The sequence below is a fragment of the Chaetodon trifascialis genome, chromosome 7 (genome assembly GCF_039877785.1).
Source record: "Chaetodon trifascialis isolate fChaTrf1 chromosome 7, fChaTrf1.hap1, whole genome shotgun sequence".
NCBI classification, from domain to species: Eukaryota; Metazoa; Chordata; class Actinopteri; order Chaetodontiformes; family Chaetodontidae; genus Chaetodon; species Chaetodon trifascialis.
In genome coordinates, this window is record NC_092062.1 from 1,391,823 (window position 1) to 1,463,911 (window position 72,089).

General features: G+C 41.6%; 1 protein-coding gene across 1 annotated transcript; it reads left to right on the forward strand.

The window, feature by feature from the left end:
• The first annotated feature begins 2,853 nt into the window (after window positions 1-2,853).
• preb (prolactin regulatory element binding) lies at window positions 2,854-49,258 on the forward strand. Its single transcript, XM_070966166.1, has 10 exons — window positions 2,854-3,018; window positions 10,718-10,904; window positions 15,176-15,374; window positions 18,632-18,885; window positions 40,223-40,303; window positions 40,401-40,528; window positions 40,635-40,808; window positions 47,234-47,306; window positions 47,405-47,564; window positions 48,237-49,258. The coding sequence occupies exons 2-10, from the start codon at window positions 10,770-10,772 to the stop codon at window positions 48,329-48,331; spliced, it is 1,299 nt and encodes a 432-aa protein (XP_070822267.1). The 5' UTR covers window positions 2,854-3,018; window positions 10,718-10,769; the 3' UTR covers window positions 48,332-49,258.
• Window positions 49,259-72,089: the final 22,831 nt, after the last annotated feature.

The window sequence follows — 72,089 nt, forward strand, 5'->3', positions numbered from 1 at the left end:
GGATGAGATAACGGTACTCTGCCCAAATGAGCGCCTGGATATACCTGTGTTAAAACATCTGTCTTCCAGATGAAAGAAAAAAAATCATATACCGTGAAACCGTTGTAATTTTGAAAAATACCGTGATTTACATTTTTGGTCATACCGCCCAGCACCAAGAGAAATGCTGCAATAGTTTAACAATTCCTTCAGATTTTGCTCCCCTTTATTATTGATAAGTCATATTTCATCATGCTTGTGCTAACATAGTAGTCCAATCAAATTAGATTGCAACATCAGGTAATAAATTAAAACTTGCATTCTGTTCTGTAGCTGACTCCGTGGGAAACATGAACAGTTTTCCAAGAACACCTTAAATTTTTGGCACTGCCAACGCAATGTAAGATTCTTCTTCACTTTTCATCAAAGAAAAATTGGGGTATTATCTCACCAACATTTTGTGCACCTGGAGTGAATGTGGAATCAAGTAGGATTTTAGTCATGAATCTGATAACTTCAGACTTGATTTGAAGTCAGAAAAGACATGCAACTTGACTTTGACTTTAATACCAACAACTCTTTTCTTCACTTGGAATTTAGCCTTTTGACTTGGAATGACTTGATGTTCTCCCAAAGCATATAGACTCGAAGTTAATTCATTAAAAGAATTATAGTGATTCAACTCAGTAGGAGTGTTTGTCACTGCAGAGTGGCAGACAGACAGCAGATGATCACATTATCATCTTCAGATGTAAAGACTCTGCTGTAACAGCAGAGTCATGTAAAGACTTTATTTTCAGTCCTATTTTTGTCAAGACTATTATGTCAGTGACAAAGAGATTATGTCAGCACATCACTTGTAATTATAACTACTGTTAACTTCAGACTGTAAGAAATGTGATATTCGCACTCTAATGTGGAGTCATTTCAGACTAAGTGAATGCATACAGAAGGATTTACATAAGTATTTCAGAAATGATTCTCTTCACATAAACGTTTTTCTGTTCACAGAAAAATAGTCATCATTGTATAAATTCACATATAAAAAACATAAGGTTCACAAATGTACTTCTGATACACACAAAAGCCGCCATATCAGGGAGTCTCAAAAAAGCCACAAATGCAATGATGTTCACACAACAAGCAGTTTGAAAATGCAGGTGTAACAGTTTGTATATAAATATAACAACTTCCAAATGTTTTGTTTTTTTGTTTTTTTGGATTAAAATTGCAAATACTGTTATACAGACATGTGTGGAGTTCTTCATTTATTTAAAAGAAAAATTTTGGTGTGTGTGCATTAGAAATATATTTGTGAACCTATCTTTTTTATATGTGGATTTGATTTACATTTATAACAAGAACTGTTTTGTGTGCATAGAAAAATATATAGAGTAATCCCAAAATGCATTTGTCAATTTGTTTTTATGTATTAATGAATACTGAGACTGATCTGACTCCATATTCTAAATCTGGAGAAAGCATTCTTATATGTATTTACTGTAGTGTAGTGTAGTGTATTTATACTAAGGCCTATATGACTGTATGCTAATGCTTATGTTCTTTTACCATGAATGCACTGTTCATTTAAAACATTGACAGCCAATATCTATATTTGCACAAAGGCAGGATAATTTTGTCCAGAAAACAACAGTGAAGGAAGGAAAGAGTTCTTGAACAACTATGTTGTTTGGATTCGTATTTTTTTATTATTATGTCAGAGGTGTTTTTAGACATATTTACTCATAAGGCTACAAGACAATTCATCTTTTGACAATTTGGCAGCTAATAGAAGCTATTAATCAATCCTGTGAGAAATAAGAGCGCGGGTAAATATCAATGCATGATGATTATTAGATTTTTCATATTTATAGTACTCATCTTGGCAGTTCTTGTGTCACATTATCGGTAAACCTAACTAGCCTAACCTAAGCTGTCTTAATCGCTGTAAAAGTTGTATCTTTTTATGACTATTTCAATTTGTCACAGATGTGAAATTGAATAGCAAGGTGAGATAAAACTTTTCATTTACATAAATGGTATGCTTTGGGGGGCTGCACGGTGGCGCAGCAGATAGTGCGTGTGCCTCACAGCAAGAAGGTTGCCGGTTCGATCCCCGGGTCAGGTGGGGTCTGTGTGAAGCTTGCATGCTCTTCCCGTGCATGCGTGGGTTCTCTCCTGGTTCTCCGGTTTCCTCCCACAGACCAAAAACATGCTCATTAGGTTAATTGATGACTCTAAATTGTCTGTAGGTGTGAGTGTGAATGTTTGTTTGTCCTTACATGTGGCCCTGTAACTGGCTGTCGACCAGCTCAGGGTGTACCCCACCTCTCGCCCACCGTAGCTGGGATAGGCTCCAGCCCCCCGCAACCCCGAAAGGGATAGGCGGTATAGGCTTTGGGCTCTGGAAAAATCCTGACATTCTAACTTTTTCCCATATGCACAAAAAGCCTTTTTTTTTTTTTTTTTTTAACATAAATAGCTATACTTTTCACAAAGGAGTAGCTGTGAAGCTTCCTCCTACTTACTGCAATTTGTTCGATTGTGATGGCGATGTAAAATGGTGTTGTATTACTAATTATTTCAGTGACAAAGAGCTTCTTAGTGAGAATACTAATTCACTGTCACTCCTGCCAGTGAGAGGAGAGAGAGAAACTGCTGCCAGAAGAACCCTTCATAGCATACAGCATGCATGTGAGCAAATTACAGTAGAAGACAGTTGTGTATATTTCTCACTTTCCCCCGATGGTCTTAATAACTCCCTTTTGCTGCTCTCCCGTCTGTCCGGGGTTTAAAAAAAAAAAAAAAGGGGGGGGGGGGGGGTCTTGTGATTACGTCATAACGCACAGGAACGTAACTGACGCTCTCCACGCTGCTGACGTGTAGGTAGGAAGTGGCCGTCGAGCTGTCTTTAGCCGCTACCTCTTTGCTTCTCCATCATAAGCCTTTGCCATTATTAACCTACTATGAATTCATCTAATGTACTACTTACATATCTGATAAAATAACAACGGGAGAGGAACAGGGCCGAGTGCACAGGTAGGCGACGTAATGACTTAAATAACCGGCAAGAGCGGGTGCAGCTTAACGATATTGACGTTGCTGTTGATACATTCACGTCAGCTTCATTTAGCGATCGCAGTATAACATTGGCATTTACTTACGTTACTGCTGAAAACAGAAAGGGTTTTTAGTTATACCTGTCACCATTTCTACTAAGTCCATGACGGTGGTGATATGACTAATTCTGTCAGCTGCTAAATGCCAGTGTTCGTGAATAAACGGAAATGCAGGCGGCTTCAATGACTAGCGTTAAGTTAATGCTAATGTTACATTCATAAAGAACTGGATAAGAAAGGACAAAACTTGGCAATCTCCTGTATCCACTACGTTGACACCAGCCAAGACTAACCCATTCATCAGTTTAAGACAGTTTGTTGTGGTTAAATTGAAGCGATTGTTAAACCAATTCGGTTCTTAACTATATCCTCCGACTAATTCTGTCTGAAAAAGTGGTAGCTAGCAGTGGTACATCTGGTGACAGTCTCAGTTTCCAGTCACTGCAGTCACTGTAGCTGTTTGTGGCCATCTGCATCGTGACCTGACTAAGTTTTACTGACTGCTGTCAGTGTTTGACTTGCTAGAGGTAGTAGGTCCATGATGGGATTTTTTTTTTTATATTAGTTTATATTTTCTTCAGTAATCTCTCAGTTTTTCTAAAGGTGAACTGTTTCGTGTTCAATGCCAATGTTTTTAAGCAAGGCGTCGATACTGTGAACGACTGAAAGGACAACAGGTGTATCTGATTGCACGGCGGGAAAGACGCTGTGTTCAGGGCAGCAGAGACGCATCAGTCTTACCCTACGTATACACGTAGCAGGGTATTTGGGAAAACGGATATTTTAGCCCCTCTGTTTTCAAAAATAACATTGTGCACACAACATCGTTTTCAAAAATGTTGTCCTTTACATGAACCCGGATAAATACGCCGTCGAGCACATCATAACCATGCCAAACCTATGGGTGCGAGTGTAAACATAGGTCGCTCACATAACGTTAAGTATTTTCAGTAACATGGTGTGACGTTTCGGAACCTAAAACGCAGTTTAACCCTGTTTACACGCCAACACATAACCGGCATTTTCAGAAATATCCACTTTTGCTGGAGTTCTTAAAAATCATCGTTTTCTGTGAAAAAAAATAATAAAAAAAATAAAAAATCTCCGTTTGCGTGTAAACGAGAGGCCAAACTGCATGAACACATCTGCGTTTCCCTAAGTGTAAACGTAGCCTCAGACTTCAGTTTATTTATCCCAATTTGGGAAATTCTTTTGTTGTAGCAGCAGGTTAAACATACACATAAACTTAAAACAAAAACAATAAAAAAGAATAAAGATGAGAATAAAGCTAAGAGAAAAGAGTGTTCTTAAAAAAATATTATATTTAAATTCTGTTTGGGAGAACTTTGCTGCAGTTTAGCTGCAGCACCATCTACAGGTACATTAGCTGCAGAGTGCAGAATGCCAGAGCATGAGAAGCTTTATGCCTTGCAGCTGTTATGAGGAGTAATTGCAGTTGGGATGAAGCTCAAACTTTATGTGTTACAAGACAGTAAAGACAAGCGCAGGTAAAGAAATTGGTTGTCATCAGTGACTGCAGTCTTACTTTCCAGTTGCATATAAAATTGCACTTCTAGCTGCCATTGCCACTATTTGAGTTTACTGTCTCTCCATGAGACAGCCTCACGCTTAGATATTTCTCACGCTGTTGTCTCTCTCAAAGTTAGGTACAGTGATTCATTGCACAAGCACTTGATTTACTTTACTTTGAAGGTAGTCAATTATCATTGGGGTTGTGCTGAAAACAGTCCTACCTTCGTGAAGTCTCTCTCTCTTTTACCAAAGTCTCTGATCTTAATTAGCTTGATAGTTCTACAGCTTGGTCACAGTCATTGTTAGGAAAGGCTAGGTGATGCAAATTTAAGACTTTGGGATATGAAACCCTCCCATTCAGTGTAGACTTCAATTCAATTTCAATTTTTTATTTGTATAGCGCCAAATCACAACAGAAGTTGTCTCAGGACACTTTCCATATAGAGCTGGTACAGACCAAGCTCTTTTATCTACAGAGAAACCAACAATTCCCCCATGAGCAAGCACTTGGCGACAGTGGCGAGGAAAAACTTCCTTTTAACAGGCAGAAACCTCGAGCAGAACCAGACTCTGGGTGGGCGGCCATCTGCCTCGACCGGTTGGGTGAGAGAGGAAGAGCAAGAGAGGGAGAGTGAGACAGACAGACAGACAGACAGACAGACAGACAGACAGACAGAAATGCAGTCAGAGAGAAAGAGACAGAGAGACAGACATGCAATCACAGTAACAGTGACAGTGGATGTAATAATAGCAGTAGCAGTTGCAGTGGATGTCAGGCAGGGCCAAGGCAGGAGACACAGCTGCAATCCACAATCCAGATTCAGCCACTGTCCTGCAAGACGACAAAGCACAGAGACTCTGGGGAAGGAGCTAAGTTAGTAACACACTGTGGTAGAACATGAAAGCGTGCGGATGGAGAGGGACAGAAGGACAGAGGAGCTTGGTGTATCTTTGGATGTCCCCCGACAGTCTAATCCTATAGCAGCATAACTAGGGGCTGGTCCAGGACAAGCCTGAGCCAGCCCTAACTATAAGCTTTATCAAAAAGGAAAGTTTTAAGCCTACTCTTAAATGTAGAGACAGTGTCTGCCTCCCGGACAAAGACTGGAAGATGGTTCCACAGGAGAGGAGCTTGATAGCTAAATGCTCTGACTCCTGTTCTGCTTTTTGAGACTTTAGGAACCATAAGTAGACCTGCATTCTGGGAACGCAGTGTTCGAGTAGGGCAATAAGGTACTATGAGCTCTTTAAGATAAGAAGGTGCCTGGCCATTTATGGCTTTGTAAGTCAGGAGGAGAATTTTAAATTCTATTCTAAACTTTACAGGGAGCCAGTGCAAAGTGGCGAGTATTGGAGAAATATGATCTTGCTTCCTGGTTTTTGTCAGAACACGTGCTGCAGTGTTCTGGAGCAACTGGAGAATATTCAGCAATGAATTTGGGCAGCCTGATAGTAAGGAATTGCAATAATCCAGCCTGGAAGTTACGAATGCATGGACTAGTTTTTCTGCATCATTTTGAGACAAAATATGCCTGATTTTTGCGATATTACGTAGGTGAAAAAAGGCAGTCCTTGAAATTTGTTTTACATGGGAGTGAAAGGACATGTCTTGGTCAAAGATGACTCCCAGATTCTTTACAGTGGTGCTGGAGGCCAGCGCAATGCCATCCATAGCTGCTATGTCATCAGAAAGTGACTTTCTAAGATGTTTAGGGCCTACTATTATAACTTCAGTTTTGTCTGAGTTTAGCATCAGAAAATTGCAGGTCATCCAGGTCTTTATGTCATGAAGACATGCTTGTAGTCTAGTTAACTGACTGGTTTCTTCCGGCTTCATTGATAAATATAGCTGGGTATCATCTGCATAACAATGAAAATTTATTGAGTGCTTCCTGATAATCTTACCTAAAGGAAGCATATATAAGGTGAATAGAATTGGTCCAAGCACAGAACCCTGTGGAACTCCATAGCTGACTTTAGTGAGCACAGAGGAGTCATCATTAACGCGTACAAACTGAGAGCGATCTGACAAGTAGGATTTAAACCAGCTTAGCGCAGTTCCCTTAATGCCAATGAAATGTTCCAGTGTCTGCAATAGGATACCATGGTCAATGGTGTCAAATGCAGCACTAAGATCCAATCAGATGCAATTAGAAGGTCATTTGTAACTTTAACCAGTGCTGTCTCTGTGCTATGATGCACTCTAAATTCTGACTGGAAATCCTCGAATAAACTATTATTGTTTAGAAAGTCGCACAGCTGATTGGCAACTGCTTTCTCAAGAGTTTTTGAGAGAAAGGGAAGGTTGGATATCGGTCTATAGTTGGCTAAAACCCCTGGATCAAGAGTAGGCTTTTTCAGTAGCGGTTTTATCACAGCTACTTTAAAGGACTGTGGTACGTAGCCTGTTGATAAAGAGAGATTGATCATGTCTAATACTGAAGAGTCAATTAGAGGTAATACTTCTTTAAACAGCTTAAACAGGATCTAAAATACAGGTAGATGATTTTGATGATGAAATTATTGAAATTAGTTGGTGAAGGTCAACAGGAGTAAAACAGTCTAAAACTGCGACAGACTGAGTAACAGTTTCTACGGTTTCTGTGTTTGAAGACAAAACAGTACCTGTTGACAGCAGAATTCTGTCTCTAATAGTTAGAATTTTATCATTAAAGAAGCTCATGAAGTCATTACTGTTCAGAGTTCAGAGCTAGACGTTCAGAAACATTTAGCAGACTCTGAAGTGGTGGTGCCAGGCCCGGCACCAGGATGAAGTTACTGAGGGGGCAATTAAAAATTGCGAGGGGGTAAATCTTTTTCATATAGTGCAACACAGATAGCATCATCAGACCATTGATTCGAATAATGTATTTATGAAGATTTCATGAACTACTAGGCTAAAAAACAAAAATCAAAAGACCCAAACAGAATGTGGTCTGCTCTCTTTCCATCTCTTGTCGACCAGCTTTACCCTGTGCTTTAGACTGGCGTAAGATAGAGCCCTCTATATCTCGGAGGCGACGTCATTTACAGAGCTCATAGAACATAGAAAAATAAACCAGCTAAATTGTGTCTCCTACTTTTCCTCAGTACAGTTGCAGCCTCCTTATTTTTGTGTTGAACTTTCTGAGCAAGCGACCCTTCCAGTCTTCCTCCCGAAATTGTCTCGTCAGATCTCTTTCAAACGCCAGCTGGATCAAGTGTGCTTTTCGTGAATGTAGCATGCTTTGTCTGTGCTGACTGAAGACTTTGGTCAACGTTGAAAATGTGTTCTTGCACGTTGCTGAGGATGCGCCGAAAGTCACTCCATGCCTCAGTGCAGCAAGCACACTGGGCATGGCAGTGAGAGGCCCAGAGTAGCGCTGCAGGATGGTAGCAGGGGTCCATTTAACTTCAGTGGATCGGGCCATTTCAGTCTGCAAAAAATGTTGGGCGACAGTGAACTCTGACTCCACCAAAGTGGTGTTGGTGAGCTCCAGCAGCGGTCTCACCCTCTGTTCATCCAAAAAGTGAGGATTTCCAGGGTCAAGGGCACACAATGCCTGAACCAGCTGGCTGTTCCTTTCACTGAATCTAGCGTTCATCTCTCTGGTGACACTGTCCAGAGTGCTGAAAAACAGTCGCTTGCACTCTGACGCATGTTCTCTCTCCTGCTGCTTCTGGCCTACAGTGCTCTCCACGACGTACTGCTGTAGGTGTGCAGGGACTTGGCGCATTCTCTTGCTTGGTGGAGGAGATGCTGTTTCTGGTGCGTCTTGTGGGCTAGTAGCACACTGTGCCCAAATGGCTTGAAACTCCAAGTCGCTCCGTAGCTTCTCCACACATTCCAGCGCACTTCTCACAACCTTCACTCCAGTGTAGAGGTCTGTCTTTTTATCTTGCAGCACTTTGTTTGGAGGATCAAGGAGGGAGAGGATTCTGTGGACCATAACCGCAGTGAACCTGATGTGCGTGTCTTTTATGGCTTTCAGCAGCCCTGCTGCCTCTATTTTCAGTTCCATCAAATGATGGCCACTGCTGTCAATCTCTGCGAGGAACTGCACAATAGTGTCATAGCTCTTAACAATGACTGACACGGTAGCCAGGTGTCCGGTCCATCTCTGGTCCAGTAGCCTCTTCAGACGCTCTCCCGTGTACACTGCGGCCACAGTTGTTTTTTTTCAGAAACCAGTAAAGCATGTCACACATGTCAAAAAATACTTGGGGAGCTTTCTCAGCTGACATGGCGTGGACAATCACCAGATGCTGCTGATGGTTGAAGCAGTGCACATACGGGACTTCTCGGTTGACTTTTTCCTGTAATATTTTCTGTACACCACCTCTTTTGCCTGACATCACACTTACACCATCGTAACAGTGGCTGAAAATCTTGAGCCTGTGCTCAGGCCTACTGTTCTCAACTCTGAAAGGATCAGGTTTGTCAGACTCGATGCATCATAGTGCTCTGCAGTGGCCATGACCAGCAACCTTTCACACAGCTCATTATCTATGTCCAGATAACGGAGGACGATTGACACATTTTCACAGCCAGTTGGATCTTTTGTCCCGTCCACGATCAGCGTGTAGTAGTTATCTCCTTTTTCTTTGACTATTTCATTGTCACTGTTTCACTCGTGAGCACTATAATTTCATTCTGAATTTCATGTGACGTGTATGTGGCATTTTTGGGGATTGTGCTAAATATCTGGGCTAGGGCAGTGTCTTTCCGAAGGGTGTACTCCATCATAGACAAAAATAGTCCACTTCCCCCCTCCTCTCTTGATTCCAGCGTGTCCAAGCTTCCTCTCAGCGGTTGCTGGTGCGTAACGAGGAACTCAATGATGTCCACGATGGCACTCTGATACAAGCGTTTCCTTGCCAGCTGCCCCTCGTTCACAAGTGTGGCGACCTCAGTATGTGTAGCACTACAAGCATAGTATTCTTTCCATGGAACACTGCATTTCAAATGCTCCTTGCTGGACGCATGCCTTGAAAAACCTTTGGAGCTTTCCGTCGCAGTTTTCCAGTTGGAGAATCCACTGTGGGTGAAGGCTTTGTCAGCATTTGCACTGGACCCGATGGCAAATTTCCAACATGGAAAGCAAAAGGTTTTCTGGCACACCTGGGCATGCTCATCTGTCCCCAGATCACAATGAGCCGTTGGAGGTGGGGAGGGCTATGCGCGGATTCTGACCGCACTCGCTGCTGGCGCCGGGCCGGGGTAACCTCTGGAGCTGAAGTTGACTGGTGAAATTCAGCTGCCAAAGTACTTCTGCTACTGGAGCCACAGTGTTTTGGTTTTTGTGGGTTTTTTTTTTTTTGGAAAACCACGTTCGTATATCCATCTTTACCTGCTAATGAACTGCCGCGAAGTAAACTGATAGAACAATAAACTGAAAACTAGCTTAAACCACATAGCATACAGTGTGCCGTGAGGCTCAAACATAATAACGCACTATGTCACTGTCCATGGTTCTGAACCGCAAATAACGAGGGATTAGGGTGTTTCATACTCTGCACAACCAATCCCGACCGTAACACATTATATGAAGAAGGACTAATACTACTAATAATTTACCCGTTTCTTCCACTTACTGAACTGTTTACGACTTGAAACAAACAATGTAATTATATATGATGGTATGTGTTAAACTGAGGGGGCAAACTTTTAAACTGAGGGGGCAATGCCCCCTCCTGCCCCCTCGTGGTGCCAGGAAAAATTACATTCCAACTTAAAAACAAACACTACTTGGGTCCAGCTCAGATGTCTTTTATTTAACATGATTGTCATTGTCGATTTATCTGATGATGGTTTTTTTTTTCAATCAATTAAGTAGTTGTAAAAACAAAATGCCCATCACTATTTCCCAAAGCCCAATGTGACTTCTTCAGATGTCTTATTTTTTCTGACCAACAGCCCAAAACCCAAACATATTCAATTTATAATGATAGAAAACAGACAACAGCAGCAAATTCTCACATTGAGGAAGCTGCAATGCAGCATCCCTAAACATACCTGTTCCAGGCGTGTTGCATCCTTATTGCACCCCAAGTAGTTGGAGGACAGAGGATGTCACACATAAACTAATGCTCTGTGTTTTCCACAGGTCTTTTTGAATGCAGTGGTTTTATGAAGAAGTGTAAGTGACTTGCACAACAATGGGGAAGAGGAGGATTCCAGATCTGTACAGAGCCCCTTTTCCCTTATACTCCATTAAAGTTGACCCTAAAACAGGGCTTGTGATCACAGCAGGAGGTGGAGGGGCTTCAAAAACAGGCATAAAGAATGCTGTGGTAAGTACTTAGGATCAAGACAACACATTCGGTATTTGCTTGTGCTGTGTGCATGTGGTTGTATTAAGTTGTATAAGTTGTACTACGTGTATTTGGTGCTGACCAATAAGTCACATTTTCTTCATTATCACAAAATGAACATGTGCAGTAAACGCAGCCCAAAAGACTGCTTGAAACACCATGAATAAGGAAAATGGTTTGCTATTGCTATTTGCTATTAACAAGCGTCAATTTCGCCGGTTTCGCGGTATATGACAGTATTCTTTTTCATCTGGAAGATGAAATCTCCGCCTTAAAAAAAAAAACAAAACTATTATGTAGAGTGTAAACCACCTTTAAATCATGGGATAGTAGCCAAATCCATCTAGGAATTAGTAAAGTATTAATAATAAATAAAGTAATAATAATAAACGATTCAAAAGTCCATTCTAAAAATATGAACCTGAGCAGTTTTACAGATGTTTTAACACAGGTATGTCCAGGTGCTCATTTGGGCATATCTCAGCCTTTTTTCTGCTTGCTATTGTTCTTATCTCATAAAAAGACGAAATGCAAATAAAACAGTAAAGTAACACCTCAGGCTAGTCAGCAGGGTCCTCTATGAACGCTCTGCCCATTCATGTGTAAATGCAACGGCGCGGTGAAGCTAAGTGCGTCTCTCCCCGTCATTCTGGTATGCTAGAAGTTAGGATTGGTGCTTCCTGGCGTGAGCATTGACCGTCTGTACTGCGCGCATCTCACGCTGCCCCCTGTTTAGGCGGCGCTTGTATAATTGGTACAAGTTGGCGATTGTAACTTCGCTGAAGTATTTTCTGCTCAGTATTTCATACCTGGGATCCAATGTGTTCATCATCTGCCTGAAGCTTGTTTTTCTACAGTGTTAAGCGGACCCATGTCTTGGCAAGGCAGATAGTGATAGAGTTTGTAATCTCAATTCATTGTTGGCTTTTTCTGTCCTACCAGAGCACTAGTTTACCCTCACCACGCCCCGCACCATGTGTGTTTAGAGGCGCAACATTGAAAATGGTCCCACACTGTTGTGCGGCGCAGTGTTCTGAACATTGTGTAATCACATACACCAGTGTGACGGTCTATTAAAAATTCATATCATAACAAAAACTATACACCAGTATTTGGTGTGAACCGATATGCCGCCCGGCACTAATGCACACTTCTGTATTTTTTAATCGCAAGTATTGAAGTAAGTAAAGTTTTTTTATATAGCGCCTTTCACAGATAAAAATCACAAAGTGCTTTACAGCAATAAAAGCAGAAGGATAAAAACAGAAATGATGTCAATAAGAATATAAGTATAAGTAAAGATAAGACAGGGAGTAACAGCTAAGAACAGAACAGCAAAAAAAACAAACAAAAAAACAATAAAATGAATAAAATAGAATAAAACAGGTACTGGTCAACAGAAGGCCTGTCTGAATAAAAAAAGTTTTCAGCTGCCTCATAAAAATGTCACTTGAGTCGACCAATGTCAGTGTTATAGGGAGCGCATTCCACAGCTTCGGTGCGAGAACTTGAAAAGCATGGTCACCACAGGTTTTGTACTTGGATTGGGTTTCAACAAGTAGTTTTAGTTGGCCTGACCTAAGAGCTCTGTTTGGGGCATACGGGTGAAGGAGATCGGCACTATACCTGGGTGTTTGACCACGCAAAGCCTTAAAAGTTAGCACCAATATTTTAAAGTGAACACGATAAGTGAATGGGAACCAGTTAGTATGAGAACCAGTCCAAGGCAGATCCCGAGATACCCACCAAATGCTTTAGCCTATGTAGCAAGATACCATGATCCACAGTGTCAAAGGCGGAGCTGAGGTCGAGAAGTACCAATAATGAGCATTTCCCATCATCTGCTGCCATCAGAAGGTCATTGGTGACTTTAATAAGAGCTGATTCTATTGAATGCAGTTTATGAAAGCCAGATTGGAATGGATCATACATGCCATGTGCATCTAGAGCAGCTGTAAGCTGCATGGCAACTACCTTTTCCAGAATTTTAGAAACAAAGGGCAGTTTGGAGATAGGCCTATAATTAATTGGAAGGGTGGGGTCAAGATTTGTTTTTGTTTTTTTTTGTCAGCAGAGGCTGGATTATAGTATGCTTAAAAAGAGTAGGGACAGAGCCTGTTAAAAGGGAGAGATTTATCATGTCAACAGTGGAGGGACCAAAACATTAAAAACCAAGGATGGAGGGAGAAAATCAAAAGGGCCATGTGAGGGCTTAACTTTGTGCAACAAAGCAGTAACCTCCTCTAAGGAAACAGGTGAAAAGGAGTTTAAAATTGTGACATTAGGAGCACCAGCAGAAGGATGGTGAGATGATGGGGGGGGACTTGGCTCTGATTCCGCTGACTTTATCAACAAAATATTTTAGAAAATTATTGCAGTCGGTTTGAAAGAAAGCAGGCACTTGTGGAGTGGAAAGACTATAGCATTTATGGTATCAAAGAGAAATTTTGAATTTCTTTTGTTGGCTGAAATGAGGTTGGCAAAATATGCTGTTCTTGCAACCCTAATCATTTCATTAAGTTCTGATAACAATTCTTTCAAATGAAGCCGGTGGACTTGTAGGTCAGTGGATTTCCATAAATGCTCTATCTTCCTACACTTATGCTGGAAAAAGCGAACTGACTCGTTAATCCAGGGTGAGGATTTCACAATAGAAGATTTTTTACATTTAAGAGGAGCAACTATATCTAAAACAGAGGAGCACTTGCTGTGAAAAAGTGCACCAGGGTTTGCACATCATCACAGTCTGACAGACCAGTTGAGTCAAATAAAGCTGTAAATTTTTCAGCTGTGTGTTCTTTAATGATGCGCCTAGAGTAAGACATGGACTTATGTGGCAGTAGATCAAGAGTACAAGAGACCTCAAATAGGACACATTTATGATCACTGACCTGGAAATCCTCGAGGCAAAAGTTGTCAATTGTTAGACCATGCATAAAAACCAAGTCCAAAGTATGTCCAGCTTTATGTGTGGGCCCAGAAACATGTTGTCTAAAGTTAAACAATTTAGTCAACTCCAAAAAAGCAGAGGCAGGCTTGCAGGTAACGTTATCAATATGAAAATTAAAATCCCCAACAATTAGAACCTTTTCCAGCTTTATAACTGAAGAAAAAAACTCACTAAAATCAGATAGGAAGGGGCCAGGGGGGCCAGGAGGTCGGTAGATTACAATACAGTAAAATGAATTTAGACGGCCAGCTTTAATCACAGTAAGTTCAAACGACGGAAAAGTCTCGGTGCTGACTGACCAGCAGTCAAAATGATTTTTAAAAATCACAGCAAGACCTCCACCATGGCCTGACAGCCTCGGTGTGCTGATGGAGCTAGAGTCTGAGGGGCAGAGTTCATTTATGGGTGAGTATTCAGAACACCTCTGCCAGGTTTCAGTGAGGAATAAATGTCCAAGTTTTCTCTAGTGAACAGTTCCTGGAGAAGAAAAGTTTTGTTAATGGAGTGTGCATTTAACAGAGCCATTTTTACAGGAAGCACAGTAGGGGGAGGACCAGTAGAAGCCAGTGGCAGTGGTCGCAGGTGACCAGGTTATCACCAGGATGTTGTGATATGTAGGGTAGATTGGGCCTGTCTGCTCCTCCATGCTTGAAGAGCTCGCTGCACATGGAAGTGGCATAGTTGTGAGAACTGGAACAGTTTGGCTGGAGAGATTTGGCTCTTTAGATGTGGCAGGAGGGGAAATGGGGGTTTTGGAGTGGGAGAGTACTTGTGAAACAGTCATGCTTGTAATCCATGCCGGACCACATACTGAATGTTCGATGAAAGCATATGGCTACCATGCTTATTTGGGTGAATTGCATTACTTGAATGGAAAGTCTTATCTTATCTCTTATATTGTGCAGGCCTGATTGATTGTGTTATGTATATTCAGCTGCGTTGTGGTTTGTTCAGATGTGTGTATTCACTTGTGTTTTGTCTATTTGGTTGTATATATTTAATTGTGTTGTGTTTTTAGTTGGGTTGTTCATATGGTTGCAGCATTTAGTTTGACATACTATGCCTATATTGTCAGATTGTCAGTCACACTCAAAGTCAGTTGTAGTGCATTGAGTTTTCAGAGCCTTCAGAGCCAGTAATACAATTACTGTATATTTGTATATTGCAAAAGTAATACTCAACTTGCACTTTCAACAGAAGATCATGTTTAGTCTGAGTGTATGAATGGAAATCTGGATTACACGCATTATGGTAGTGTGTTTACCAGCAGCAGTTACAGACTTATGCTTGTGTGTTTCAGCACTTCCTGGATCTACAACTGGTTGGAGAACACCACTACACTGCCAGTCTACTTCACTCTCATGATACTGGCACACGTGCCACCATGAACATGGCTGTAGCTAATGGTGTGATTGCTGCAGGACAGGATGGGACCTGCTGTGTGATGAAGTTTAAACACTGCACACAAAAAGAAGGAGGCAAAGGTGCTCCTAAAGATGGTGAGTGTTATTGCTACAATCTGAAACATACCTACTATCTTGCAACCCTGATTTCAAAAATGTTTCGATGCTGTAAAACATAAATAATACCGAATAAGCTATTGCTTTTTTTTTTTTTTTTAAACATATGCTCAATTGAAAACAGTACAAAGATGATATATTTCATTTTTTTACCTCATCTACTTCATTGATTGTTGTAAATAAATGCTTGTCTTGAATGTCATGCCAGTGACATGTTTCAAACAAGTTTGGACAGGGGCAACAAAAAACTTGAAAAGTTGCGGAATGCTCAAAAAACACCTGTTTGGATCATTCCACAAGTTCATTGGTAACAGGTGATAGTATCGTGATTGGATATGAAATGAGTATCCCCCATTGTTCCTAGACTAAAAATGGGGCAAGCTTCACCACTTTGTGAAACACGACTGTGTAATGGATTTTACTACATGTGCTTGGGAACACTTTGGAAAACTGTTGTCAGTAAACACATTTCATTTGCAAATTATTGTATTCTGTTTTTATTTACATTTTATATGGCATCCCTACTTTTTTTTAAAATCAGGGTTGGAAAAAGGATATCAAAATATGCTATGTATGTTGCACTTATTAAATGGCTGATTCATTTGTTGATTGCAAGTACTATGAGTGCATCTTTACTTGCCCATAATAGCATCTTTGTAATGTATGGTTATTACCAGTTTTGAATGAATTAAGTTAATATTTACCCATAGTGATGGTTGAAGAGAGAAGTTATCTCTCTTGATATTTCTAAAAATGTGTTTTTACTTTGTGGCAACAGTAAGGACAGTCAGCTTCTCACAGGGCTTTCAGAGATCAACAAACCGAAGGAAAAAATTTTTTGGAAAAAAAAGATGCTTGAAAATATAGCATGGGCCTGTATCACAAAGCTTGTCCGGCTCATTCCGACTCTCTTGGGGTTTCCAAATACCATTGAGCCTTAAATCAGTGATCTTGAATAACTGGTAATACAAAGCTGGTTAGCAATTGGTTTGGGTTTTCCAGGTTATGAGCAGGGAATGGTCAGTTTCAACTGAGTCATGTGCATCATCATCAGAGTCATTATTATCTGAAATGACATCAAATTAAACAATTGTGGGAAAATTAGATTATTACAGTCGCAAAACATAAAATTCAGTGAGGTAAAGTATATACAATATACTCATGCAACCTGAACAGAATAAGAAGCCATCAAGGCTGTAATAATAATGTCCAAATATTGAAAGTAAGACTTGGTTAAAATTACACATTTTTCTAAATTTAAGTTGAATCATTTCTAAAGTGACTTCAGACACTGGTAGTGCTGTATCAAGTACTGCACGATGAAGGTGTATTTTCTTTTAATTTTCTTTCCACATCTGTCACTGTACTAGTGCAATATCTTATCACAGCTCAGTGGAAAACAAGCTGGTGAAATGAAGAGGCTCTGTAAAAAAAATCAAAATGACTACAGAAGTTTTTGGTTATCAGATCAGGGAATATTCTTAAAGCTGTTGTTAGCTATTTTATTGAGATGCCTGTTAGTGAAATGTTCTGAGTGAGTTTAACCTCACATTTGCAAGCAATAATGCATTATGTACGTCCAGAGCTTTTATTGTGAAAGGTAGAAAAACAGAAAGAGTGAATCTGTAATGTGCTTGGCAGTGTTGGAAGCAGTAAAGATTTATGCTGTCTTGGTTCACACTACACAGCCTCCAGTTATTATTTTCCTCAGTGTGGCTACACTGTTAAACCTATTACACAGAAAAATACACCCGTATGCCTTCTCAGTTTTCTGTCTTTCACTGAACTAAGACTAAGCTCTACATACAAGCTCTACACTACCTCTCTATGCTATTGCTGGCCTCGCTGTGCTACTGGGTGAGGTCGCTGTTTAGAGTCTGTTGTCACACCGCAGCCATTGTTCTTCAGAGGCAGACAAATTGACAAAACAAAATGACGGAACATCCCCCCCACCAACCCTATTATCAGACATGCATAATATGTCAGTATTGCGCATCTCCTTCCGAAACTCCATTTAAACCACAGTGCACTAAATCTTGGATTTGTAGAAATCTGATAAAAATGTTGCATTACTATTATTTTAGGATAAGGGCTTCCCTAGCCTCTAAGTGTGTAATTGTCTGTTCTACAACAGATATATAATGATATTGTATATATTCTAGACTCATTACATGTAAACTAAAATGTTTTGATTTCTTGATTTTAATTTTGATATAGCCTATAGCTAAAAAAAATAGAATAAAACATATCTCAAAATATTAGAATATTTCATTTCAAGTTTGAGTAAATCACTATTTCTGCAGTATGAATGCCCTGAAACAGGGTCAGTACACACTACCGCAATCATGGGGAAGACTACTGACTTGACAGTTGTCCAGAAGATACTCATTGACACCCCATTGCTGAAAGGGCTGACTTTTCACAGAGTGCTGTATCAAAGAATATTCATGGAAAGTTCACTGGAACGGTGAAGTGTGGTCAGAAAAGGTGCACAAGCAACAGGGAACTGATGCCTTTGGAAGATTGTCAAGCAAAGCCGATTCAAGAATGTGGGGGAGCTTCACAGGGAGAGGACTGAAGCTGGAGTCAGTGCATCAAGAGCCACCACACACAGACGTGTCCTTGAAATGGGCTACAAGTGTTGCATTCTTAGTGTCAAGCCACTCCTGAATGAGATTAAAAAAAAAAAGGTAAATTTTACATTTCATTTGGAAATCAATGTCACAGAGTCTGGAGGAAGAGTGGTGAGGCACAGAATTCAAGTTGTCTGAAGTCCAGTGTGAAATGTCCATAGTCAGTGATAATTTGTGGTGCCATGTCATCTGCTGGTGCTGGTCCACTGTGTCCAATATCAACTCAGCCATCTACCAGGAGATTTTAGAGCACTTCATGCATCCGTCTCCTGACAAGCTTTATGGAGATGCTGATTTTCTTTCCCATTAGGACTTGGCACCTGCCCACAGTGCAAAAAAAACATATTACTATTGGTATTACTGTGCTATGAAATATTCTAATATTTTGAGATACTGGATTTTTGATTTTCATGAACTGTAAGCCATAATTATCAAAATTAAAACAAAAAAGGCTTGAAATATTTCAGTTCTATGTTTAGTAAATCTAAAATATTTAAAAGTGCACATCTAAACCTATATCTTAGTTCATAACCCCCCCCCCACCCCTGTGTTTTCCATTCAGATGTCTTTGTCATCCAGTAAAAATTTGTGTCATGTGTGCAGTTCGGAACAGAGTGCAGCAGGGTGATGCCAGGCGAAGAGCTGGGAAAGGAGACAAAGGTGGACAGGATGGAGTTGCAGCGTCTGGAGATATATCTGTCATGAAAGATGAGACGGCCCACATTTCTGTGATTGGTTTGGCTGAAGTGCAGTCAGATCTGAACCCTCAGGACCCACTCCAGAAGGTGGTCAGGTTCAGTCCTGACCTGAGCCTTTTGCTGACAGGAGGCACAGATGGACACGTCCGAGTTTGGGAGGTAAACACTGTCCAGTAGTTATTTTCACTTGATGAGGATTAGACCAGCCATGCATGTAAGACTTTAATTTGATCCATTTGGGAGATGAGGACACTGCTTTTGAACTCAAGTATGGATGTGAAGTGAAAGTCAATATGTGATAGCTAGCTGGTGGAAATGCCTCTTTTTGTGGAGCCCTGCTGTCTTATCGTGGTTAAATTCAATTCCATTTTATTTATTTAGCACCAAATCAAATGGAGGTTGTCTCAGGAAACGTTCCATATAGACCTGGTACAGACCATACTCTTTATCTACAGGGACCCAATAATTTCCTCACGAGCAAGCACTTAGCCAAAGTGGCGAGGAAAAACTTCCTTTTAACAGGCAGAAACCTCAGGCAGAACTAGGCTCTGGGTGGTGATAGCAAAAGACTCTGGCTCCCATTCTGCTTTTGGAGACTTAGACATGTAATCCTGCATTTTGGGAATGCAGTGTTCTAGTGGGCTAATAGGGTACTATGAGCTCTTTAAGATAAGATGGTGCCTGACAATTTAGGCTTTGTAATTTAGGAGAAGGATTTTAACTTCCTTTTAACAGGCAGAAATCTCAAGCAGAACCATGCTTTGGGTGGGCAGTCATCTGGCTTGACCGGTTGTGTTATACAGTGCATTCATAAAGTATTCACACCCTTGACTTTCCCCACATTTTGTTATGACAGCCTTTTTCCAGAATGGATTAAATTCCTTTTTTTGTCTCATCAGTTTACACACAATACCCCAAGTATTCACACCCTTTACTCAGTACTTTGTTGAGGCACCCTTGGCAGTGTTTACAGCCTTGGGTATGACGCTACAAGCTTGACACACCTGTATTCGGGGTACTTCTCCCATTCATCTCTGAAGAGCCTCTCAAGCTCTGTCAATTTAGATGGGGAGCGTCGCTGCACAGCTATTTTCAGGTCTTTCCAGAGATGTTCAATATGGTTCAAGTCTGGGGTCTGGCTGGGTCACTCATGGACAGTCACAGACTTGTCCCGAAGCCACTCCTTTGTTGTCTTGGCTGTGCGCTTAGGGTTGTTGTCCTGTTGGAATATAAACCTTCACCCCAGTCTGAGGTCCTGAGCACTCTGGGGCAGGTTTTCATCAAAGATCTCTCTGTACTTTGCTCCGTTCATCTTTCCCTCGATCCTGACTAGTTTCCCAGTTCCTGCCGCTGAAAAACATCCCCACAGCTCAATGCTGCCACCAATGCTGCTGTGGCGGCGTAAACAAATGAATGGTCAGTTGAAAATTGCTTTTTAAAGGCTGAATGTGTGTGTGTTACGACCCCCAAATCAAGGCTCACCCAAAGAAGTCGAACATAATAAAATGAGGAGGTTTTGTTTCCAGCAGCAGCAACAAAAAAGTTTCTTAATACAAATAAACCAATCCACAAAAAAAACAACAACCTCAACCAAACAAAAGGACTGATGGGCCAGCCAATCTAAACAAAAGGAAGAAAGGAGCTCCAGACCAACCCACATAGGGCCGTCGAATCTGGGATCCTTCCACTACCCTGCAAACATAACCACTAAACCCTGAAAGAAAAATAAAACCACGAAAACATGACTACTGGACCCATCAGAGAAAACAATCAGAACACAACATAAGCAATGCAACTGAAAGCTGCTGCAGCTCCTGCTGCTTCCCAGGAAGGAGAGAGAGTGAGACAGGTCCCGCAGCACCTTTAAGACCTGCCCCCAATCAGGAACCCTCCATCTCCACCTTAAAAGGGGCGGAGCAAAAGAAAAAGGTTAGTCACCTTACAGCTCACCACCAGCAGGCTGAGGAGCGCATAACACCCCCACCCTAAGTTACTGGACAATGTGCTCTGTAAAAGAAAGACCAATGTGAAGACAAAGATGTTCATTTGATGTTTTTGTAGACATTGTTCAGTAAACTGCCTATAGGTGCGACAAAGCGTTGGCCAAGACATTATCTTTGCCACGAAAGTGTCGTGACGTGTGTGTGAGTGCGTGCGTGTGTGTGTGTGTGCGCTGTGTTTGTAACCCCCACTCCTCCCCCCTCCTCCCTTCCACCACAGTTGTAGTTGACCAATCATGTGCGGCTTGAAGGGAAAAAAAGTCGAGGGAAAAAAAAAAACCCAGAAGCGACTCCGCTTTGATCGTTCACTTCAAAAAGCGGCTCTAAGAGCCGTTTCGTTTGCGACCGACACATCACTACTGACTAGCGTCATCTTCATCAGCTGTCTTTCTCTTCTTAGACAAATATTTGAACAAGCTCTTCTGAAAATGCAGTCAGCAGTAACATCATGGCGTGTAGATATTAGCTTAATGCTATCAGTTTACTCATGTTAGCGACACTGAGTTGGCACCGGGCCCAATTCACTTAAGCTACCGATATGTTATGTAACGTTAGCTGGACATCAGCATTTTGCGAACAAGAGCTTAATAAGTCTACCTTTTTTCCGGTAAGTCGCTGCCCTATTTTCCAAGACGACACTCCTCTGACTCTCTGACCTGGTGCCTGGGTGCCTGATGTGATGTCACTTTCAAGGCCACGCTCTTGCGAGTAACTAACGTCGGACTCTGCTGTGAAGGCGGAGACATGCGTCGGTGGTGTAATGCGACAATTTTTTTAAAAAAAAAGAAAAATTTGAAGGAGCGGCGGCTAGGATTTAGGAATGGCGGTGCACCACTCCTAAATGAATGTAGAGGAAACACTGATGGACACCACTGTGCTCTTTGGCACCTTCAATACTGCGGAAATTTTTTTTTATCCTTCCCCAGATCTGTGCCTCGATACAATCCTGTTGAGGAGGTCTAAAGATAATTCCTTTGGCTTCATGGCTTGGTTTCTGCTCTGAAATGCACTGTCAACAGTGGGACCTTATATAGACAGGTGTGTGCCTTTCCAAATCATTTCCAATCAATTGAATTTACTACAAATTGACTCCAATCAAGTTGTAAAAAATATCTCAAGGATGATCAGTGGAAACAGGATGCACCTGAGCTCAATTTTGAGTGTCATAGTAAAGGGTGTGAGTACTTATGTACATCCAATATTTCATTTTCTTATTTTTAATAAATGTGCAAAAATTTCTAAAAGACCATTTTTACTTTCATTATGGAGTATTGTGCGTAGATTGATGAGGCAAAAAATGAATTTAATCCATTTTGGAAAAAGCCTGTAACATAACAAAATGTGGCGAAAGTGAAGGGGTGTGAAGACTCTCCGAATGCACTGTATATATGAGGGAGGGGTCAGAGGGTGGACAGTAACAGTGACAGCTCTAATAATAGACTTTTAACTATATTTAATATATTTTAGCGTAGTGTGTGTGTTTGTGTGTGTGTGTGTGTGTGTGTGTGTGTGTATATATATAGCTAGCTCTGGAAAAAATAGAACTAATAGAAAAAGAGACCACTGCAAAATTACCAGTTTCTCTGATTCTGCTATTTATAGGTATGTGTTTGAGTAAAATGAACATTTTTGTTTAATTCTGTAAACCACTGACAACCTTTCTCCCAAATTCCAAATAAAAATATTGTCATTTAGAGCATTTATTTGCGGTCTGAGAAGACATTTAGATGCAGTCTTCTCAGACCTCAAATAATGAAAGTAAACAAATTCATATTAATTTTAAAATAGCACAATACTAATATTTTAACTTAGGAAGAGCTCAGAAATCAATATTTGGTGGAATAATCCTGATTTTCAATCACAGCTTTCATGCATCTTTGCATGCTCACCACCAGTCTTCACATTGCTGTTTGGTGACTTTAAGCCACTCCTCGCACAAAAATTCAAGCAGCTCAGCTATGTTTGATGGCTTGTGACCATCCATCTTCCTTTTGATCACATTCCAGAGGTTTTCAATGGGGTTCAGGTCTGGAGATTGGGCTGGCCATGACAGGGTCTTGATCTGGTAGTCCTTCATCCACACCTTGATTGATGTGTGGCATGGAGCATGTCCTGCTGGAAAAAAAACAGTCTTCAGAGTTAGGGAACATTGTCAGAGCTGAAGGAAGCAAGTTTTCTTCTAGGATAACTTTGTACATGGCTTGATTCATGTGTCCTTCGCAAAGAGGAATCTGCCAAATTCCATCCTTGCTGAATCACCTCCAGATCATCACTGATCCTCCACCAAATTTCAAAGAGGGTGTGAGTCACCGTGGCTCGTAAGCCTCTCCAGGTCTCTCTCTAACCATTAGACAATCAGGTGTGTGACAAAGCTGAAAATTGGACTCATCAAAGAAGATGACTACAGTCCTCTGTGGTCCAATCCTTATGGTTGTATACAAACCTCAGCCTGGCTCGTATTTGCTTCTCATTAATTTTGAAATACTTTATTTATTCATTTTCAGAACAGAACATCAAGGTACATTACAACTCAAACAATTACCCCCTTCTTCCCGGCCCCCTCCCCCAAAGCAGGTTGGGAAAGAAAAAAAAAAGGTGAAAGCTGTAGTCTGTAAAGACAGCCCTCTCCGCTGTGTAATATGATCAAAAAATGGTTCCCATATCTGATGGAATCTGTCTGATTGACCCTGACAACGCAAATTTAATTTTTTCAATAAATGAGGTATTTATGATCTCTGTGAGGCAGGCTTCAAAACTTGGAGATATATCTTTGTTCTAGACTTTCTTGATTTTCTTAAAAATATCATCCCATACTGTTTTGACAGAGCCTTCCACTGGCTAAGAGTCTCGAGCTGGTGAGATCAGCCAAGGATGCCTGTCTCTGGGTCTGGAGGGAGATCATATCCATAAATCTCAGAGTAGAAGTTGAAAACTTCACGCCAAAATCTACTGTAGACATGGTAACAAAAACAAAACAGTCAAGCATTTACATTATGCACATTATGCTGGGCTATGAGGCAGATGAAATTAGGATAAGTAGTAGATGTTCATTGCATCTGGGGAGCATTTAAGAAAAGAGGGGAATTAAAGCCTAGCCCTGATATAGTCCATGAAAGGCTTCCAAATTTTCTCAAAGTTATCCGAGGAGCCACATACTAAACTTTTCGAGTTTAAGAAACTGAATAATTTCCCTCAGCCACTGAGTCCAGCTTGGTGGCTGAGGGTTTTTCCAATTAAGAAGAATCAGTTTTTGACAAATTTTGTGATTTTCAGGTTGGCTCCAGAAAGATTTTTATGGTTCTCTACTGCTACACCAAAAATGGCATGGGATCTGGCTGAACCACCATTTTGAAAACTTCTGATAGTATATTAAAAATTGAGCTCTAATTGGTGTGTAAATTAGGACAAAGCCAGAATGAATGTACCAGAGAGCCTGGTGAGAGCCCACGTCTGTCACACAATGGGTCCACATCCGGAAATATTCTTGAGAGTCTATCTTTGGAAAAGTGAAGGCAATGCAATATTTTAAATTGGATGAGGCCATGTCAAGCAGAGATTGAGGCTGTGTGCACCCCCCCTTGGAATCTTTTCCACTGCTCAGCTGTCAAGGTCACTCCCAAATCACCCTCCCACACAGACTTTATAAACTTTGTTGATCGGACAAGAGATTATAAATGAAGGAAATAGCTCCCCTCTTTGAGGGTTTGAAAGAAAACAGAGCTTCCAAAGGGGACTCTTCAGACAGATTGGGATAAGAGGGTGTGTTCGTTTTAACATAACTACGAATTTGGAAGAATTTGAATAAATGTGATTGCCGTAAATGAAATTTCTTCTGTAATTGTAAAAAGGTGGGAAATATTTTATCTATAAATAGAGCCTTCATATTGATTATGTCATTATGTTTCCAAATGTTAAAAGAATCATCCATAACGGACGGGGTGAAAAGGTGTTTGGATAGACAGGAGTGAGAAGAGAACCATTATGCCAACAGTACTGTTTTCTCACAGCAGACCATATTTTCAAAGATTGGGTCACAGTGGGGTTGTTCTTAACATAGTGCAATGATAAAGACATTGGAGAAAACAAAAGGGCAGTCAGAGATGTCAAACCACAAAAATTAAGTTCCAAACTCAAACTGAACCCAAAATGAGAGAGCATGAATATTACACAACCAATAATAAAACTGAAAATGAGGTAGTCCAAATCCTCCACCTGGTTTTGGCTTTTATAAATAGGCTTTCCTAATTGTAGGTATCTTTTTTATTCCATATGAAATTAGAAATAATTTTGTCAAGGGTCATGAAAAAAGACTTCTGTATTACTATAGGAATGGTTTGAAATATAAATGAAAATTTTGGAAGGACATTCATTTTTATAGCATTGGTTCTACCTGCCAGGGTGATATAGAGATTTGACCACCTTTCCAGATCATGAATAGTGCGTTCAAGTAGCGGTTCAAAGTTTGCAGCAAACAGACCAGCCATACTCCTTGTCACCACAAACAAAATATCTAAAAGAATTTGTTGTTATTTTGAATGGGAAGTGGGAATATGAGAGGCTCTGAGCAGACTTATTGATTGGGAAAAGCTCACTCTTAGAGTAATTTAGTTTATAACCAGAAATTTCACCATATTCATTTGAAATAGACATGTTTGGAATAGATTTGTGGGGGTTTGTAACATATAAAAGCAAGTCGTCTGCATATAAGGACACTATTTTCAATCACTTCTTTATAGATCCCATCATAACCAGCCAAGGGCTCAATAGAGAGTGCAAACAGAAGGTATAAAGGCTTGAATAAAATGATTTGAATACATTGTTCATTTCCTGTTGGTCAGTACGTATTACACCTGTAGCTGAGCAAATCTCCGTTATAAGTCTGGACGCAGTTTATCGGCAGATCTGATGAGCCAGTAAACGCCCAGCCTTCTCACCCTGTTTGTATAATCTATGTCTAGTCTGCAGTAATAATTTAGCTAATTCAGCAGTGGAAAGGAGGTCAACGTCCGATTGCAGGGAAATCCTCTTATTGTAGAGATCAGGTGAGGGTGTTTCAGCATGTTGACGATCAATTTTTTGTATTTCGTCTGATATCTCAGACAGATGTTGAAGACAGGATCGGTTAGAGGAAGTACTGTAAGAAATTATCTGCCCGCGTATGTAGGCTTTAAGAGTTTCCCAGAGTGTCCCCTTCAAGACCTCCCCATTATCATTAATGGAAACAAATTGCTCTATTTGGGCAGAGATGAATGACACAAAAGCATTATCAGTCAGCAATAAGTTATTAAATCGCCAGGTGGCAGCTGTATTATGCTGAAAAGTTAATTGTAGTATATGAAGAGCATGGTCAGAAATTACAATTGCTTCGTAATTACAGTGTTTAACATGAGACAAGAGTTTTCGATCAATATGAAAGTAATCAATCTACGAGTACAATAGGTGGACAGGGGAGAAGGAGAAGCAACGAGTATTTGGATTTTTAAACCCACCAAGGATCAGCAACACCAAAATCCTCAAGAAAAGATTTAATGTTCTCCGCTGCCCTACAAGGTGGCCTGGCAATTTTGGAAGGTCTGTCTAGTTTTGTGTTTAAGACGCAATTGAATTCTCTCCCCATAATCAAATGATGTGAATTCAAATTTGGAACTGAAGACCATAGTGATAAAATAAAATTGGAGCATCATCAAAATTGGGAGTGTATGTACAAACCAAGACCAGGGGGACATTACATAGCTTTCCCTCTTCAATCACAAACCTGGTTCAGCTCTCTTTTCGTCACAACGGTGCGGTAGAGCGAACGCAATACCGCCCCCGCTGCTCTGATTCTCCAACCAATCTCATGTTCCATTATCCCCTCAATCGTGAGCAAGACCCCGAGGTACTTGCACTCCTTCACTTGGGGCAAGGACTCATTCCCTACCCGGAGTAGGCAATCCATCAGTTTTCCTGCTGAGAACCAACCAACCAGGCCTCAGATTTAGAGGTGCTGATCTTCATCCCAGCAGCTTCACACTCGGCTGCAAACCGATCCAGTGAGTGCCGGGGGTCACAGACCAACAGGACCACATCATCTTATTTGCCATAGCTATTGAACCTCTAGCCATCTGGCTGCGTCAGGATGGTGGGTTTGAGGGCATCACCAGAGCTGGTAAAGTTCATAAATTATCGTTACATGTCGATGACCTCCTTTTATACATGTCTAATACAGCTGCCTCTCTCCCCATGGTTCTAAGAATCTTTGACAAATTTGGGTCCTATTCAGGCTATAAACTTAACCTCCACAAGAGCGAACTTCTTCCAATCAACTCTCTGGCCAGAAATATACCCAATCTTTTTTCCATTTCAAATATGCTACAGACGGATTTAAATATTTGGGGGTGCATATTACAAATTCAATTAATCAACTTTTCTCCAAAAATTTCTCTCCTCTCTTTGAGAGGTGTAAATTAGACTTTGATAGATGGTCTGGTCTCCCACTATCGCTAGTAGGTCATGTAAGTTTAGTTGAAATGGTTGTTTACCCAAGTTTCTATGTCTCTTTTCACATATCCCCGTCCTTATTAAAAAGTCTTTTTTTAGCTTGCTTGATCAGTTAATAAGTTCCTTTCTCTGGGGCAATAAAAATCCACACATCAAAAGATCAGTCCTACAGCTCCCAAAGGCTCTTGGTGGCTTAGCATTGCCCTATTTCTTACACTATTACTGGTCCTGTAATGTTCATAAACTTTCATATTGGATTACTAACTCAGCAGTTGAAGAGCACCCTGCATGGGTGGATATGGAACTAGCATCCTCTAAACTCTCCCTTCACTCCCTGGTTTGCTCCCAACTCCCTTTGACTGCCTCTAATTTTACCCCAAACCCAGTGGTAACTAACTCTATTAGAATCTGGATTCAAATAAGGAAAAGCCTAGGTCTCCATAGGGCCTCTGACCGCCTGTCATGTGGTAATTCAGCCGCTGTTTATCTCAGTTTATATGGCTCGAGCTGCCGCCGGTAGAAATCGAGAGAACAGATTGGGAGAAAGGAATCTTCCATCCTGCCGCGGAGATATATTCACCTGATAAAAATCCTCCGTAGCTTGTGGGGAGTCAAATGTATGCCAGACACCATTCAGGTTGACAGCAAGGACCGCCGGATAGTAGAGACTGGAGTTGATCTTCGCCTCCTGGAGCTTTGCCTTTATTCCATTGAAAGTAGGCCGGAGCTTGCTCACCTCGGCCGGCCAGACTGGGTAGATGTGTATCAGTGTGCCCTGGTAGGTGAAGGAGCCCTTACCTTTTGTGATCCCAACGATTTTCTCTTTATGTGCATAATGCAGCCGAACGATGAATGGTCTTGGTCGGGCTCCTTTTTTTGGTTTCGGCGCTAGCAAGTGGTGGGCTCGGTCTATCTCCACCGGGGAGGTTAAGTTTTCTGCTCCCAGGACTTCAAGAATAAGCTCCACCCTAAACTTTGTGGGACAAGCACTTTCACCCACCTCCACGATGCCGACAAACCTCAAGTTTTGGCACCGACTCTGGCTTTCGAGATCAAAACATTTCTCCTTCAGTTGTGTCAGTGCTTTACTTTTCGAATCCTCAAGGCGTTCCAGCTGCTGAATGTGGTCTTGAGCGTCGGTGAGGCTGTTTACTATTTCGGTTTGTTCGGTGACCCTCTGTGCTTGCTCCTGCTGAAGTCTGTTTATCTCCTCTCCCATCTCGTGGCGAAGCCCATGAAGGCTTGTTGATGTCTCAGACCGTATAGCCTCAATTTCTTGCCTCAGCTCCTTTTGGAGGGAGGAGATTTCTGCCCTGAAGTCTGTCAGGATAGCTTCACGGGAGAGCCGGAGTTCTTCGCGGAGGAGTTCAGCTATTAGTCGACCATCATCCGTTACCATCTTGCTTTGCCAATTAGCTTGTTAGCTTGTTGCTTAGCTGTCTTTTTTCCATGCTCATTGCTCTCTAATTTGTTTTTGTTTTTTTCTGGTTACTAGAGCTGTATATTAGTAGGATCGAAGAGACCGCCGACTATTTAACTATGTTGGGCTAAATTGGATCAACTGCAAGTAAGTGCATATAATAATTGAAAGAAAACAGGAGCTGTCAGGACCTATGTCTGTTCCATGTGGAAGCTCCTCCCCCTCCAAGGGAATATTCTTTTAAATTAAAATTGTCTCACCGCGTGCCTTGGCAGAAAAAGTTGAATGAAAAATTTGTCCTATCCAGCTACACCTAAGTTTAAAGGCCTCTGTGTGTTTAATATGTGTCTCTTGCAAAAACAAGATATCAGCATGCAAATCATGTAAGTGAGAGAATATCTTACAACATAGAAATGCAAGATGCCATTGTATACAAAGTATGATGAGTACAGCATGAACCAAACTGAAAGAAAATACCCCCAAACTCCTTGCTTTGCAAGGGGTAATGTAAACCCCACATGGCAGCGGAGGTGCTGAGAAAGGAGCCTAGGAATACATGCAATAAAGAAGCACAAAAGCAAAAGGTAACCTAACACCTTATCCCCCGTCTCAGCCCCTTACCACCCTCCTGGAAGTGTATTGTTAACACTCCTTTTGAATCAATCAATTAGCATTCTAGAACCTATTTTTAAGTTTCCAATAGAATTAAGAATAAGAAATGTGAAGCATTTTTTTTCCCTCTAAGAGCAAGTAATGTCTTTGTAGCTTATGATCTAGTCATAGTGACAACAATAAATAATAGTAATGTTACACAGACGCCATATCGTTAAGGCAACATAACTGAACATTAACTCTGGGTCTGAGTTCTACAATTATTGCAAGAACATGTAGGCTTATGCCTCACCAATCATTTGGTCCATTTGTCCATAGATATATATATACAGTGCTTAACAAGCTTACGTTTTTGCCAAAGGTGCCCTAAATTAACAGCATTGGTAATTACCAAAATCATTTTTTATGTTTCTTTAATGGTTAATACACCAATATATAGAAGCTCTTAAACCGAAATATGTTTAATGCTAAAATCTAACAATAATAATAATAATAATAATTTTATTTGTATAGCACTTTTCATACATAAGAAAATGTAGCACAAAGTGCTTTACAGTCAAAGATAAATAAAATAAAGACACACACACACACACACACACACACACACACACACACACACACACACACACATAAGATCAGAAACTCACACAAACAACACTCACATTACATCATGACATACTGCGGACACACCGTCTTGAATTAAAAAGAAATTAAAGGAAACACAGGAGAAAATTTTTAAATATTAAAGCAATAAGCAAGTTAGCTAGCAAGTTACATAAATAAGAAGTGGCAAGATCATTAAGAGCTTTATAAACCAATAAAATAATTTTAAAATCAATTCTAAAACACACAGGAAGCTAATGCAGAGACTTTATAATCGGTGTAATGTGAGCTCTCTTTCTGGTCTTCGTCAGCATTCAAACGGCTGAGTTTTGAAGTAATTGTAGTTGGAAAATACTCTTTAAGGAGACCAGAAAGAAGAGCATTGCAGCAATCAAAGCTGCAGGTAATAAAAGCATGAATAAGTGTCTCTGCATTGGCTTGAGAGAGAAACTGGCGTATTTTGGCAATGTTTTTTAAATGATAAAATGCCTTTCTTGTGACATCCTTTATATGAGCCTCAAAATTAAGTTCTGCATCAAATGTTATACCAAGATTTGTGACTTGTTGACATGGGCTAAAAGACCAGTTTCTTTCTCTGGTCTCCTGTACCAATAAATAAAACCTGAGTTTTGTACTGGTTGAGCTGTAGAAAGTTCTCTGCCATCCAAGATTTAATGTCTGAAATATAGTTAAAAAGGACATCAAGTGGTCCTGTGTTATCAGGACACACAGCAATGAAAAGCTGTGTGTCATCTGCATAGCTGTGAAAGTTGATGCCATGCCTCCTGATGACATTTCCAAGTGGGAGCATGTATAGGTTAAAAAGGGTTGGACCTAAAATTGACCCCTGGGGAACCCCGCATTTCATTTGATAAAAACTAGATGCGTGTTCCCCCATGGTGACATAGAATTTCCTGTCAGCGAGATATGATTTGAACCTGTTAAAAACAGTATCAGAGAGTCTGTTTAAAAGAATGTTATGATCTGCGAACGCTGCACTCAAATTTAAGAGCACCAAGACAGACAGCATTTTTGTGTCCATGTTCGACCTGATGTCATCGACAATTTTCACTAGTGCTGTTTCCGTGCTGTGATATTTTCTAAAACCAGATGGATATATTTCAGCAGCGTTTGTCGAGGTCATAAAATCATCTAATTGGTTAAAATTAAGTTTTTCTAGGATCTTACTTAAAAATGGCAAGTTGGAAACTGGTCTATAGTTCTCTGGTACTGATTTGTCCAAATTGTTTTTCTTCAAGAGAGGTTTAACTAATTATTATTGTTATCCATGAATTTTCAAATTTACTGATTGACAAAAAAAAGAAAAAATAGTAAACCACATTATTATTTCTTGATTAATATGTCGAATTATAGTTATTTACTTGCATTCCTGAACAGAAAGATTAGTTTTAGTGGTTGAATGTTATGCTTGATTAATTTCTGACTTCTCAGAGAAGCCCACTGAGCCAGTTCAAATTTGGGTATAAAAATGTGAATTCAGTTTGAAATTCTTCATTCCTGTTCAAAGTAGTAAAACGTCGAGCGCTCACTGAGAGAGTCCGCATTAAAGCACTTCATGATGCTGGATGGTCTCTGAGTAAAATAGGGAAAGACATAAAGTGTTCTCACAGTGTGGTCAAGTATGCTTTGGAGTCATTTGCTGAGACTGGTACTTCCAAAATGCGCCAAGGAAGAGGCAGGAAATGAAAGTTATCTGAAGCAGATATCAGACACCTCAAGATTTTAAGTACTAGAGACAGAAGGAAGACCACTGCTGATCTTCAGGCAGAGATGAATGCTTCTAGATCAGAGTCTGAGAAAGTCTCCAGAATGACCATAAGCAGATGAGTGACGGAAGCAGGCTGAAAGAATCAGAATCAGAATTCCTTTATTGATCCCCAAGGGGAAATTGTTTTTGTTGCAGGTGCTCCTTACAAGAATAGAATTAGAATGAAATTAGAAAAGAAAGAAAAGAGAAAGAAAAAGTATGTATACAAGCAAATATAAGAAGCAAGATATTTATACTGAGAATATATATAAAAAAACAAAATATACAACAAAATATAGGCCTCAGCCTGCTGCCCCAGCACGCAACAGCATAGAGAATAGCACTAGCCAACACAGACTCATAGAAAATCCTGAGCATAGTCCGGCAGATGTTGAAGGACCTCAGTCGCCTCAGAAAATAGAGATAACTCTGGCCCTTCCTGTAGAGAGCAACAGTGATAAAGATAAATCTTTATTGTCTCCCTTGGGAGAAATTCATCTTGGACAAACAAGAGACTCAAGGCGCCACAGCCACACAGCCAACCCAGATCCATGCCCCACATATACAATCAAACCACAATTGTCATACAACACACAATCCACACATTACCCCCAATCCATATTGCACACTGCTCTTGATAAATAAATTCAAACAAAATTTTTACACTATATCCTCCAATAAATGAAATGATTTCACAATGCCTATAAAGAAATTAACCACAGCAGCAATGGCCTATGCCACATTATTGCACATTCCCCTCTTCTCACAGCAGTGCATTAACACACATCCACTTCACTTCCTGCTGTTAAGTAGCTTGACTGATAGTGGGATAAATGAGAATTTGTACCTGTTCAACTTACAGTTTGGTATCCTGTACCTTCTGCCTGAAGGCATCAGTTCATACTCTTTGTAGAGGATGTGGTTCGGATCTGTGGTGATTTTTTGACCTTGTTTCATAACTGTCTGTTCAAATATCCCCTGTAGAGAAGATGGGGGCAGCATGCCAATTATTTTACCTGCCCTTTTGATCAGGTTTTGGAGTTGTGATCTAAATTTGACGGACAGGTTACCAAACCATGTCGACATTCCATAGCGGATGATGGTTTCAATGGCTGCTCCAGTGTTCGTTGCCCAGTCCAGTTTATTGTCAATATGTACCCCCAGGTACTTGTAATCCTCTACAATGTCCACACCGACCCCCTGGATGGAAACAGGGGTCACTGGTGCCTTGGTTCTCCTCAGGTCCACTACCAGTTCCTTAGTCTTTGCCATGTTTAGTTGCAGATGGTTCTGCTCACACCATGTGACAAAGTTGTCCACAGCAGCCCTGTACTCATCCTCATCACCCTTGCTGATACATCCAACTATCGCAGAGTCATCAGAAAACTTCTGAAGGTGGCAGGTCTCTGTGCAGTAGTTGAAGTCCGTGGTGTAGAAAGTGAAGAGGAAGGGAGAGAAAACAGCCCCCTGTGGGGCCCCAGTGTTGCTGACCACTTTGACACACAGTTTTGTACACATACTGTGGTCTGCCAGTCAGGTAGTCCACAATCCAGGACACTCGGGGGGCATCCACCTGCATAGCTGTCAGTTTGTCACCCAGTAGAGCTGGACGAATGGTGTTAAATGCACTGGAGAAGACAAAAAACATAATCCTCACAGTACTCGCCGGCTTGTCCAGGTGGGCGTAGACACAGTTGAGCAGGTAGATGATGGTGTCATCAACTCCAAGTCGGGGCTGATAGGCGAACTGAAGGGGGTCCAAGAGTGGCTTGACCATGGGCCAGAGCTGCTCCAGGATGAGTCTCTCCAGGGTCTTCATAATGTGGGAGGTCAGTGCCACAGGTCTGTAGTCCTTTGAGGCCCTTTGGCACAGAAATGAGGCACGACATCTTCCACGGCATGGGGACCCTCTGGAGACTTAGGCTCATGTTGAAGACACGGTGAAGAACGCCACACAGCTGGGGGGCACAGGCTTTGAGCACCCTGGGGCTGACACCATCAGGGCCTGGAGCCTTGTTTGAGTGGAGTCTCATCAGCTGTCTTCTCACCACTCACTGTCACCTCCACACACTGTGGAGGTGACAGGTGGGAGAGGAGTGTAGTCCTCAGGTTGGGGAGTAAAGTCATTCTGGATGTCTGAGCAGGTGTGAAGAGGGCTCACACAGGAGGATGGGTGGAGTGGGGAGCGGTTGATGATGGTTGTCCAGGACAGAGGAGTCAGAGGGGGGATGAGCCAGGCCTGAAGTGTCAAATCTATTTAAAAACAGATTCAGTTCATTGGCCCTGTCAACGCTGCCTTCAACTCCTCTCCTGTTGGTCATTCTGAAGCCAGTGATAGTCCTCATACCACTCCAGACCTCTATCGAGTTGTTCTGCTGGAGTTTCCACTCCAGCTTCCTCCTGTATTTCTCCTTAGCCTCCTTGATTTTCACCTTCATTTCTTTCTGTATCATTCTCACCTCCTCCCTGTTACCAGCTCTGAAAGCCCTTTCTTTCTCATTGAGGATGACTTTGATGTCCTTTGTCACCCATGGCTTGTTATTTGGATAACAATGGACAGTCCTGGCTGGGACAGTGGAGTCCACACAGAAAGCGATATAGTCCGTGATGCACTCTGTGAGCCCATCAATGTCCTCCCCATGCGGCTCACAGAGTGCCTGCCAGTCTGTCGCCTCAAAACAGCCCTGCAGTTTCTCATATGTCTCCTCTGACCATCTCCTCACTGTCCTTGTGGTCGTAGGCAGTCTTCTCCATAGGCACATAACAGGGAGTGAGGTGCACAAGGTTGTGGTCTGACCTGCCCAGAGGGGGGAGGGGAGAGCAGCTGTGTGCATCCTTGGCATTAGCATACAGCAAGTCCAGGGTTCTCTCCTCTCTTGTAGGACAGCTCACATACTGAGTGAAATTGGGCAGTGTTGTTGCCATGGTGACATGGTTGCAGTCACCCGAGATAGCGATAAATGCACTCGGGTGTTGAGTTTGCAGACAGGCCACGGTGGAGTGAATGACGTCACATGCTGACGTTGGGTTGGTAGAGGGGGGAATGTAAACAGCAACGATAATGGCATGTGAAAACTCCATGGGCAAATAATATGGTCTGAGCCCAACAGCCAACAGTTCAATGTCCGGGCAACAGATATGTTCCTTGATGGTAATGTGACCAGGATTAAGGGGAAGAATAGCTGCTAAGAAGCCATTATTGAGGCCTGCAAACATCCAGAAATGCCCCAGATTTGCCAGGGAGCACAAACTCTGGACTGTTCATGACTGGAAGAAGGTACTCTGGACAGACGAGTCCCAAGTTTGAACTTTTCGGTCAGTATCATCATGTTTATGTCCGCAGACAAGCTGGAGAATGTTTTGATGCCAGATGCATTGCACCCACAGTGAAGCACGGTGGGAATTCCATTGTGATATGGGGTTCTATTTGTGGAACAGCGTGGGCCAATTAGTGAAAATCAATGGTATCATGAACAAGACCGTCTACCACAACATCTTAGTGCATCATGGAATTCCTTCTGGACTGAATCTGATTGGGCATGGGTTCATATATAAACAAGACAATGACCCCAAGCATACTTCAAAGCTGTGCAGAGACTATTTGACCAAAAAAAAAAAGGAATCTGGAGTACTGGAACTGATGAATTGGCCAAGTCAAATTCCGCATTTGAATCCTATTGAACAAATTTGGGATTAAGTAGATTCAAAGATTGATTGCACAAAAGGTTAATCTAAAGCCAGTAACTATTTGGAACTCAAAAACAAAAGAGACCGTCAAAAAGTACATAAAAACAATTTTTGGTTATTACAAAAAAAATGACTATTTGACTATGACTGTTTATTTCTAAAATATTTATGTTTTCTCGTTTTTATGACAGGTGGTCTAATAAATTTGTTAAGCCCTGTGTGTGTGTGTATATATACACACACACACACACACACACACACACACACACACACACACACACACACACACTGGTGCAGGCAAACCTGTGTGAATCATACCATATCCCATCACGTTGGCGGTACCCGTCATTTGGTGCCTTCAGCTGCTGGAGGCTGTATGTGTTTGTGAACATAGGTAGCTGCCTTTTGATGATTCAAATATTTTGGTTTGACCAGCATTAGTAAAAATCAGATCTGCAGGAAACAGAAACCCATGCCAGATACCGGTCTCCTCAAGTGTCAGTCAAACTGCCTCGAACTCCTTGCGGTTCTTCATCACCTCTGCTGGGAGGTCCGGAAAGATGCTCATGTGCTGCCCATCATAATTTAGTGGACCTTTGTTGGGAGCCGCCCAGATTATCTTCTCCGGCAATCATGATTCATGACCAGTTGCTTGGTGCGCCGATGCAGTGGGCATGGTCCACTTTAATTCCCCGGGCAAAATGCTTAGCTCCCAGGAGTTTAGGTAGCAAGTCGGACACAAATGTGTTTGGAGAGCCTCTTTCAGTTTTCTCTGGCAGACCCATAATTTTAATATTCTGTCTTCTTGAGCGGCCCTCTAAATCGTTCACTTTGGCTTTCAGAAGTTTATTTTGTACATACAGGTCATCATAGCTTTTTTCCAGTTCAGCCAGGCATCCATCAAACTCTTTGAGCCATTCTTCCAGGTTTATAATGGGAAAAGTGTAGGACGCAACTGCATTTTTAACCCCAGCGAGAGTTGTCTCCAAGTTGTCAAACCTCGCATTCATAGAGATTTCCATCCATCTAATGGCCCCCAGGATGGGCGACAAGGAGTCATCCTCCTCTGGTGCATTTCTATGGGCATGTTCGGGGCTGGTCGAGCCAGGTGAGCTAGCGTTAGCAGGCTCAGTCGGCGGATTGTCTTCGATCTATGAAGGAGACTCGAGTAGTTTGAGTTGGTTTCTTAGGCTTGACCATTCTTTGAGGTTTTCCAAACAAATTTCACCGTCAAAAAGTGCAAAAAAGGAGTGTTAAATACTTGTATCAAGTTGGAGTGGAGGAGCTGATAAAAAGCACAACCTACTACATTGCCAGCTCTCTAGTGAGGGCTTTTTTCTAGCTTTACACGACTTGAGCTCTGCCCCTAGGAGCCTGCTTTTAACCGTTCTCGCTGTGCACTTCACCCCTGCTGCCATTTGATGCTCACCGTATCCCTCTGCCAGTAAAGCCAAAATTAAACCCTTCAAACTCAAAACTTTTCTTTTCAACTCTTTCGGCATGATCAATAGTTATTTTTTTATTTCAGTTACTTTTGAGGTATTACTAGCACTGTTTTTGCCATCCAGCTCATCCTATTGCAAGAGGATAGTGATGACCACAGCAGTGGTTTCTATACTTTTCCTCATTAAATAAGATTTGGTTTAGGTGATCACCTAATGAGTACCTCATCGAATGGCTGTCATACATGTAGAGATGCTGATTTCAGAAAAATTTGCAGTGGTCTCTTAATTTTTTCCAGAGCTGTACATACATATTAGTAACAGAGTGTAAGTGTACATAATACAACACTCTGGATCTAATAATAATGAAAGTATGACTAAGATTAATAGCTGCTTCAGTGAATGTCAGGCAGGTCCATGGCAGGAGACATAGCTATCATCTACAATCCAGGCTAAATCAATATCCATGGAACCCTGCAAGATGAGAAAGCACAAAGACTCCGGGAAAGACGCCAAGCCAGTAACATGCCTTAGTTGGAGAGAAAAACAGAGGAGCTTGGTGTTTCAGCAGTCCCCCAACAGTCTAATGCGTGGACTAGTTTTTCTTCACCATTTTGAGACAAGATGTATCTGAGAGACAGTGTGGCTGTAATGAAAGAATATATGAAATGAAACAACATGACAGGTAAATTACTCTGGAAAAGCTGCATAAAGGGCCATAAGAAATGAATGCAACTGATTTTTCTTGTATCTAATGTTTAATGTTATTGTTTATAGATAAAAGTGATCTTATAAGCTGTGTTAGTTCCAAGTTCAAGTATCTGGCTTAGACTAGTGTGCATCAGAGAGCAGCAAACTCTGGTTTAATATATAGAGTTTTTGCGCTCTTTGGGCATGTTTGGTTTTTCTTTGAAGGAAATTGTTTTTTGGCTGTTGTTGGCCAGTGGGAAAATGTTTTCATTTGAAATTACTATGGAAAGCTAACCCTATTTATGAAATCTCTAGTTTTGTGAAACAGTTTTTTAATTTTCAAAGTTGTTTATGCGACCAATATTTAAATCGCGGTTAATATGAAAATGCAATGAAAACGGCATTTGACACTTCATTCACAAAGACTTAACCTGCTTTATGGTGGACAATATTTACATGCAAAATTAACTAAACAAAAAAAGTTCAGTCTATTGCATATTATTCATGATGCCTGCAAGATTTACCATGGATAAATATCAATAGAATTCTCAATGAACTTTCACCTGTACCCTAGCTTGATGTCTGTAAATGCTTTGTTTGTCTTCATAGAGGTAAACTAGATTAAATGGCATGATGGCCTTTTATGATGAAAGAAGAGTTTTCAAATCAGATCTAGCTTACACTGGAAACACAGTGAAGAGAGGCCAAAATGCTTGTTATATGATGATGAATTTTTTAGTTTCTGTTAAGATTGTAGCTGCAGCATTCTGAACAAGCTAAAGACTTCTAATAGCACAACTCGGAAGACCATTGAAAAGGTTATAACACTAATAAAGTCTGGAAGACACAAATGCATGGATTTAGCAATAGCGCTAAGATGAAAAAAATGTTTTTATAATAAGAAAATATTAGAGCCATCAATATTAACACTTAAATCCTCCTGGTAGGAACTGTTTTAGTACATGTAGCTGTGTATCATCAGCACAGGAATGAAAATGAACACTGTTTGCAACTGATGTCACCAAGCATATATGTAGAAAGCCAAGGACTGATTCCTGGGGTAAATCAAACGTTACATATGAAAACTCAGAGATTGTATTATTGCAACTTATATGTAGAGTTGTATTTGATAAATGTGAAAGAAACCATGAAAGCACTGTGTTCTGGATCCCAATATGCAGTGACAAAGTTTGGGCCCTCTTGATCAAAAGTTCTGTTTCTCTACCAGTGAAATGTTCCCCTTACCACTGGCTGCAATACAAGACCAAAGCATGATAATTCTACCCTCATGCTTAACACTTGAAGGGGTGTTCTTCTCATGAAATTGTGCTCCTTTTTTCTCCAAACCTTTGTTCATTGCAGCCAGAAAGTTCTATTTTAACCTGATCAGTCCATAGGACTTGTTTCCAAAATTTATCAGGCTTCTAACTTCTAATGCTGAATTTAGTAGTGATGGCACAGGAAGGGTTTTCTTCTGACAAATCTTTCATGAAGGTCATAATTGTGCAGGTGTAGATCAATGTACCACCACTCTAGAGTCTGCTTAATCTTTCTGAAAGTCTTTTGCAGTCAAACATGGGTTTTAATTTGCCTTCCTAGCAATCGTTCGAGCAGTTATCTCTTAAAATGTTCCTGGTCTTCTAGTCTTCGATTGAAAATTTTAAGACTTTGAAAATGAAATATTAAATTCTGTTTTCATTTCCAAATTATTAAAAAGAAATCAATTTGATTTTCATTGTGACTTAAATATTGCTTGCACAAATGAAATAATAAAAAAATTCAGGTTACATTGTTTATATTGCATTCCAATTTTCTAATTTGAATAAACATTTTATTATTGTCAACTGTACAGCAGGGTATGACTTCTAAATTTAAATGTTAAACAGCTTTTCCATTTTTATTTTAATGTGAATGCCCATGCAAGTATATGAAAATGAAGATGCAAATGATATTGCATCTTGTACCAAGATGCAATACAATTGTAGCAATTGTACCACTATTGTGCTGTAGCTCATCCACTTCAAGGTTAGAGGTAAAGTGGATCAGCTCGCGGTTGGCTGTCCAGAGAAGCTCTTTTGCACACTAATCAGCTATTAAGTGTATATTTTTGGCCTTTTATTATTTTAGAAAAGCACAATGTCTGTCACCAACAATGATGCAGTGTTTCAAGGAAAGGATATTTTTTTTGTTTTGTTTTTTTAACCTTTGGTCTTATTTTCATAGTTTTGGCTCTCTGTCCTATTTATGAAATAGTGTAAAGTTCAGGGGCCACAATTACTATATTAGACACAGTTTTACAACAGAATGCACAGGGTGACTGACAGTTTTAAACAAGTCCACTTTATGAAAATGATGGTGTAGACTAAATGTATTAGATAAACATTTGTAACTCTGCAGTACCTTTTGCAGACTGACTGACCTCTTGGTTCAGCTGACACAATGAAACTTGACTAGATTGGAGATTTGGGAGTGTTCACTTTCAAAGTAATTTAGTTAATAACTGATTGAAAGTGGGGTTACTATACTGTCAAGAAGTTGCTACTGTATTGCTGTTTCTTAATTCCAGGTATCAGACGTGTAATTGTTCAATAAAACATTATTAGAACCAATGTTATCATAACCAATAGGAATAATGAGGAAACTGCAAAAATACACAGATTACCTATTTTGATCATTCTGTTTTTTTAAGTTGTTGTTTAGCTTAACAAGCAGGTGCATATAATAAACTTTTCACTGGACTGGACCAATGCACTGATGTCTTGACTTCAATTGTATGTTCCTGACTCTTCCACAGTTTCCTTCCCTGAAGAAGAAGCTTGACTTCAAAGCACATGAAGGAGAGATTGAAGACTTGGATATGAGTCAAGGGAACAAGGTCAAATATTGATACCTCTTGGTGTGTATATTAAATGAAAATAATTTCAGTATTATTGATTCATTTGTAATGATCCGTGTGTTGTGTTCTCATGCAGCACCTGGTGACTGTTGGCCGGGACTTTGCCTGCAGTGTATGGAGTGGCAGCCAATTGGCTATGGGTCTTCAGTGGCTTGAAACCATGCCTCAAATACCTGAGAAGACTTATCGATATATGGCTTGCAGGTAAAAAAGAAAAATCCAAAAACACAGGTTTATTCTATCAAAGGTCATCCCACCTGTGGGATGATGTGACAGTGACTATACATGGTTGTATTTTCGTGTATTTCAGGTTTGGGAAGGTGGAAGATCAAAAAGACGCCATTAGGCTTTACACAGTCCAGATCCCTCATAAACGAGACAGAAAACCTCCTCCTTGTCACCTCACAAAATGGGATGGCAAGAGCTTCCTTCCCATGCTGACAGCTCCCTGCGGTACTGAGGTCATCTCCAGTCTGGCTGTTAGGTAACTAATAAGTTCACATTATAACACATTACCCATGGGTGCTAAGAGACTAGCCTTGCAATTACAATTACAATTACAATTACAATTAGTCATTTGGCAGACGCTTTTATCCAAAGCAATGTATATGAATTCACACACCGATGGCACAACATCAGGGACAGTTTTGGGGTTCAGCATCAGGGACAGTTTTGGGGTTCAGTATCTTGCCCAATGATACTTTGCAATGTGGACCGCCGAGGCCAGGGATCGAACCACGACCTCCTGATAGGTTCCTGAGCACAGCCTTGATGAATGTCAGGTTTAGTCAGGACTGTCTCAGGGCCCAGGCTCAGTCAGGATACTTGATTGCATTCTGACTGCATCTCATGTAGCCTGTTAGCCTTGCCTCTTTGCTTAACAGCTGGTCCGCTGTACTCCTTTTTATTGTACTGCACAATTTTTACTTGGATATCACCTCACTCTGTATTGAGTGAACATGGCAGCAGGTATCTGCATTTACAATTGAGCAACTAAAAAGAGAGTGCTGTGTATCATTTAAAACTTTTCTGATACTGGTGTCAGAGCAAGTTATGGCTGAATAGCATTAAAGTGGGGCCAACCCTATAAATATGAAGGCCTATTCATATCTGAGTGATGAAGTTATACCATTGTTCAGAGTGGTGAACTTGTTCCGTTGGCCATTGCTCTTTCAAAAGAAGAGGCATGAACAGTCCTCAAGTCTATCCTCAGGAGGCTTTTAAGCTTTATTTATACTCACAAGAGACCATGTTGTCAGCCTCCACAGATGCCTTGTGGGCTACGAGCCTGCAAAGAGCTTTATGATCAAAGCACTATCCATTGCAGTGCAAACAGGACATACTTGCTGATCTACAATCCCTGTAAAAAACAAATTTAAGCTACAAATTGCTACAGTCGTAATTGTTTCACACACATCATTCCACTCAAATCACAGTACTGAAACTGACCTCCTCCTCTCCTCTGACACCGGAAACCTCAACATTCTCATACTCCTCAACCTCAGTGCCCCACTTGACAGTATCAATAATGCCATCCTTCTCTCCTGACTGGAAACTACCTTTTATATCACCGGCTGCACCCTCAACTGGTTCAAATCATATCTCTTTGACAGACTTTAATTCATCTCTATCAATAATTGCAAATCCCCCACTGCTCCCTTCCCCCAAGGTGTGCCCTAAGGTTCAGTTCTCGATCCCCTCCTCTTCATCATGTACCTGTTTCTTCTCAGTCACATAATCCGCCAACCTGGTCTCCAGTTCCACTGCTTCACCGATGACATCCAGCTCCTCATCTCCACTAAGACAATCTCCGATGCCACCAACTCAACCCTGACAAACTGCGTGACTGAAATAAAACTCTGGCGTCAAGCCAATTTCCTCAAACTCAGCTGTGACTAATCAGAAATCATCTTTATTGGACCAAAATCACTTTCCAAATCCACCCACAACATCACGGCTCCACATTATCCACCTCCCCTCACATTTGAAATTCCACCAGCATGTTAAACACATCACCAAAACAGCATTCTTTCACCTCAAGAACATCGCCCGCCTCCAGCCATCCCTCTCCTCCACAGCTGCAAAAAACCCTCATCCATGCCTTCATCACCTCTCCTCTGAACTACTGCAACAGTCTCCTCTATGGTTCATCTTCAGAAATTCTCATTAAACTCCAGTACATCCAAAACTCTGCCATCTGCTTGCTCACCCACTCTCAGACCCATGATCACACCCTCCCTGTCCTCTACAAACCATTGCCCAAACCAGTATGGCAACAAAAACAAACACACATAATTATGATAAAAAAAAGGGAGTGAGTGTATGTTCATCTTTCTTTGTGTGTGTTTCGTATGTGTTTGTAAGTGCTTTCCAAAGGCAACTAGACTTGCTTCAGGTTCTAGAAGATTTTTTCGTGTCTCATCCAAGAGACTTCTTCAGTTCTAACGGACTGGTAGGGAGTCCCAGGCAGTGCCCTGCCATTTTCGTTGGGGTGGGTGTGTGTGGGTATGTGTGTGTGTGTGGTTGTGTGCGGGTAGGTGTGTGCATGACGTATGTCTGCGGTTGTGATGGGAGGGGTAGTTGCTTTTATATTGCTATGTTATGTTTTTATCTTTTGTCAAGCACCTTGTGCTGCATTTTTATGTATGAAAGGTGCTATAGAAATAAAGTTTGTTTGATTGATTGATTCATCCTGTTGCAGGATCGTGTGTGTGTGTGTGTGCGTGCATGTGTTTGCACACTTATGTGCATGTGCTGTGCTTACTTGGGTGTGCGCAATTTAGACTCAGTTGCAACACAAACTTAACTCAAAATGTAATGACACGTCCATGTATGTATAACAGTTTTATTTCAGACTGCACCAGATGCTCCACTGTGTTTGAGTTTTAGAAATGGTTGGGAAGATTTAGCTTATGTGGACGCTACTGCACTGCTTGATCAATAAAAGCTGAGCTACTGAAAAGCTATCTGATTCAGAATACAGTGACACCAATGTAGTTAAATTAGTAAAGCTGCTACTTGTACTGCCCAACACTGGGTGAAAGTCCTCTTTACAAATAGCTGTCATTGTGTATTAAGTGTTGAAAAAACATAATATTTTGTTGTATATTTTGGAAAATAAAAGACTGTACAATGGTTCAACCAGACTTACAGGATGATAGGACAGAAAGAGTTGCTTTGTTGCTTTAGCAAAGCTAATTTTAAAACTTCAAAATAGAAATAAAACGTTAGTCAAGAGTTAGTACTAGTGAAGTTCACACCTAGTCTACCCTATCTCATCTAACCACTGAGTAGACTGAAGAGGGCCCAGAGAAAAATTGTTCCCAAAGTATTATACTGTCCCCTGGTGATGCCACACATCCCTCTCCCCAGGCCTGCCGTCCTTGACAGGGTGAATGAGGACCAGAAGTCATCATAGCAGGACAGGGAATCTGCGTTTCCATGGCGCTGTCCAGGCCTATGAATGACAGAGAAGTTATAAGGCTGGAGGCTTAGGAACCACCTAGTCACCCTCCTATTTTTCTCCTTGTTTTTAGCCATCCACTATAATGGATAATGATCAGTCACCAGAGTGAACCTCCTTCCAAGCAGGTAGTATTTCAGAGTTTACAGGACCCACTTTATGGCTAAGCATTCTTTCTCAAATGTGGCGTAGTTCTTCTCTCTTGACAGCAGTTTTCGACTCAAAGAAAGGACTGTGTTCCTCACCTTCATTGACCTGGGACAGCACAGCGCCCAGACCCACCTCAGAGGCGTCTGCTTGGACCACAAATTCCCTACTGAAGTCGGGAGCGGTGAGGACCGGTTTGGAACACAAGGCCCTTTTCAGGTTGCCCCATGCTTCTTCTGCTGCTGGAGTCCATTTCACCATCCAAGAGCGCTTTTTGGTCGTTTGACGCTATCTCAGAAAAATCAGGGATGAACCCTTGGTAATGATTTGCAAGGCCCAAAAAGGATGTCACCTTCTGTCAACGGTTTTGGCCAGTCCTGGATGGCATAGAGTTTTGCCTCCTGGGGTTTGACGAGACCTCGTCCGATGGTGTACCCCAAGTAGTTTGTTTCACTGAAGGCCAGCTTGCACTTCTTGGGATTCGCTGTCAAGCCTGCTTGTCAGAGGGGCTTTCCCAGTCTGGGCTCTGAATGACATCATCTAAATAGGCAGAAGCATAGTCTTTATCAGGTTTAAGTACCTGATCCATCAAGCACTGGAAGCTGGCAGGAGCTCCAGACAGACTCTGTACTCTGTTGATGGCCTTTCTCAGCATGGCTTTGAGAGTCTTGTTAAATCTTTCCACTAACCCATCTGTCTGGGGGTGGTACACCGAGGTCCTCACCTGCTTCACTTGCAAAGGAGCACATAACTCCCTGATGACTCTGGACATAAAAGGGGTCCCTTGGCCTGTAAGAATCTCTTTTGGAATCCCTTCTTGGCTGCTGAAGAGGAACAGTTCTTATGCTATTTGTTTAGCATTGGCCTTTCATAAAGGTACATCATCTTCACTTGTGTCTGGGAGGTGTTTGGAGTCCCCCAATTCCCCTTGTACCAGTTCAGCTCCACTAGAGTCCACGGCAAAGCCTTTGCCTCTCAACAGTGGGGTAGAGCCTGGTTTGGCAAGATTAACCCAGGATTTATTCATTTGACTGTTTTGGGGCTTAAACTTTTGGGGTTACTGCTGGCGTCTCTTTTGGGCATCCCTCGACAACATTGGGAAGGCTGGCCAGTCACGACCAATCAGGACTGGAACTGGAGGGCCTTGATAGTTCCCACCTCGACATTAAAGGAGCCCTTAGTTGTGGTTAGCTTCACCATGGTCGCAGGGTACTCCCGAGTGTCTCCATGGACACAAACCACTGGGACTGGATTGCCTTGGGCCGGGAAGGGGGCCTCCAACACGGACTCATGTACCAGGGTCTTGGATCTTCCAGAATCAAGCAATGCCTCTACATCCCGCTGATTCACGGTTACTGGACATGTCGGTCGGTGGTCTCCACTTTCTCCCAGAAAGGCAGCAAAGTGGACCTGTGGGCTGCTGGCGGACTCTGCTGTGGGCATTGGCTCATTGGGTTTTTCACACTGCCATGAGATATGGCCCAACTGGTGGTAGCACTGGCGGTACTCTGGGTTCAGGAATCCTTGCTGCTTCACAGGTTGAGTAACCCCTCTTTTTGGTGGGCTGAAGTGAGGGCTGGCTGATTTGGGACATTTTTGGTGGAGCACAATTGTTTGAGCTGAGACAGAGGCTACAGGCTCTGTACAGGGAGGGCGTAGCATGTCTGAAGCAGCCTGGCACTGCTCTACTGCTTCTACTAACTCCATGGCTATCATTAATTTCTGGTGACTGAATGGGGCTTTTCTTGTCTGGTTCTAGCCACTTTTTAGTTACTTGAATCAATTGATGCATTTGTGAATGGGGAGTTAGCCCATTTTGCAAAGTCCAATTATGAATATGTTGAGACATGCTAAATTTGGTCAGGCCTTGGCAGCTTAGAATCTCTTCTTTAAACTGATCATAGTCTTGAGCAATATTGGCCTCTAAATCTTGAAATGCTTTAAGGGCCTCACCTGATAGGAAAGGAGCCAAGAGTCCAACCCACTGTTCCTTCGGCTACCCCTCACGAGCTGCCATAGCTTCAAAGGCATGAAGGTAAGCTTCCACATCATCTGTCACTCCAAGTTTAGGGATGAAATCACCTGCTTTGGGCTTCATCCTTGACTGTTGCAGCTCCCGTTCCTTTAGTTGGTTAGCCCTTATTTGCTGCTGTAATAAGTCTGCATTGGTTTCTTGCTGCACCCTCTGGGTCTCCAACAGTACCAGTTGCTCCTTCCCGGTTTGGTGGTCGTTTGTGTGAAGGCCCGAAAAAAGTTGATTTAATTCATCAATATCTTTGCCCCCAGTCATACGCACTTAGGCACCACTGCCCATATTCTCCGCTATCTGTAATGTCATGAGAGGTCACCAGGGCAGGCTTAGGATGAGGCAGTGCAGTAAACTGGGACAACAGGTAAATTTTTATTTTACAAGGTGCAGGTATAAGTATTTCAAATCAAAACAATATCCAAGTTCCAACTTAAAGCGTCCCCACAGAGTGACCGGTTATTCTAAACAACCGGATTATCAAACAAAAAAGTCCAGCATAAAGTGTCCACTTCCCTTTAGAAGTAGGTTCTTCCAATGTTCCTTCTCGCACTCAGGGGTTTCCCCACTGCTTGGTTGTCCAACTCCTTCCAGCCCCTTGCTCTCTGTCCTCCTGCTCTCTTTGTTCTGCCTCTGCTCAGGGGTTTTGGTCCAGCTTCAATCAGGTGGCTTAAGCACCCGCACCTGTCTGAGTGGTGAGGCTTCCTGGCAGTTGTAGTGTGTGCCATGGCAACCATTTTGTGATGTGACTGCTGCATTGTGGGAGATGTAGTGTGTGCCATGGTGGCCATTTTGTGATGTGGCAGCTGCTTCCTGTATGGGAATGTAGTGTCCCTCCACTACATGTCCCCTGGTCATGCCACAATATTTAGAGCCCAATTGCAAGCACCATTGTGGCTCAGTAAGGATCTAGGGTCAGTGATGCTTTTCTGGAGTGGAAACCAAATACAAATTCAAAGGGTATTTTCGGAGGAAAGGGTACTAACAGTATTCAGCCCAGTACAGCACTGTGGGAACATCAAGTAATTTTAAGTTCTAAACATTTCATTTTTTCTTTTTGTGCTAAAACAATTTCCAACTTAAATAATACATTTGGTGTCTGAATTGTGCTGTTTCTATCTGTGTTAAAATAGATTTTATATATTTTTTTATAATAATTGAAGGAAAGAAGAAAAATATCAATGACAGGTGACAGGTTTGAAAGGACTTTTTAAAATAAAACCATCGAATTTCTTGTAGCGTAAAAAGATGACTTTGACCTCCTCTTTGACAGTGACTCTGGAACATTTCTTGGCCTTGGAACCGTGACAGGATCAGTGGCTATCTACATCACTTTCTCCTTACAGGTAAAGACCGTGTCAACACACATCTCAAACCAACAGGTACATAAATCAGCCAAGCCTCAATGTGTATGATAACTTGGTCTTACTTTTTGTATGTGCAGAAGCTGTATTATGTACAGGAGTCCCATGGCATTGTTGTGACAGACCTGGCCTTCCTGCCTGACTCGCTGAGAGGCAAAAATATCAAAGGGAATAATGAAACAGCCATGTTGAGTGTAGCTGTGGACAGCCGCTGCCAAGTACATGCTTTCCCAAACCGACGTAAGTTCTGCATCATTGCCCAATGAACTGACTAAAGCTACTGAGTCATTTGGTGTCATTTTACAACCGTGATTCCAAAAAAGTTGGGACGCTGTGTAAAACGTTAATAAAGCACAATGCATCATTTGCAAATGGACTGTGTTTACCAACAACTGTTTTTCCATGTCTTCCCGAGCCCACGTAGTAAAATCCCTTTATACAATCGTGTTTTACAAAGTGGTGAATCTTGCCCCATGCTCACTTGAATATGAATGAATAACTTTTTAAAGATGTCCTTTTGATATCCAGCCATGATACTGTCACCAGTTAATTGATTAACCTGTTTAACTGTGGAAAACAAAATTCTGAATAAATGTACTGTATATTTACAAAAATCGATGAAGTTGATGGGATAAAACATCAAAGGCATTGTTCTTGTACTGTTCTCAATGAAATATGTCACACTGTTTTATGAATGTTTTACACAGTGTCCCAACTTTTTTGGAATCTAGGGTATATATCTCCAAATGGTGTTTATAGAAAAGATGTGTCATTTAAAGGTGGAATGAGAATGAAACATTGAGCAACAGGAAAATTGAGACAAATAATTATCTCAGCAGCTTTTCAGCCATGTCTCAAAATTTCAGACCTTGTCACCTTCTCTTTTGTCCTATTCTTGTGCATTTTCTTTAGGATCCTTTCCTGTCTGGCTAGTGCTGTTCTTCTGTGGCCTCATGGTGATAGGAGTCCTCCTCCTCCTACAGTACCTCTTTCCTGGCTTTATTTAAATCATACAAGTCTTGTCACGGGCTAGGATTGATGGAAATTGGACACATCTGCACCTGACTTACTTTGCCACAGTCCATTAGTAATCCTCAGTCTAACATCCAAACCTTCTCCCATTGCTGCATCACAGCAAGGCTCTTCCAGCGCTGACGCTAAACAGTTTTTATGGCACCCTGACATTGTCCCCCCTCCATTCATACTCAGGGTTGTTCCTCTCAGACCTGTAAACCCAGTGGAATCAAACCAGGTCACGCTGAGATTTTGCTTTGATCTCTATCAATTATTCTTAATCTTTTTTGGATTCATGCTGAGGGGCTCAGGTTAATGAATGTTTAAAGGATGGGATCCTTTTATTGACATATATAAGGAACAAGTTAAAAAATAAATATATATATATATATATATATATATACATACGGCACATAGTGTGTCAAATTTTGTTTTGGGTTTACACATCAACACTTAAAAAATTCTCTTTTTTTGATGTGTTTTTCTATTTTATCCCCTTGTGTGGACCAGACAATTTACCATCCTCTGATAAATGGCTGCAAGTGATGATAAAAAGTTAAGCATGTTAAAACATCCATTAGTCTCAGTACATTGAGTTTTTAAACTCAGATATACAGCTACATGTTTTGACATTACAGGGTTGTCCAGTGTTCCGTAAATATTTAAACACAAAGTTGACATCGGCATCTTCCACAAATGGAAAATCATGTGAAATTAAGAAGAAAACAGACATGGGAAATATGATTGAAATTGCCATAAGCATATAAGAAACATGAAGTCTGTCTCATATTGAAGACATTGTCATTTTGACTTTTATTTTAACATTCTGACTGCCAATAAGATGCCCAGCAGATATTCAAAAAGGTGACATTTGTTTTTAAATGATGCCCATATTATTGGAACAAATTTGGTGAGGTGATAAATAAAAATGAATAAAAAGGTAATTAAAAACACACTCACTTTTGGCTATTTTATGTTTCATGAATCTGACAGTCTATGATCTGTAAACTTACTGTGTGTGTGTGTGTGTGTGTGTGTGTGTGTGTGTGTGTGTGTGTGTGTGTGTGTGTGTGTGTGTGTGTGTGTGTGTGTGTGTGTGTGTATGTGTGTGTGTGCCCATGTATTACCCAAGTTGTGGGGACAAAAACCTGTTTACACAGTCACATTATGGGGACTCGCTTGTGGCGACAAAATACAGGTCTCCACAATTTAAATCATTACATTTTAGGGTGAATGCTGAGGATAGGGTTAAGGTAAAAACAGGTTTAGTTTTAGGAATCGGCAAATAGTGGTTAGGTTTCGGTAAAGGCGGGTTAGGGTTGGTTAGGGTTAGGGCTCATATACACTTTTTGGAATTTTTTAAAAGGGCCAGAATACCCAACTTGGAATAATTCCACAATTTCTTTTCCATTCCAAATGTTTTACATGGGTGGGAATAGCCATTGCGGACTCTTACTTTTGGAGTGAAAAGTAAGTAACTAGAGTCACCGATTGGAAAGGGAGGGTCAAAACTCAAACTGACCAGTCACAAACAATTCCACAGGTAAGTATTCTGTCTTCCATAGATCAGGGGTGCACACATTTTTTCAGCATGCGAGCTACTTATAAAATGACCAAGTCAAAATGATCTACCTACTATAAAAATGCAAAGCACATATTTATTTATAAATATATTGAGAATTCTTTATATGTACGATATATGTTGGTGTACCTTGCATAACTACATGAATCCATACTGCATTATACAACTCTGGACATTTTTTTTCATTACCTTACTACTCTGATGACTTGCACTGAATGGAATCAGCCAGGGATGCATAGTCCAGACAGTAACTGCTGATAGCCAGCCTCAAGCACACTTCCAAATGATCATCAGTCATGGTGCAACGGTACTTGGACTTGGAATGATCTTCATGTGAGAAAAGGCTGACTCACATAAATAAGTTGGCCGAATGATGCAGTCAAGGAGGTAGCACATTTCCTCATGTTGGGGCACTTTTCTCTGTCAGTAAGTTCCAGAACTGTCCATTAGCCCTGGACTTCAGCTGAATGTCAGCCTGTAGTGTCAAAATCTCATCTTCCACTCCAGATAAGCTCAGCTGAAACAGCGTTGCAATTTTTGATGCCAGTGAATCAGCCTCAGCATCTTCCCGAAAAGGGTAGCACATGAATGCAGCGATTGGCTCAAGTAAAGCAAAGTCTTGAAAGCTTTTGTCAAACTCTTAGAAGTCCTTAATCTCTGGACAGAGCTACGTATTACGCAGACGTAATGGGCACCCTTGCCATAGATGATATATTGTTGTCCTACAAAATTGTGACATAAAATGAGTTAGTGAGCAGCACATTTGACCTACATGTATGAAATCTGGGAGATATGTAACACTTCCAGACACACAATAAGTTGTCTTGGGTCCATGCTGTACAGTCAACATGAAGTCAGCCGTTTTGAATTTAAAAAACACATTGACTCGTATTTGCCATAAGTTAACAAACTTCTCCGACACCAAAATTGATGTAGTACACCTTATGTACTTATGTTGAAAATACTAAATAAATTCACTCTTAGTAATAACAACGAGAGTTACGTTTCATCTAAATAATAATACAAGTTTTGGGAATATTCAAAATTGTTTAATAAAATTTAGTCGACACAGTTATTTAAAAAAATGAAGTTTGTCCCAACGCATTTTCTGTCCATCTGGTACATGCGCACTGCGCAGTAACACTCAGCAAGAAGAGAGTGGCAGCCATTTCTGGACGATTCACCTGTCTGCATGGTGTGCCCCTGTAATCTTTCTGGTAAGTACATTAATAAATAAAGCCATACTAATGAAAATGATGTATAAACTACATAAGATGGTGATTATTACTTGTGTATGACCAATCGTAATTATATACACAGTACAATTTGTGAAAAAAAACAGAGGGCGGAATATTTTTGAAACGTTTTTATTCATGAAAATACATCATGAATAACAGCGTGCCTATATTTAAACAGCTACAAAGAAGTGATATCGATAACTGATATAACTGATATAAGAATTGATAGCCTTGCATGCGCCACATGACGTGACCAGTGTTTCCTCTACATTCATGTAGGAGTGGCGGGCCACCATTCCTAAATCCTAGCCGCCGCTCCTTCAAATGTTTTTTTTTTTTTTTTTTTTTTTTTTTAATTGTCGCAAATACACCACTGCCACGTCTCCACGTTCACAGCAAAGTCCGACGTTAATTACTCACGAGAGCGCGGCTTTGAAAGTGACATCACGTCAAGCACCCAGGCACCAGGTCAGAGAAGTGTCGTCTTGGAAAATAGGGCAGCGACTTACCGGAGAAAAGAAGAAGAAGAATTCCTTTATTCGTCACAATTGTTACACACAACATGCAGAGTTGAGGGGGAAACTGCACACGCCATGCATTTGTGAAATTCTTTCCTGCTTTTTGACCCATCCTTATGAATCAGTCAGTCCTTCCTCCACGGCAGACCAGGAGTGGTAGGCTGCCAGTTGACCGGTGCCCGGGGACCCAGCGAAAAGGTAGACTTACTAGCTTAAGATAACTCATAATAAATTTTGCAAGTTAAATAGACATTCGCAAAATGTTGATGGCCAGCTAATGTTATGTAACATATCAGTAGCTTAAGTTAATTGGGCCCGGTGCCAACTCAGTGTTGCTAACATGAGTAAACTAATTAATAGCATTAAGCTAATATCTGCATGCCATGATGTAACATGTAATATTTGCCTAAGAAGAGAAAGACAGCGGATGAAGATGACGCTAGTCAGTAGTGATGTGTCGGTCACGAATGAAACGGCTCTTAGAGCCAGCTCTTTGAAGTGAACGATCGGAGCCGGCTCCTGCCTGCTAGCCGGAGCGAGAGCCATTTGGTCTTTTTTTTGTTTTGTTTTGTTTTCTCTCAGCTTTTTTTCCGTTCAAGCCGCACGTGATTGGTCAACGACATGATGTGTGGTGGCTTCATTGTGTACCACTGAGCAGGAGGGTGGAGGAGCAGGGGTTACAGACACAGCGCACACGCATGCACACAGACACGTTCAGCCTTTAAAAAGCAATTTTCAACTGCCCATTCAATAAATAGATTATAAAAGTAAAATCTGCAGTTAAGTGTCATTTGTGTAATGCGCCACGGCTAACCGGAGTACGGAGCCCTAAAAGTGCCACGAAGAAAAAAAAAAAACTATATTGTGCGCACGAGATACTAAATCGAGCACGTTTAAGCTAAGTCATGTGCACAAGATACTAAATCGTGTGCTTAATTTAATTCATTCATTTATTTATACATACAGGCGGCAACACAATATACAGCCGGGCTCCGTTGAAGCGTAGAAGTACTACAAGTACACCCACTTCAAGTATTGGTAAGTTCAATATTGCGAGTGTAAATCATTCTGGAATGGAACAAGTAGGTATGCAAATAACCTATTTGAATGACGGTAGCTCAGTGCATATTGAGTGCGTTTGTGACTGTGAAGCCTGGCGCAGGACTAGCAGTCAGCCAACATTAGCTGTGTCTGTGAATGTAGGAGTACAGTGTATGTACAGTCCGTTAGTCTATGTATCAGTACCTTAAATAAAAACTACACAACTTTCAAGTCTCGAGCCAAGCTTGTGTGTCTTGCTGCCACCTGCTGAAAAAAGTGGAGGGAGTTAGCCCCGAAGTTAGCTACAACTTCGGCACTGTAGCAGCAAACGAGTCCCCCCTGTGCATCCCAGGTCAGGACAATTACGCAGCAAACAATGTGAACTGATTCTTAACAGACAACTGTTGCAGTAGTTAAAGGTAATTATACATCACTGCAAAACCAACGACTCAAGTCATTCTAATTAAAATACTCAGATTCGGAGCAGCAGCAGCTTGGTAAATTTCAGTATATAGATGGCAGCAGTATATCTCGCTAGCCTACAAAACACTGGCCAGAGCAGCGTCAGATGTTAGTGGGAGTTTTTCGTTGTAACGTTATGTCTGACTGTGGTTGGAGGAGCCGGTGAGTGGATTTGTGGCTGTTAACAGTTAATTAGCTCCGACTTTCATTAGCCGCAGCAGCTTGCAGGCTGAGTGACAGCGCAGACTTCACGTTTGTTGACCCCAGCAGGACTTCTCTCATATCCGGACTATTTAGAGAAGTTTTATGGTTTGCTTGCTGTTTAGCAGACAGGTATGAAACGTATCTGTGAGTGTAGCTGTGCTATAATAAAACAGTCTGAACTCGGCTGAGGTTTTCTTGCCGTTTGTGGTCCAGGCGTTTATCAGCAAGGATGAGTTTAAACCCCTAGACTAGATGTACAACATACATTATTTTCCAGTTTATGGTCTAAAATTTGAGATTTTGATCTTTCCAAATGATGAGCCAACTATTGCCAGTATCATGAGATACTTCTGCTACATCTCCCTCCTCTCTCTGGATCCAAATTAATTTTCTCAATATTAAAACCCGTCAAAGTAACATTACTATTCAACATACTGTACAAATCCAAGTTCTCTGCAATCATAAAAGTTATGCAAGTTTAGAATTTTATATGAATGAAGAATGATTGAAAGAAGTTTTATTATTGTGTTAATACATTCAACTGTATGCCCAGTTGGTATGGGCATACAAGACACCACATACTTATACTTAAGTATTTCTATTTTGTGTAATCCCCTTTACACAGCAGACAATGAAGACAATGGATGCAGAGCTGAGGGACTTCTTACTTAACCTTCCTCTTGTGTTAGCTTTCTGTTACCATCTCTTGTGTTAATGAGTCGGTTTTGACGTGTGTCTTAAATCAGCTTTAAAATACACTAAAAACAATTATCTATCATCCAATTTGTTTCTCATCTCTTGGTTACCTTGTTAGGCTTCCTTATCCATGAAAATATTGGTTTTAATATATTTGGTGTGGGCCTCTGGGCCTTTTTTTGTCAGTATACCCTTTGATTTAAATTTTAAAAAATGGTGAAATGAACCTCAAGACAATCATATAAATAAATAAAAGGTTGTTGTGTTGCCTGCCTATTACTGAGGAGATTTAGAGCACATTTCTTAATTAACTTTGTGGTAACACTTTCTATGAAGACCACATCTCTAGTGCATTATGAGTGCATTCATACTGAATTATAATGCTAATCATAATAAATCATAATGCATTACGACTCCACTTATCATGCTTTATGGTGCACTATATAAACAGTTAATATATAAAACGACACTACTAAATACGTAGACATAATAGTTTTCAGCTGAAAACATGGTTTTGGGGTTTAGTTACTGTTGGTATAAAACACTAAGAGTGAGAAAAAGACAAAACACATTTTAAGTCTCTGTATTTGTCAACTTTATTATCAAAATAGAAACCTTAACACTTAAGTGCAAACATGTGGCATTCATTTTAACTTGTTAACATGTGGCAAACATTTTTAAACTTTCACCCAATGCTACTGAAAAGAATAAAAATAAATCTCTTTGTCATCATAAAGTAATACTGATCTTGTATCGGCATCAAGTGCAAACCTGCATTCATTTTAACTTAACATGTGGCAAACTGTCAGGGCCTGTGCTTTTTGTTGTTGCTTTGGTTTTGGTATTTGTTCTGGTGCTCTTCTCTCCACCTTTCCCCTCCTTCTTGTGTTTTCTCATTGCAGGTGCGACAGGTGACGGGGCTGGCCAATCTCTGCCTTTGCTGATCTCCAGATGAGGCACACCTGTATCTCATCCTCACTGATCAGCTCTCCATAAGACTCTGGTCATTCCTCCACCTCGTCGCCAGATTATTACCAGTCACTTCTCCTACGTTCTCCTCATGGTCTCTGTCTCCTGTGGGTCGCTACCTCCTGTCTGGTTTCTTCGCTGTCACACCAAGGATACATAACCCTTTTCTCCTCCACCTTGGTTTTTGGGAGCTGGAGTGTTTTGTGTTTTGCCTTGTGCTGCCTTAGACTGTGCTGTTTTTGTTGAACATCAAAAAACTGTTTGAACTGTTTGATTGTGTCCGGCTCCGCTACTGTTGGTCCAAATCTATGTACTGTAACAGCAAACATTTTTAAACTTTCACTCAATGCTACTGAAAAGTCATATAGACCACTATAGATGTGGTCTTCATAATTTGTTTTTATTTTTTCATTTTAATATTATTAACTATAGTAACATCCCTGTTACAGGTAAATTTCGACCCGTATGTATTTACTTCAAGAAAAAGTCAGAAAAGTCTTTTTTTTTTTCAGCAATAGAACTTTAGTATTAACACAAAATGAAAAGCAGAACAAATATATATATAAAAACAGAAATATAACAAAATATAGAGTTGCAAGGTCAAGTAAACAACAACCGATCAAGCAAATCAAACCAATAGAAATCAATTACTAGTTCCAAAACAGTAAAGTAAAAGTTTCTGTGAGCAAGAACATGCATGTATATGTGTGTGTTTGTGTTTAGATACATGTGTGGCAAGAAGTGACACTTTTAGTGTGTTCTTTGCAGAGATATCTTTCTGTCTTTACTGCTTGGGCAGACCTGACACCTCTTTCTCTTAGAATCAGCGGGCCTGAATGGGGTTGTGGTTGAGCCAGGGCTGGTTGATGTTAAGGTGGAGCTGGCTGAGGAGGATGCTGGGGCGGATGCTCTTTGTGTTCCTAATGGCATGGACGGGGTGCTAGGAGAGCTCTGTAGCTGTCTGACCAAGGCTGCAGGATCTCGTCATTCCCACTCAATGTGTGGCTTGACAAGGCAATTTCCCAGCTCCTCAAGAAACATTCTCTGCTTGTTTTTTGTGGAGTTCCATCCTTGGTGGGTGTGGATCCACAACACAAATGCATTTACATGCGGACACACCAAGGATGTTGTAAACCACAACCATTGGCCATCTCCTGGTCATTCACTGGCAAGTGGCAGTCAGCTTCACTGCATGAAAAGTCACATTTCCATCAATTTCTGTCACTGTAAATTGCAGTGGAAGTTCTCCCTCAGCCACTGTGACCATGAGGTGTTAAAATGCAAACGTAAATGCTGCAAAGCTATACAAATGCAAATTGGGATTTTGTGTGTGTGTGTGTGTGTGTGTGTGTGTGTGTGTGTGTGTGTGTGTGTGTGTGTGTGTGTGTGTGTGTGTGTGTGTGTGTGTGTGTGTGTGTGTGTGTGTGTGTGTGTGTGTGTGTGTGTGTGTGTGTTCTGTGCCTACAGAATACAAAGATTTTTTTTTTTTCATGAGGATTTAAAAGTGTGTTTAAATAATTTTATAGGTTACGTACAGGATAAGTGTCCTGACTCTCAAAGGTCTTTAATTTTCCACTTAAATTGCTAAATCAAAATTGTGAAAATTAAAGCATCTACAGTTCTTGGACACTGGTCACAATTTTTCGCATTTTGCCACCACAACACCAGATGAACAATGCTTGTGTGATTACCTTGCAAAATTCCAGCAGAGTAAGTCCACTGATGATTCTTTAAGTATGAATAAAAAGGGAATACACCGAAGTAACTTTTCTTTTTTTTATTTTCGATGATGTGACTTTAGAAAATCAATTTAGAAAATCAAAGTACCTAACAAAATCACAGCATGTTTTTCATTTACGCAAAAAAAAAAATGGTCTCGCGAGAAATTCCGAGAGCGCGACCTCGCATATGATTGGACGCCTCCTCTAACGCAATGACGTCGGCAGAAAACGATGTCGGCGCGTCTGTGAACGCGAATCGAGCTTGGATTACAACAGTTACGTTTCGGGTCCTGCTAAACTTTAACTCTGTTCATGCAATGGCCGGACGTCGTCTTCAGTTCATCCCAGAAGGTACTCCTCTGCGATGAGTGGACGGCCTGGCTGCGGAGCGACCATATCCAGAAAGTCCAAACAATTTAGAGAAGAAACTGCTGAGCGTCTTCAGTGGATTGTCTCGGCTGCTAACGGAGCTGATCGCGCAGTTGGCGAGGAGAATGACCGTGATAAAAGCCAGACTGCTCGCTCTGGAGGAGCAGCCCCGACCAAACTGCAGCTGCGGAGACGAAGAGACGGGTGCGCAAGTTACGTAAGTAACGTTAGCATTTAGTACTCCATTGTGCAGTTTTTAGGGCGCCAAACCTTTATTATTCTTATTGCACTACGTTCCGAACGTTTGGTAATCGTTCACGTTGCATTTAACATTACAATGTATTTTGTATTTTAAAGGAAAAGGTGCGACGTCTGCACAATAGTGACGGAAACGACAGGCGATATGAACTTGAGCAGGGGTAAGTTAATAAAATACACAGGAAATATTCTGCAGAATATAAGTAAACGTAAACGTTGCATGACCTGTACTTTTTGTGTTTTACAGACTAAACTCGCCCCACAACGAAACGGTGACGTCATATTTGATGGCGACTTTAACTGGGAGTCCAGACATGGATGGTGTGGACAGCAGTCTTTTAAACCCTTTCTGTTGTTTGTTGTTGTTGTTTTTGCTGAAGTCGTCTTAATTATTTCAAACCAATATATTTTTTCTTCCAGCGGCCTGTAAGACATATTATGAGACGGTGCAGAGGAGCTTCAGGTATGCCCAGGCAGCTCTTTCAGTTCAGGCAGCAACTGTGAAGATTTCAGCTCGCAGCAGACAAAGAAGGAAGCGGGTAAGAGTCCCATGAATGCCACTTTATTTTCACAACAATGTAAAAATGGGCTGAATTTTATTTATCTGCATTGTTTTTGACAAACATGCTCACATATGTTATCATGTGTTATTGTTTCTTAGCAGGACTAATATTATATTAACACCTGTATTTACAGCTGCTGGAAGCAAGAAGGAGTGTCCTAGCTCTCCAAACTCTGCCAGACACTGCAAGATCGGCTGGAGAGCGACCCAAAGTATGTGGCGACACACCGCAAGAGGCTTCGCATCGAGTCCCCTTCAAAGCGACAGGCGCCAACTCAGTATGACCCAGAGGCAGCAAAGAAGCATTTCCATAGGCCTTAGACTCTTTTTCATGCACCATGGACCAGCGGCATGGCCCAACCCAGAGACTCTTATCAGTGAACCCCTCTGCACATTTCTTAGCTTTTTTTCCCCAGTAGTCACTGAATTTCCTTGGTTGATCCTTGTTAATTTGTGTGTCACGATTTAATTAAAGACTTTTTTTCAAAGTGTTTCTGTCAGCTGTGTTCTTTGTGTTCTACTGTGTGGTATTGTAGAAGGTGGATCGCCAAATAAATCAATGAATCATCAATCAAATAAAATATATATGTCATTTGTATTTTATATATACATAAATATAACAATATAATAACTATTTTAATATATTAATTTATTATATAATGTATGAATTTAATATGTATTTGTTATTATTATTATTATTATTATTATTTGTGGCGCACAGATGACCAATAGCAGCAGAGTTGTCATCCAATCACATGATCACTCACTCATGTGATTGGAGTTGCTATCCAATCACATGATGGTTTCCTTTTAAAATGCCTGTGGAATCATCCAATGGTTGTTTGTGAAGTCAGCAGGCCAGCCTGAGTAGATCAACATTGGTAGCATTCATGTGCTAATTAGAGCTATCCGCACCTTCGCGAAGGCGCGATTAACCACGCCCCCCGCCGACAGATGGTTTGTTTCCGACGATTTTCGTAAATCGCTGAAAATCAACGAACTTCGCGGGGATTTACGGGTCAAAAATGTGGTTTTTCATGCAGTGCTTGTCCAGGTTGGCTCACTGAAAATCTTCATCTCATCTTTGTTTTGTTTTTGTGCAGGTATACTGGAAAACAAGGAAAATGAGAATCCCCTAAAGCTCACATGATTAGGAGAGGAACTGGCTGTCAGTGTGTTGGTTATGATTTCAGCTTTGGCTCTGATTATTGCTTTAAAATGTTATTTTTATAACCGGGTCGAAACCGACCCTAACAACACAAAGGTCATAATTTCAACTAGAGAATTTTATAAATCAGTGAAAAAAAATTTTTTTTGTTTTATTTTGTTAAAGTCAAGACAAAGTTTGACAAAGTCAAGAAGTCTTGATGCATTAAACAAATTTAAGTGGTTATTTCATACATTTAAAACCTACAGGTCGGTGCCGACCCTAACACAAGAGGAAGGTTAAGCAGAAAATTCCTGAGGAATTTATCCAACAGCTCGAAAAAGAAAAGGTATGCCTCTTAATATATGTCTCATTCCCTTTTTGTGTGTTATTCAACCCAAAATAAAAAAGTAAAACGAAAACATTTTTCCTCTTACCTGTAGTGCTGTTCATCCACCTAGACGGTTTTGGCGTGAGTTGTCGAATTTTGGAGGTATGGGCTTTAGAAATTTCTGCCTTCTCTGGAATACAACCAAACTGAATAGACGTTTTCCTATCATGCTGACAGCACCAAACAGTACATTTGAAGTACTCAACAGAAATGTCTCTTTACAGAAATCATGACCCAGTTACTCAAGATAATACACACACACCCAGATTGGCTACCTGGTTGATAGTGCTACAGGAGCGTTGCGTATGACACTTGACTCTGTTGCTCCCCTAAAAAAGAAGAAAATTAAACAGAGGAGGTTAGCTCCATGGTATACTCCTCAAACCCGCAAATTAAAGCAAACTTCACGGAAAATAGAAAGGAAATGGCGTTCTACCAATTTGGAAGAATTTCGGTCCGCCTGGCAAGACAGTCTTAAAATATACAGGAAAACCCTCTGCAGTGCCAGGGCAGCCTATTACTCTGCACTAATAGAGGAAAATAAGAACAATCCCAGGTTTCTCTTCAGCACTGTAGCCAGGCTGACAGAGAGCCATAATTCTGTTGAACCATGTATTCCTTTAGCTCTGAACAGTAATGACTTCATGAGCTTCTTTAATGATAAAATTCTAACTATTAGAGACAGAATTCATCGACTCCTGCCATTAACAGGTACTGTTTTGTCTTCAAACACAGAAACCGTAGAAACTGTTACTCAGTCTGTCGCAGTTTTAGACTGTTTTACTCCTGTTGACCTTCACCAACTAATTTCAATAATTTCATCATCAAAATCATCTACCTGTATTTTAGATCCCATCCCGACTAAGCTGTTTAAAGAAGTATTACCTCTAATTGACTCTTCAGTATTAGACATGATCAGTCTGTCTTTATCAACAGGCTACGTACCACAGTCCTTTAAAGTAGCTGTGATAAAACCACTACTTAAAAAGCCTACTCTTGATCCAGGGGTTTTAGCCAACCGATATCCAAGCTTCCCTTTCTCTCAAAAACTCTTGAGAAAGCAGTTGCCAATCAGCTGTGCGACTTTCTAAACAATCTCAGTTTGTACGCGTTAATGATGACTCCTCTGTGCTCACTAAAGTCAGCTATGGAGTTCCGCAGGGTTCTGTGCTTGGACCGATTCTATTCACCTTATATATGCTTCCTTTAGGTAAGATTATCAGGAAGCACTCAATAAATTTTCATTGTTATGCAGATGATACCCAGCTATATTTATCAATGAAGCCGGAAGAAACCAGTTAACTAGACTACAAGCATGTCTTCATGACATAAAGACCTGGATGACCTGCAATTTTCTGATGCTAAACTCGGACAAAACTGAAGTTATAGTAGTAAACATCTTAGAAAGTCACTTTCTGATGACATAGCAGCTATGGATGGCATTGCGCTGGCCTCCAGCACCACTGTAAAGAATCTGGGAGTCATCTTTGACCAAGACATGTCCTTTCACTCCCATGTAAAACAAATTTCAAGGACTGCCTTTTTTCACCTACGTAATATTGCAAAAATCAGGCATATTTTGTCTCAAAATGATGCAGAAAAACTAGTCCATGCATTCGTAACTTCCAGGCTGGATTATTGCAATTCCTTACTATCAGGCTGCCCAAATTCGTTGCTGAATATTCTCCAGTTGCTCCAGAACGCTGCAGCATGTGTTCTGACAAAAACCAGGAAGCGAGATCATATTTCTCCAATACTCGCCACTTTGCACTGGCTCCCTGTAAAGTTTAGAATAGAGTTTAAAATTCTCCTCCTTACTTACAAAGCCATAAATGGCCAGGCACCTTCTTATCTTAAAGAGCTCATACTACCTTATTGCCCTACTCGAACACTGCGTTCCCAGAATGCAGGTCTACTTATGGTTCCTAAAGTCTCAAAAAGCAGAACAGGAGTCAGAGCATTTAGCTATCAAGCTCCTCTCCTGTGGAACCATCTTCCAGTCTTTGTCTGGGAGGCAGACACTGTCTCTACATTTAAGAGTAGGCTTAAAACTTTCCTTTTTGATAAAGCTTATAGTTAGGGCTGGCTCAGGCTTGTCCTGGACCAGCCCCTAGTTATGCTGCTATAGGATTAGACTGTCGGGGGACCTCCAAAGATACACCGAGCTCCTCTGTCCTTCTGTCCCTCTCCACCCGCACGCTTTCATGTCCTACCACGGTGTGTTACTAACTTAGCTCCTTCCCCAGAGTCTCTGTGCTTTGTCGTCTTGCAGGTTCCCATGGACAGTGGCTGAATCTGGATTGTGGATTGCAGCTGTGTCTCCTGCCTTGGCCCCGCCTGACATCCACTGCAACTGCTACTGCTATTATTACATCCACTGTCACTGTCACTGTGATTGCATGTCTGTCTCTCTGTCTCCCTCTTTCTCTGACTGCATTTCTGTCTGTCTGTCTGTCTGTCTGTCTGTCTGTCTGTCTGTCTGTCTGTCTGTCTCACTCCTCCCTCTCTTGCTCTTCCTCTCTCACCCAACCGGTCGAGGCAGATGGCCGCCCACCCAGAGTCTGGTTCTGCCCGAGGTTTCTGCCTGTTAAAAGGAAGTTTTTCCTCGCCACTGTCGCCAAGTGCTTACTCATGGGGGAATTGTTGGTTTCTTTGTAGATAAAAGAGCTTGGTCTGTACCAGCTCTATATGGAAAGTGTCCTGAGACAACTTCTGTTGTGATTTGGCGCTATACAAATAAAATTGAATTGAATTGAATTGAATTGAACCTTGTTATGAGCAGTTTCACATCTGTATGAACAATCATCTTTTGACAGAACTACAAAAAACTGCTCACAACAAGGTGTGTGGATTATCTTGAGTGACCAGGTCATGATTTCTGGAAAGAGACATTGCTGTCCTGGGGTTCAGGCTCGCAGGTGAGCGCCTGGTGGCCAGGTCTTTGCCCACGGGACCCGGCCGGTCACAGCCCAAAGGAGCGACATGAGCCCGCCTTCCTGTAGGCCCACCACCCACAGGAAGGATCAGAAGGGGTCGGTGCTATGCGATATGAGTGGCAGTCGTGGGCGGGGGCCCCGACAACCCAAACCCTGGACAACGACTCTGGCTATGGGGACATGGAATGTCACTTCGCTGGGGGGGAAAGAGCCTGAGCTAGTGCGGGAGGTTGAGCGGTACCGGCTAGAGATAGTTGGGCTCACCTCCACGCACAGTCTGGGCTCCGGAACCCAACTCCTTGAGAGAGGCTGGACTCTCTTTTACTCTGGAATTACCTGCGGTGAGAGGCGGCGAGCTGGTGTGGGCTTGCTTATAGCCCCCCAGCTCAGCCACCATGTGTTGGAGTTCTCCCTGCTGAGTTGTTTCCCTGCGCCTCCGGGTCTGGGATAGATCTCTCACTGTTGTTTCGGCCTATGGGCCGAACAGCAGTGCAGAGTACCCGGCCTTCTTGGAGTCCCTGGGAGGGGTACTGGAAAGTGCTCCAACCAGAGACTCCATTGTTCTGCTGGGGGACTTCAATGCTCACGTGGGCAGCGACAGTGAGAGCTGGAGGGATGTGATTGGGAGGAACGGCCTCCCCGATCTGAACCCAAGTGGTGCTCTGTTATTGGATTTCTGTGCTCGTCACAGTTTGTCCATAACAAACACCATGTTCAAGCATAAGGGTGTCCATCAGTGCACGTGGCACCAGGACACCCTAGGCCAGAGGTCAATGATTGACTTTGTAGTCGAATCATCTGACCTTTGGCGGTATGTCTTGGACACTCGGGTAAAGAGAGGGGCTGAGCTGTCGACTGATCACCACCTGGTGGTGAGTTGGATTCGCTGGCAGGGGAGGAAGCGGGACAGACTTGGCAGACCCAAACATACCGTGAGGGTCTGTTGGGAACTGTCACAGGGTTCTCCTTTAAAACACAGGCGTAGTCGAAAAGATGCTGTTAGTTTTATTTATTTGCCGACCTCCCAAGTTGCAAACATATTTACAAAAAAAAAGGGAAAAACAGACAAAAAGAAAATAGACCAAAGTTCATATAATGTCCTAAAAAAAAAAATAAAAAGTTCTTCAATAACTCATAATAGCAATTTTTCCTCCAAAGAAAACAACTCACACAGTCTGGAGATCAAGCAATGTTACCTTCTCTGTAAACAAGACAAGACTCTTCATCCAGGGCCAAGCAGCCTCCTTTTAAACCAGTTGCCGCTCCCACTAGGCTCGGTATACACATAAAAAAAACATATTCAGCATTTTCTTTGACCATATCCATGTATATAGTCTCCCAACTTCCACTATAAATAGAGCAAAAATAGTATTTATTTTCATAAATGTTCCCCTTTAACCATCCTTAGTTATTCACAACAAAATTAACTTTACAAACAAACAAACAAAAAAAAGTAGCGTAGGTCACATGATCATAAAAACTTGTGAGGACAGACTATTTAATGCAGCAATCGGTTACTCCCCTGTTTGGCCAACCAAACTCAGACAGCGGGAGACAGTAGGATGGACACGCAGCACACCTCCACATGGTAGGTGATACAATGGCGGTATGAATACAATGGAAATATATGTATGAACAGAGGTAGAACTAACAAGTGTGCACCCTTGGCCGTGCTACAGAAACGGAGGAGAAAAAGGAAATGGCTATGTGATATTTTTAATAACTTATTGAAAAGACGGGGAAAGTGAGCAGGGACATGTGAATGAAAGCGTTCGCGTAACTATGTGCGTACGTATGTGTGTGCGCATGTGTGTGAGCGCGCTGCCCAACGTCAGTGACGGAGCAACTCCGTCACAGAAACGTCTGGCAGAACCCGCTGTTAGGGAGGTTTTTAACTCCCACCTCCGGGAGAACTTTGACCAGATTCCGAGGGAAGTTAGAGACATTGAGTCCGAATGGACCATGTTCTCGACTTCCATTGTTGATGCAGCCGTCCGTAGCTGTGGCCGTAAAGTCGGCGGTGCCTGTCGTGGCGGCAACCCCCGAACCTGGTGGTGGACACGGGAAGTAAGGGATGCCATTAAGCTGAAGAAGGAGTCCTATCGGGTTGGCTCATGGGACTCGAGGCAGCTGACGGGTACCGGCAGGCCAAGCGTACGGCAGCTCGGGCGGTTGTAGAAACAAAAACTTGGGTCTGGGAGGAGTTCGGGGAGGCCATGGAGGAGGACTACCAGTTGGCCTCGAGGAAATTCTGGCAAACCGTTCGGCAGGGGAAGCAGCTTTCTGTCAACACCGTTTACAGTGGAGACGGGGAGCTGTTGACCTCGACTGGGGATATTGTCGGGCGGTGGAAGGAATACTTCGAGGATCTCCTCAATCCCACTGTCATGTCTTCTGTGGAGGAAGCAGAGACTGGGGACTTGGAAGTCGATTCATACATCACCGGGACTGAAGTCACTGAGGTAGTTTGCAAGCTCCACAGTGGTAAAGCACCGGGGGTGGATGAGTACCTCAAGTCTCTGGATGTTGTAAGACTGTCTTGGTTGACATGCCTCTGCAACATTGCGTGGCAGTCGGGGACGGTGCCTATGGACTGGCAGACTGGGGTGGTGGTCCCTCTTTTTAAAAAGGGGGACCGGAGGATGTGTTCCAACTATCAGGGATCACACTCCTCAGCCTCCCTGGGAAAGTCTATTCCAGGGTACTGGAGAGGAGGATCCGGCCGAAAGTCGAACCTCGGATTCAGGAGGAACAATGCAGTTTTCGTCCTGGCCGTGGAACACTGGACCAGCTCTATACCCTCCATAGGGTGCTTGAGGGTTCATGGGAGTTTGCCCAACCAGTCCACGCGTGCTTTGTGGACTTGGAGAAGACATTTGACTGTGTCCCTCGTGTCATTCTGTGGGAGGTGCTCCGGGAGTATGGGGTTGGAGGCCCTCTATTGAGGGCTGTACAGTCCCTGTACAACTGGAGCAGGAACTTGGTCCGCATTGCCGGCAGTAAGTCGGACCTGTTCCCGGTGCATGTTGGACTCCAGCAGGGCTGCCCTTTGTCACCGGTTCTGTTCATAATTTTTATGGACAGAATTTCTAGGCGCAGCCAGGGGCCGGAGGGGGTTTGGTTCGGGAGCCGCCAGATTTCGTCTCTGCTTTTTGCAGATGATGTTGTCTTGTTGGCTCCCTCGAGCCAGGACCTTCAGCATGCACTGGGGCGGTTCGCAGCCGAGAGGAGTCAGCTGAGGTGGCTCGGGCATCTTTATCGGATGCCCCCTGGACGCCTCCCTAGGGAGGTGTTCCAGGCATGTCCCACCGGGAGGAGGCCCCAAGGGAAGACCCAGGACACGCTGGGGTAACTATGTCACTCAGCTGGCCTGGGAACGCCTCAGGATCCCCCCGGAAGAGCTGGGGGAAGTGTCCGGGGAGAGAGAAGTCTGGACGTCCCTGCTCAGACTGCTCCCCCCGCGACCTGGCCCCGGATAAGAGGGAGAAAATGGATGGCACTGTACGGCAAAACCACCAGCAGCTTAAAAGACACCTTCATTCAGTATGTGTCTGATCAGGAGAGAGAAGTACTTCTGAAGGCTTTGGAGGACTTTGATTCTGTTGACAGTGATGCACTGTTTGATGCCCTTGAGGCACGTGGGTGTCAGCAAATCACTACTAAGGACAATTTAATCCCACTGCTGCACAGATTAGACACAAGGCTCTAATACAGGCGCCAGTGTATATAATCGAGTGTTGGCATCCCATTGTGTTGCAGCTAGCAAGTGTGCTGCCACCTGATGCTCTACCTCATATCATTCAGCAGAAAAAAACAACTGGAAAGGCAGTGAAGGAGCTCCTGCAGTTCCCAGACGACATGACCCCTGCCCAGACAGCAGTTGCCTGCTTCCTGAGGAGATATGTGGGTAAAGTTGCACTGGTTACCTGTCTGCTTCAGAATAGATTTTAGGATCCTCTTAATGGTTTTTAAAGCTCTTAATGGTCTTGGTCCTAATTATTTATCTGATTTGCTTTTGACATATGTGCCCTCTAGAACTCTCAGGTTTTCAGGCAGCGCCCTTTTAATTACTCCAAAAGTTTTAACCAAAACATATGGTGAAGCCTCCTTTTACCACTACGGCCCGCGCTTGTGGAACAGTTTGCCTGAGGACCTGAGGAAAACAGAGAATGTGGACATTTTTAAAAGCAAACTCAAGACTTACCTTTTTAGTCTGGCTTTTAACAAAATTTTATCTATTATATTTAACCTTTTAGTCTAGTTCTTTGAATTGTATTTTATTTATTTATCTGTTTATTTATTTTATCTTTTTAGATTGGTTGTTAATTGAATCTTATTTATTTGATTATTTCTACCTTTTAGTCTGGTCTTTAAGTGATTTTTTATGATTTATCTCTCTGGTGTTTCCTCACTTCAAAGTGGCGAGTGTGGGATAGCGTTTCCTCAGTTTTCCTCAGTTTTCCTCAGTTTTCAGTTTTTCTTAATTTCCTCAGTGTTTTTAAATTTGTGTGTGTGTGTACGTGTGCGTTTGTGCGTGCATGTGTGTATCTCTTGTGTCTATTATCTGTTGTATTGCTTTTATGTAAAGCACATTGGGCTGCTCCTTTGTATGAAAAGTGCTCTATAAATAAAGTTTGATTGATTGATTGATAGTTGATTCCAGCACCCTTCAGCTTTTTCTCCACTTCTGCACTGGTTCCAATTTAATGGAACAACCAATAAAGGTAGAGTTCATTAAATGTCCGATTTTGAGCAAAGACCACAATCACACACGTAGCTTTCTTTTAAAGCTGCCTGTAGGCTACCATAATTATCCTGATCTCTGCAGTGTATTCAATAGCATACTCACAAGCGTATGGGTGATGGATCTAGGCCAGTAGGATGAGGGTGCCTATAGGTTCCACTGGACAATTTCTGCTATGTTTCTGTTATGGTTCTGAAAATCCTGAATGGAAATTCCTGGGATGAACATTTAAAAACAGAAGCTAAAACAAAATATACATGGAGTAGTCACAACATTTAAACCAGCTGCCTATTTGGTGGTTTTCATGTTTTAATGTTGTCGTTTAATATTGTTGCAGCAGGCTGTGATGCACTGTGTGTTCTGATAGCTTTCCACCATAGCCAACATTCCCTTTTTCAGCAATTTATGCTACAGTAGTTCTTCTGTGGGATCAGACTGGCCTTTGTCCCCCTCATGTATCAGTGAGCCCTGGGTGTCCATGACACTGTCGCCTGTTCACTGGTTGCTTCCTTAGATCATATGCATACCAAGAACACCCCTCAACATCTGCTGTTGTGGAGACGATCTGACCCAGTCATCTAGACGTCACAATTTGTCCCTTGTCAAAGTGGCTCATATCCTTATGTGTGCCCATTTTTCAACCAAGTAAACAGTCAGTTCTTGAAGTTGATGTGATGGAAGCAGGAAAATGGGCAAGTGTAAAGACCTGAGCTACTTTAACAAGGGCCAAATTGTGATGGCTGGACGACTGGATCAGAGCATCTCTGCAACAGCAGGTCTTATGGTCCAAGATAGCAACAGGTGGCAGCATCATGGACACCCAAGACTCACTGAAATGTGTTGGAAGCAAAGGCTATTCTAATCACACAGAAGAGCTACTGTAGCACAAATTGCTCAAAAAAAAAGGGAATCAGTCTTTTCATATGACTGTTTGTCATCTTTCCGTTTAGCATGAGGGTCATTTCGTGTAAGGTTGTAGCAGAACCGTCTCAGATTTGGTTGAAAACTTATTTGTATCATGAATGGGTCCCAAAACTAAGGCCTGTAAAATATTTCTGTTCAAAACTAGGGGTGTAAACCACAAGTTAAATCAGGATCCATTTGATCAGATCTTTGTGGTATCAGCAAATTACCAAAAAATGCAACTACGCCTTGTTTTCCACCTGTCCATTAGTGGTAGAGACCTCAAATATTGACACAAAATTAATAAATGATTGGATTTTCTTTTTTTAAAAAAGACTGAGACCAGTGTAAAATGAATTTATAATACCTTCAATATCAGTATATTTTACAGGCTTAGTTTTGGAACCCATTCATGATTTAGCTGAGGTCTGAACAAAATCTCAGACAGTGCTGCAACCATGTTCCTGGATTCTGTCTGATTTGACATGGAATGACCCATGACTGTATTTAGAGATATTTATGTTGGGTAAAAAAATTAACAGTCTTTTAGGGTGAAATGCCCTCAAATTTATATTTACATACTATACTGTACACAAATTTTAACTGTTGATGAGCAGTGGGCACCCGCCACTCCAGTTCTAATGCCAGTGCCTGTTAAGTCCTTGTTGAAGTTAATTCTGCCTAATTTAGGCCTACTGTTAAAATAAATTTAAAAAAGCACTCCCTTTTGCATATTTTTGTTTCATCATTTTACATAATTTCATGTTATACACTGTCAAAAAAAGCTGGAACCCATACTGTGCTGTTGAATACCGACCATTAGTTGAATTTATGGATGATTCTCTGTCTAAATGCATGTGATGCATTTAAGAATAAATCTGCTTATGACCCGAGCATTCATTAATGTTTTACCACGTGGCCACTCAGCAGTGGGCTTTTTATGATTAACAAAACATTACACATTAAAGCAGCAGTAATATTAATGCAAAAACATCCTATATAATAGTAAAACACTAAGAGGGAGTATTTTAATGGGCAATGAGTGCTTTTACTTTTGATACTTTAAGTACATTTTGCTGATACATACTTTTACTTAAGTTTTTGAATGCAGGACTTTTACTTGTAGTGGACTATTTTCACAGTGGTATAGTACTTTTACTGAAATACAGAATCTGAACACTTTATCCACCACTGTCTAGTCATCCCTTAATTGTATGTTGATGGCATTCCTTAGTGTTAAATATACAACCCCTGGCAAAAAGTATGGAATCACCAGTCTCGGAGGATGTTCATTCAGTTGTTTAATTTTGTAGAAAAAAAGCAGATCACAGACATGACACAAAACTACAGTTATTTCAAATGGCAACTTTCTGGCTTTAAGAAACACTAAAAGAAATCAAGAAAAAAAATTGTGATAATCAGTAACAGTTACTTTTTTAGACCAAGCAGAGGGGAAAAAAAATATGGAATCACTCAATTCTAAAAAGTATGGAATCATGAAAAACAACAAACAAACAAAAGAACACTTCAACACACCACTAGTGCTTTGTTGCACCACCTCTGGCTTTTATGACAGCTTGCAGTCTCTAAGGCATGGACTTAATGAGTGACAAACTGTACTCTTCATCAATCAGAAAATTGTCTTACTTCTTTAAAAACGCTCTTGGATTATCTTGAAAATGCATTGTCACAAAGCTGAAAACGGGCTGTTCTGTACACAAGAAATGCTGATTTTGTAGAGATGTGGTTCTCAGAGGACAGCAATGCTACAAACATATAATGATCTATTAAAATACATAACAGTTGTCAGGGAAATTCTCCGTGTTGCTTGTTGAGAGTTGCTAATTCTCTGAAGAATTACAGACTCGGTGTGATGAATCAGGTCTCTTTAATACATGCAGCATGGAGGGAAGACTCATGCAGAGTGTTCTCTCTAGATCTCTACAATGTCTTGGCTTTTATACTGTTCAACAAAAGGCTAGATAGTTATCACACACACACCTGGTAATCATAAACCTTCCTTCAAAGACAACGACCATTTGGGGGAGTTCACTCATCCTGTTTCTTTGGGGTTTATACTATACCATAAACTCCTTAGGTACAGTGAATTGTATCTTAACCTTCCCCCTCTATCCTGTGTCCCACACTGGATGCCCTTTGATCTTCTTTGTCCTCTAAGACAAAGAGGGCCGTAAAGAACTTTACAATTCATAGACTGATTCCCGGGCTTAGTAAGTCACCTAATTCCTACACAGTATATAAAGAAGTTAAAATGAGCTCAGCCTTAGACCTAAAGTAGTAAAATGCAACATACATAATGCAGCCGCAATATAAAACCCAAAACATCCTATATAATAGAAAAACACTGAGAGGGATGATTTTAATGCACAATGACTATGTTTGCATGCAGTTAATATTCCACTATTATTCCGAATTTGACAATATTCTGAATTTGAAAGGTGTCATGGAAACAGCAAATTCCGTTTGGATTTTCTGAATTTGTCCTTTTTCAGAATTTCGCAATTTCCAATTAAGACATCTGGGTTATTCCGCTATTTTTCTGGTTTTAAGAGGATTAATTGGACGTCTATACAACGCATTCAGAGAATGCGAATCAGCTGGTGTTTTTACTGCAGTTTGCGATGCACGGCCTCTCACCTGTTAACTCGAGATGCACGGATCAGCTCTGCACTGATATATGCTACAGCAGGTGTGGAGCAGGCGTAAGTTTGAAGCTCAGACTTGTATCCACGGTAATTTTAATGGAATCGCCCAGCCGATTTTACATATGGTACTTTTAGTACATTTTGCAGATAACATACACACTTTTACTTCAGTCAAAGGCTTTGTATGCAGGACTTTTACTTACAGTGGAGTATTTTCACTGTGTGGTTTTAGTCTACTTTTACTGAAATAAATGATCTAAATACTTCGTCTGCCACCGGCAATAATTCATGGATGATCACATTAACACATAATCATCATACCTGAATTAATCCCATTACGCACATCTGAAGTAAGGCCTTGTCCAGTAAACCTCCATCAAAGCTTCCTTCGTCCCGTAATTCTCCAGAAGCTGGGTCCAATATTCCATACCCTCTTTGCAGAGGATGCCCCACCAACTCTCGATGTGTTGTTTTGCTGTACTCACTCCAGCTAAGTAGCTTCGTTCTCTAGACAAATCGTCTCCATGGGCTGTGCGTAAATGTATCTACAGGTCTCGCACAAGGCTGCTTTCTGCTTTCTGCCACAGTCGGTGTGCACAAGTTTGGGACATCTGCCTAATGTTTCTAAAGCTTCTACAAAATAGCCTCCGATCACTCTCGGGTCACTGCACTGCATGAAAACCCACATTTACCACCAGTAAACGCCCACAAAGTTCATTGATTATTGGCCATTACGGCCAGTTTACGGGGAAGTTCGCCCGCTCCGAATATCGTCGGAAACGGACCATCTGTCCGCGGGGGGTGTGGTTATTCGTGCCTTCGCGAAGGTGCAAATAGCTCTAATTAGCACATAAATGCTACCGACGTTGATCTACTCAGGCTGGCCTGCTGGCTTCACAAACAACCATTGGATGATTCCACAGGCATTTTAAAAGGAAACCCTCACCCTCAAATAAAACCAGTGACTTCTGGGGACTGGGCCACACAGCTGGTGCCTGGAAAAAAAAAAAGCAAATGTGTGCTGCTTTGAAGGGGACTTGATGCGCAGCCTCTTGCGGTGTGTCGCCAAATACTTTGGGTTGCTCTCCAGCCGCTCTTGAAGTGTCTGGCAGACTTGGGAGAGCGTCTGACTGCGGAAAGATGGAGGCCTTTACTATCCACCCAGCTTCCCCTTGCACGGTGCCATCCTCCTCATCAGACATAATGTCAGCAGTGACCCCCTGCCAAAAATCTATTTCCTGCTGGGTGGCTAGGACACTCCTTCTTGTGTGGACGCTGCACCTTTTCCTTTAAAATACAAAAATACATTGCAATCAGAAATAGAATCATTCCTAAATAACTTGG

Coding starts and splice junctions, on each gene's coding strand:
- preb (XM_070966166.1), top strand. CDS start 10,770: ATGGGGAAGAGGAGGATTCCAGATCTGTACAGAGCCCCTTTTCCCTTA. Junction 40,809..47,233: donor ATCTCCAGTCTGGCTGTTAG/GTAACTAATAAG, acceptor CCTCTTTGACAG/TGACTCTGGAACATTTCTTG. Junction 47,307..47,404: donor ACATCACTTTCTCCTTACAG/GTAAAGACCGTG, acceptor TTGTATGTGCAG/AAGCTGTATTATGTACAGGA.